Source organism: Mustela erminea, chromosome 1 (assembly GCF_009829155.1).
Source record: "Mustela erminea isolate mMusErm1 chromosome 1, mMusErm1.Pri, whole genome shotgun sequence".
Classification (NCBI taxonomy): Eukaryota; Metazoa; Chordata; class Mammalia; order Carnivora; family Mustelidae; genus Mustela; species Mustela erminea.
The window spans coordinates 181,222,826-181,294,914 of record NC_045614.1 but is presented as its reverse complement, the minus strand read 5'-3'; positions in this window follow the sequence as shown (position 1 = coordinate 181,294,914).

Sequence of the window (72,089 nt, the reverse complement as noted above, 5' to 3'; positions counted from 1 at the left end):
CCAGATGCCCATCAACTGATGAATGGATAAAGAAGAGCTCTTCTTTACATACACACACACACACACACACTGAAGTATTACTCAGCCATCAAAAAGAATGAACTCTTGCCATTTGCAATGATATGGATAGAACTAGAATATATTATGCTAAGCAAAATAAGTCAGAAAAAGACAAATACAATATGACTTGACTCATATATGGAATTTAAGAAAACTGATGAATGTAGGGAAAGGAAAAGAAAAATAAGATAAAAACAGAGAAGGAGGTAAACCATAAGAGACTCTTAAGTATAGAGAACAAACTAAGGGTTGCTGGAGGGGTAGTGGGTGGGGTGATGGTTTAATTTGGTGATGGGCTTTAAAAAGGGCATTTGATGTGAGGAGCAGTGGGTATTATATGCAACTGATGAATCTCTAAATTCCACTCCTGTAACTAATAATACACTATGTGTTAACTAACTTGAATTTAAATTTAAAAAAATAAATAAATAAAAACACGTTATTTGTGCATAAAAAAAAAAAAAAAAGATGAGCAAGGTTTGGAGATCTAATGTACGGTATGGTGACTCCAGTAAAGAATAATGTATCACAAACTATATAGTTATCATGAGAGTAGAGCTTACCCCAACAGTAGCGAAACAGTAACTATGTGAGATAAAGGATATATTAACAAACCTTATTATGGTAAACATTTTCCAACATATATGTTTATCAAATTATACATTGTATGCTTTTAACTTATGCAATAATCCAATTTTATAGGTCATTTTTATATCAACAAAGCTGAAAAAAAATTACCATTCCAGATATCCTGTAAGACTAACTCCAAAGGGGGAAAAAAAAGAAAAGTATATACCTCAATAGTATTAGCACCACCACATTTAAATGACTGCTTTGTATAGAATTCTCCCAGCTTGTTTCTCTGAGTTGATTTTCATCTGCCTAATTATACAAGTATAGGAGCCACTAAAATCATACAAATCAATATAATAACTAAACAGATGAAAAACAATAAAGCAGAAACATATGTGCACATATTATTACAACTAGCCAACTAAAATAAAATCTGCTAAAATTATCCCACTTGGGAAAGCTCATTTTAGTGGTTTTTCTGTCATAAGAAATAGTGTTTCAAAAACACTTTTTACACACACACACACAAAATGCAATTAATGAAGACACACACAGCCTGCTTTCTAAAGCACCTTAATGAATAGATATTGCAGCAGCAAATCAAGAACAAGAACAACACCACTTCTGCTTACAGAGTTATCACTCAGCTTCAAGGCCACTGCAGTACTTCAGAGGAGAAAGAATTTGGCAAATAGACTACTCAGGAAGCAACAGATCTATTTTGTGAAGTAATGGAAAAAATTCTATGATTTAGTTATATATTGAAATATTTCTACACTTTTTCATTTGTTGATCCTTGAAGCAGCAAAGAAAGAAAAAAAAAAGTCAGTTGATGGGAAGCCTAAGTAAAATGTTTTCTTCATGTTTTTTGTTCTTCCCTTTTCATTAAAGAAAAAAATATAGAATGTGTTTTTATGAGACCATTGAATCAAAGATTTTAATGCAAATTATTTTTAATCCTTTTTATGCAAAGATAATTTTAAAAGGAATGGAATGGTATCTTCCTAAATGTGCCATTCTATATTCAGAAATTAATGATTTCTGGGCTCTTAATGTGAAGGTTAAGAAGATATAAAGTATAAGAGTGTGTGTGTGTGCATGTGTGTGTGTGTGTATGTGTGTGCAGTGTGTCCATATGTATATGTAGAGTAGGGTAAAAATAATAGACAACTATTTCTTCTAGGTATGATTCTATTTTCCCCAGCAAGTTCTGAATTACTAATCAAACCTCATAGCTCTTAAAGTTGAAGTAACTTCCTTCCTATCTTTTGTGAGGCTGATTAAATTTAGCACTCATGATATATAAGCTTTTAAAACAGAAGAGCATATTTGACATTAAGCAATTAGACTAGGAAACACTGTATAGATTTCTTTCCTCACATTTTTTCCCACACACACCTGTGTTCTAATTTCTAGAGATAGGTATCTTTTACTGAAAGGGCTCCATGGGCCGTGCTCCTTTATTGAAGAAACAGTGAAAGCGATGGTATTGACCCCTCCTGAAACTGACCAGGGATGACTGGCTTTCTGGTTTTTCCTCTTGGGAAAAGGTCCAGATCAGGACCAAGAGTCCTGAGACAATTTAAACTTCCACTTAAATGACAATAGAAAGAAGTTTAGGCCATATTAGTGGATACTTATAAAATACTATATATCCGAACATCAAGAAATGGATTCTTTGCAATTGTACATGAAACATACACCAAGCACAGACAATAAATCAACTCTTATAAGTTTAAAGAATCAAAATTTCATGGAATATGTTCTCTGACCATTACGCTATTAATTTAGAAATCAGTAACAGAGAGATATCTGGAAAATCTTCACATATCAGAAATTAAATAATCTATTCCTAAACAAATCATAGATTTGTAGAATAAAACTCAATGAATATTTAAATGGTGTTTCTTTTTTTTTCCTTTTTTAAAATTATTATTGTGTGTGTTCCCTTATACCTTTTTAAAAAATTCAATTTTTTAAATTGAATTTAAATTTATATCATTAGTTTTAGTTGTATTATTCAAAAATTCATCAGTTGCATATAACACCCAGTGCTCCTCAGATCACATGCCCTCCTTAACGCCCATCACCCAGTTACACCATCCCCCTACCCACCTCCCTTTCTGCAACTCTCAGTTTGTTTCCTAGAGTCAAGAGTCTTTCATGGTTTATCTTCCTCTCTGATTTCTTTCTATTCAGTTTTCCCTCCCTTCCCCTGTGATCCTCCACACTGTATCTTATATTCCACATATGAGTGAAACCATATGATAATTGTCTTTTTCTGATTGACTTATTTTGATATATCTAAATAAATAATAATGAAAACTCAATATTTCAAAACTCAGGATTCCCAATTAGTCAATGTTTTGAGGGAAATAGATATATATACATATATATATATTTTTTTTTCTTCTTAAAGATTCCATCCATTTATCTGACAGACAGAGACCACAGGTAGGCAGAGAGGCAGACAGAGAGAGAGGAAAGGAAGCAGGCTCCCCACCGAGCAGAGAGCCCGATGCAGGGCTCAATCCCAGGACCCCCGGAATATGACCCAAGCCGAAGGCAGAAGCTCTAACCCACTGAGCCACCCAGGCACCCCAGAAATATATATATTTTAAATGCTTCTATTAGAAAAAAGGAAAGATGCAAAATCATGCTACTACTTTACAAAGATATTTTATAAAAAGCAAAATTAAACAAAATTAAAAGAAATAAAATAAGGCACCTGGGTGGCTCAGTGGGTTAAAGCCTCTGCCTTTGGCTCAGGTCATGATCCCAGGGTCCTGGGATGGAGCCCCACATTGGGCTCTCTGCTGGGCAGGGAGCCTGCTTCCCTTCCAATCTCTCTGCCTGCCTCTGCCTCTCTGCCTACTTGTGATCTCTGTTTGTCAAATAAATAAATAAATAAATCTTTAAAAAAAAAAAAAAAAAGAGGAAAAGAAATAAAATAATAATACCAGAAAAAAATAAAAAAATAATAATAATACCAAGAATCAATGAAATACAAAATAGATAAATAGTAAAATCAATAGCCAAAGTTAGTTCTTTGATGCAGTTAAAAAAAATTATTGGGGCGCCTGGGTGGCTCAGTGGGTTAAAGCCTCTGCCTTCGGCTCAGGTCATGGTCTCAGGGTCCTGGGATCGAGCCCCACATCTGGCTCTCTGCTCAGCGGGGAGCCTGCTTCCTCCTCTCTCCCTGCCTGCCTCTCTGCCTACTTGTGATCTCTGTCTATCAAATAAATAAAATCTTAAAAAAATATATATTATTAAATTTCTTGGAAGACTGATCATGAAAATAAAAATGAGAGAGAGAGAAATATACACAGTACCAATATCATAATAAGAAGGAATTTTATTAAATAATATTAATATTTAAAATATAACAATATTGTACCAATAAAATTGATAGGTAAAATGTATATATTCCTTAAAAATCACAAATTACCAAATCTGAATCAAAAAAGCAAGAGAATTCTAAGTAACCCTATATCTGCTGTTGAATTTTTTAGTTGAAAAAAAAAAAAATACAGGGGTGCCTGGGTGGCTCAGTTGTTAAGCGTCTGCCTTCAGCTCAGGTCATGATCCCAGGGTCCTAGGATCAAGCCCCACATCAGGCTCTCTGCTCAGCGGGAAGCCTGCTTCTCCCTCTCCCACTCCACCTGTTTGTGTTCCCTCTTACTGTGTTTCTCACTGTCAAATAAATAAATAAATAAATAATCTCAAAAAAAAGATTTTTAAATGCCAAAAATTTTAAAAAAAATCCAGACACAGATAGCTCTGCTGATGAATCATGCAAGGCATTTAAGGAAGATACAATATGATATCATGCAAAGTTTTGGGAAAACCATAAGAGGAAAGAACATTTCCCAGCTTGCTCTTTAGAAGCCCACTTAACCTTGAAACAAAAGTCAAGCCTTTTACAAGCAAAGACAAATGTAGACTGATATTCTTCATGAACATTAAGAAAATTACTAAATTCCACCCAACAATACATAAAAAGGATAATATATCATGACCAGATAGGTCTTATTCCAGGATTGTAAAATGGTTTAGCACAAAAATCAATGAATATTATCTGCTACCTATATTTAAAAATCATATAATGACATCAATAGATACAGGAAGCATCATTTAACAAAATTCAACTATCCGAAAACTAAGAAGAGAATTTCCAGATCAAAAAGTAGACAACCATAAAACAACCTGTAGCTCATATCTTATTTAATGGGAAAATATTGAATACTCCTACATCTCAATATTGAGAACAAGAAAAGATGGTCTCCTTTTAACATTTCCTCTCCACTACTCAACAGTGAGATCACATCTATCCAAACTCTTCTGAAGGGTGTGGTGTTCAGACACACACTAGAGTGATTACTTGTATCCATAATTTTCTCTCTAGTTACGGTAATTTTGTTCAAAGAGCTTCTAAGAAAATTTAACCAGGATTTATGTCACATAGGTGAATTATGGATGTCTGGTGATGAAAAAGTGCAGCTTCTCTGGTTTTCTAAAATCCATGTTAATGGTAAACAATCTCTAAGTTTAATATTTCCCATTATCACATGACTAGATCAATAAGCCTTTGCAAAGCACATCAAGCTTTATATAATTATATAATTACAACAGCATTCAAAGGAAACAGGTTAAAACTTTATAATCTCAGTGAATTGGATTTGAAATCTCAATGTGATACAAGATGGTAATTCAAAACATGTGCTTAGAGTATAACCATTTGAGGAGATATAACAGGATATTTTATGGCATCTGTGGAGTTTTATAATTGCAATTTTACAAAATATTATAGGGAGGCATATAGAAATCTGAGAACCGATGTGGCAACTATTTATTTTATAATAGCAGGAAAAGTTCCCACTGACAGTCTAGTAGGAATCTAAAAGGAAAGAAGGCATTTGGGGGCACCTGGCTCAGCCAGTTAAGTGTCTGCCTTAGGCTCATGTCATGATCTCAGGGATCCTGGGATTAAACCCCACATGAGACTCTCTGCTCAACTGGGAGCCTGCTTCTCCTTCTCCCTCTGCTGCTCTCCCTGCTTGTGCTTCTCTCTCTCTCTCTCTCTCTCTCTCTCTATTTCTCAAATGAACAAACAAATAAAATCTTTACAGAAAAATAAAAGGAAAGAAGGCATTTGAATAGCACTCTTCCTCTCAGATGAAAGAAGAAATAAATACCATACATGAGAAACAGCCAATAAACATTAATTGTAGTGCCTTTAAATAAAATTTGAAGAATAATTTGAGTTACAAAATATTGTGCTAATGAATTGGAAAGAGTGAGCAGTTTAATTTTCTGAGTGTGCTTTCCCAGTCTGATTAGGGTCATTCATTCATTTTCCCCTGAGCAATTAGTTATGAAGAAACAACCATATGCCTGGTACTGTGTTTGGTAATGGAAACTGGAAATAGAAAAATAGAGAAGACATGGAATTCCTGATCCAGTATAAGAAATAGAAGAGACAATTGGTAAATTATTATACCAACACCATGTAGTAACTGATGCAATTATATAAACAGATGTGGAGTATACAATATCTAGTTAACTCATGACTTGAAGAGGAAGGAGCAGTGTTACCACAGATGCTTTCTTACAAGCTTGTTTTCAAGTCAGGGTTTGCATAGAAAACTGGAAGTTTGCTATATGAGAAGGGGAAGAAAGTTCACTTCAGGCAGAGAAAAAAAAAGAAAAAACAAAACAAAACATTGCATTATTAAATGTTACCTTGCTTGTTTGAAATGTTGAAAAACTCAGAGAGATGGGGTCCATTATCAAAGGAATGAGACTGAGACAAAGTGAAAGTTATGCAAAGCTTTATTCTATGCCTAGCATTAGAAATCAGACTGACCCTCCAAAGAGAGCAACCCCATCCTGATCTCACAGGCTGGTTTTATAGGGCATAACCACAGACCTCAAGGTATATGGTTTTGGCTAATTAGATGTCTCTTACCTGTCTGGCCTTATTTAGGCGTGTGTTTTAGCAAAACGGTTACCCAGAACAGATACCAGTAACTGCTGAGGTGTTTATTAAACAACAAAATGGCTATCTAGGCAACATGGAGTCACTCTGGCTAAGCAGGCCCAGGCAGGCCCTAGGGGTTTAACAGGGTTTAACAGGTTTTAACGTGGAATCGGCCCCAACAAGAGTAGTGGGATCCCAGGTTGTACCTTGTAGTAGACAGGTGGGGAGGCTTGGGGAAATAGAAAGGAACAGGAAGCTTTAAAGAGAAGCTTAAGCAAGGTGGTGGATCACGTTATAGCCTAAGGCAAGGTGGAATTTTTTTCCCATAGACAGCAACAAGGAAGAGTTGCTTTAAAACAGGAAGTTACATAACAAATTGTGTTTTTAGAAAGACCTTAAATGTGGCAATTTCTCAAATGGATCTGACTAGTGAGAAACTTACAGGATGGTAACCAGTTGGGAAGCTAAAGCAGTATTTCAGGAGAAAAAGGAGAAGCTGAACTTGTAGAGAGGTAATAATGGCATCTAAAATAGAATTCTGTCCTATTGCTATGTAGATGAGAGCTGCTGGTTTTTGTAATTAGGTACATTGCATAAAAACGTCTATGACATCTGTAATCCTTTTAGACGGTTTCTGTCTTTGTTTCTTTAATAATTCCTCTCTTTCCTTTCCCTGTAAGGCTAACCACGCATCCTTCACGCTAAAAGAGCATAAAAGTGATCTGTGCTTGATTCCTCATTGGTGCATCTGAATGATTTAAAAAAACAAAATTCTAGATGGAGATCCTGAAATTTCTTTAGCATGTGCAGAAGCACTTTTTAGAGATAAAAATCCCTAATAATGCCAATTTTCCTCTCGTTCTCTATTTGATTTTGGTGAAGGAAGAAAATAAGAGGTTTATGATTTTCTCTGTAAGAATGATCATTTTATGCTCTTGCAAAAACAGTGGGATATATGTGTGTATTTGCGGAGCGGGGGCTTGCTACTGTTCATCTTACCAACATAGAGAAGAGATGAGATCAAAGATCCCAGCATTGAGGTGTGGTTTTTTTTTTTTAATTTGCGTTTTTAAACCAAATTTTATCAGAAAAAAATAATACACCTTAAACTGCTGAAGTCGGTTTTTAAAAACTTTGCAAAGCACAATGCTTGGCAAAATGAATTGTATATAGTGATGGTCGTGTTTGATGAAATAGTCTGTTTTATGATGGAATTTCAGCAACACCGTACTTTGCTCAGAATTTCAATAGTTTGGTGGTCTGTTCCTCTCAAATTCCAGCAGATTCTCAAGTTGACAAGGGACCTTTAGGTCTGCTATTTTGCAGGGAACCACATTTAAGTCAGGTAGACCTGTTTATGTGCTCAGAGAATGTGCTATTCCTAGGGGTGTGTACAGCCCTCTAGGTAGAGGTGTGAAGGATAAGGGAGAGAGGTGCATTGTCCCACTGAGGCTTATGACAGGCTGCGGTAACCTCCTGCTAGAGAGAATTGGCCGGTTCCTGCAGCCTGGTGACAACCCTTAGCCTTCGCATATATAACAGCTCAGTGAGAGTAGGGGAGACATCTTTCCCTTCTATGTATCTTACCACTTAAAATAGCTTTGAATATGGTAGACACTTAAAAACTTTATTCAATCAAATGAGTCTAAATGCCCAACATGCTTAACGGATGGTACATTTTCCCGATCTTCCCAATTGCAAAGTTATGTGAAAAGGGTGCCTCAAAGGCAAAACAAAATCCGTATTTTTTTTCTGTATTTTTTTTCAATGTATTTTTTTAATGCAGCCTTTGAGGAAAGTGTGGGGGCAAGCTGGGCCATGATAAACCTTTGATTTAACTATGAGTCCTGCTGCAAACTAACTAAAAGCAAGTTTCCTAGCCTCGCTCAACCTCACTTTCTTCACATTAAAAGCGAATGGGGGTACTTGCCTGGTTCAGTTGGCTTGATATCTGCCTTTGGGCTCAGGTCATAATCCTGGAGTCCTGGCATCAAGCCCCAGTCGGCTCCCTGCTTAGTGGGCAGTCTGCTTCTCTTTCTGCCCCTCGCGTGACTCGGACTCCATCTTTCAAATAAATAAATAAATAAATAAATAGATAGATAGATGTGATTCTTCCATCTCTTCAATGACACAGTTTCCCTGGAGATTATGAATTGTGATCACAGACAAGGAAAGAGGGAATGTTAGTTTTGGGTACACACACATACACACACGACACAGAGGGGTATTTAACCATGGGATGCTTTGGACAATGGAACTTCTACCTTCCTCCTACATCTCACCACCCACTCGCCTACTTCTTTGCCCAAATGAAACATGATTCCATTAAGGACAAAAGTGCACTGGTTAAGATGATCACTCACCTTGCAAGGGACACAAAGTCAGCTCTATCCAGAGGCATAAGCTTCCATTCTCTTTGCTATTTCTGCATCGTGATTTTACTCTTCCGTCTATTCATTTTATATCATAATAAAGGTGAGATGGCTTGCGACATTGAAGATATAATTTGGCCAAGTATAAACAGAGCACCAGAAATTGCTGAACACGAGGATGATTACCCTGTCAGCTGAGATACGCGGGCAGGTTTGGGGATAACAAGTACTCACAGCATTCACAAGCTGAACCTCCTCCACCCTTCATAAGGAGCAGCTAGTGACATTTAACTTGTCACTTTGTTATGTCAACACTTATGTATTGGGTTTTTTTCAACGGTGACATGAAGTCTCTTCACCTTACCAGTATATTTTCACTTTATATTATATCAAACTTATAAAAACTGCTTATGTTACAGTTATCCTTTAAATTGGAATGCTTTACGGGTATACAGAAAAAAAGCACAAAACCAATGTAGATGGTACTTGCGAATGTATTTTTAATAAACGGTTTTTCTGCCAAAAAAGATAACTAGCAAATAACTATTCAGTGATTTTAGAATCAAACTCATCCTGGAAGCCTCCACAAACCCTTTGTCACACCCTCAAGTCATGATTGACAGTAAAGTTTCTAGGCGCTAATAGGACGTCTAAGAACTAGAAAAGTTTCTTGCAGCTTTTCAAACTATCCAGTTTCAAATCACAAATATTTATTAACACTAGAGACACTAGAAGTCTAGGGGTCTCCTGTGTCCTGGAGAAATCTCTGCAAAGAAATGGTCTGCACCTGTGTTTCTCAAAATTTAACCTGTGGATCCTATTAAAATGCAGATTCTGGCTTCCTAGCTCAGGGATAGGGCTTGAGAGTCGGGAGCTCTAACAAGCTCCCAAGGGAAGCTAGTGCGAGTGGATGGTGGAACACACTTTAAGTGGCAACCGTATAGACTCTTCCCTCCCCAGGAAACACTAACTGCTGGTGTCTTGCTGCATAAACCACATTAAAGGTGAAGTCGTGGAGGCCTCTTTTGGCAGGTGCTATATTAAGTGATTATCTCTACTAGCATAGTGCCTGACATAAGTAGGAATTATTGCTTATTTGCTGAACGATTAATCTAGACTGTGAAGTTTGATCCAAACAAGGGCCCTGTTCATGTAGCTATCGCAACTACAGGAATGTCTGAACCGTGTTAAATAGTAAGGATAATAGTAAGGATGTGAAGAAGTGAGGAATCCTTTCTAATCTCTAACAAAATATCTTTTAAATGGAAAGAGTCACAAGATATTGTTCTCTGATGAATTCAGGCATTAATTCATACAGCATTAGGAGAAGTAAACTGAACTTTTGGAGTATGAGTGTGGAGTCTTTCAGTTATGAACTTATTTTAAATTTCTGTCATTTTGCTATGCAAAATGATGTGGCTCATGTTCGGTGTCTCCATGTGATTATTTTTGAATATCATTTAAATAAATATATGAACTTTTTTTTTAAGATTTGCTTTACTTATTTGTGTGTGTGTGTGTGAGAGAGAGAGAGAGAAGGTGCTTGAGTGCAGGAGCAGAGGGAGGGACAGAGGGAGAGGAAAGAGCAGACCCCCCCATTGAGCAGGGAGCTTGTGGGGGGGCGCTGGATCCCATGATCCCAAGATCATGCTCTGAGCCAAAGACAGACACTTAACCAAGTGAGCCACCCAAGTGCTGCTATATGTGAATGTTACATACCACATTAATGTTATTAGTGGGTCAACATCTAGGCAAACAAGTACTTTCTAGTTTTATTTCCATTTTTTAAAGAAACAATTTATTAAACACATTACACTCTATCAAAAGAGAATTTCCAATATACTCTCAGAGTCACCAATAAGACAAGCCATAGATCTTTGGGAGGTAGCTAGAACATAGCTTTTCATTTGACCACATAATGTGTATGGGGGCTATGAAAAGAAATCTGCCCCTTAATGTTAGTATAGTCTGAACTTCTTTTTCTTCTAAACAACAAGGTAAAGGAGATTAAAAATAAAAACAATACTATGAAAAGGAGCAAATACTGGTATGATAGCTGTGTTCACATATTTTTTAGTATCAGTGGCATTTCATAAATTTGAGGCAAGATTAAAAATAGGATGCATTTTGTGCTCGCTTCGGCAGCACATATACTAAAAAAATAGGATGCATTTCTTAGTGAAGAACAACAGCAAAAGGAATTACAAAAAACCTGATTTTTAATTTGTTTTAAAACATAAAAAGAAGTCAAACTGATTTAGGCAGTTCTTAATTAATTAATTAATTAATTATATTAATTTAAAAAGGGACTGTATTTGACTTTAGGATTCTGCAGCAATACTTTCATGAGCATCCACTACTGGTTCGACTTTAGACTGTAGAGAATGGCTCCCTCTACTGGTCAAACAGTTGGTGATGTATATGTGAAATAAATTGAATGACCCAAATTCCAAAACACTGAGTATGAAAAACATTTGGCACTTTAAGAATAGCTGTTGACTAAGTTAGTGTTATTTTAATGCTCTGAAAACAAAAAGAATTGGGTGTGCAGTAATACCATAAGTTCTTAACTTATTAAAAAAAAAAATGTGTTCTGTTCCCTATTACAAATTAACCAGAAGAGTGAAGATAGTTCTGAAAATAGTAAAGATAGATGGATAGCCAAAAACATTTATTTGAATATAAAACACTATATTTTGCAGCAATTATACCTCTTTCTAAACTAAATGATACCACAGAATACCTACTTTTTTCTGAATTCAAATGTCTAGATTGCCTCTAACTGAATAATATTTAACTTAGACCCATACAGTTTGTCTTTCCAGCTAAATTATGCATTTCCTGAAAGGAAGAACTATTTTCCATATTCCTAACTTAGTAGTCAAACTTTTAATACATTTAAAAGCCTTTTGTGACTTTTGAAAAATTTAATCTGGCTGGTTGCAGTTTTTCTTCTTTCATTTCCAAATTCTTTACAAATCAATTTCAAACCTGATGAAAAAAGAGACTTCCTTACTTCAGTGCTAACATATAACTACATTTTAGATCATATATAGAGCATACTAAAGGAATTATTTTAAATTACTCTTATAGTGTATCATTTTTTCTTATAGTTTTCTCTTTTTAAATCTGGTTTTCCATAAACATCAAGATTTTTTAAAATTATACTAAAAAGTTAACAACTTAGTTATACTAAAAACTTAATAACTTGGAAGATCTCAAGCTTTTGTTCTACTTGCCAGTAACAGTGATCAAATTTTTTTATGTTGAAGAGGAAAAAAAAAAAAAGCACAAGCATGTGAAGTTATTGTCCCAGCAAAATTCACATAGTCATTACTTGGTAGATTGCCTCTTGAATGTCAAATCAGAGCTCATTCAACTAGAACCATCTCAGTGATGCCTTTTAAGGTTTATAGGACCAAAGTTTTGCTACACCTGGCATCTTTCAACATTACCTCCACAAAAGGTATTTCTGTACTCAAATCCAGATTTTGAATTCTGCCTATCTTTGTGGAACTAATAATTTTCTTTTTGAATTATATTATTTTTTATTCTTTTTATTCTAGTTATTTTGCAATCCACCAACAGCTAAACTGCCAGAAAATTAATACATGTATTTTAAATTGAATAACATTTTCAATACAATCTTCTTGAAACCTTATAGATTCAGAGTTCGTGTCTTTCTCTAATCTCTTAAAAATATTATTACAGAGATTTTCACACTCTTCTCTTGCATATAAAACATTGACAACTATTCAAGTGAACATATCACATTAGGCACAACGTAAACTCATTGGTGTGAATACAAGTCAAAGTTGTAAAAAAATAACAAAAATTGCAAATTCCTCCATTCACAATAAAGAATTGGGTTTTTTTTTAACATCACCCTAATAAAAGGATGTGAAAAAAACTGTGTTTCTATGTATAGATTATAAATCTATTTTAAATTGGAATGATCTTTGAGCTTATCTAAATGTAAAAGTATTACTATAAACTGTTCTCAAAGTGAAAAAGTATGCAAATGAAATATGTCTCTAGAATTAGAACTTTGGGAGCAGGTGGCTAGTGGTATGACAAGTTTAACTGATGCTGAACATTTAACAAGAGAAGTGAATAATCTTACTTTTTTCTAAGCGTTTTCTGATGGAAGAGCAGGTTTAAAAGCCAAAAATGGCCTTTAATTTTTAATTAAATATAAACCTAAAAAACATGTGACTTAAAGACACTATGGAAATGACTTAATACCCTATTAATACTTGTCTGAATTTTGTGTTTCAGTTTTAGATACATTAATGGAACTCCAAAAATTATCTTTAAAATATATGTAAACAAATTGATCTAATCTTAGCATTTTGAAGAATCTCAGAGGTCACCTAATGCAACCTTTAGTTAGTACATCAATCTTACACCATTTCTAACAAATTGTTATCTATCTCATGCACAAACACTTTTATCAGTGGGTTGTGTAAAAGTTTTTGATGACATTAGTAGGATGATACAACTTTTTAAAAGTTTATCTATTGAATGGGTAAAAATGTGGTGTGTGTGTGTGTGTGTGTGTATACATATATATATATATATATATATATATAGAGAGAGAGAGAGAGAGAGAATGGAATATTACTCAGCTGTCAAAAAAAAAACAACAAACAAACACGAAATCTTGCCAATTGCAACAACATGGATTGAACTAAAGGGTATTATGTTAAGTGAAATAAGTCAACCAGAGAGACAATTAACATATGATTACACTCATGTGGAACCCAAGAAACAAAATAGAGGAGCATGGAAAAAAGGAGGGAAAAATAAAACAGGATATGATCAGAGAGGAAGACAAACCATAAGGGACTCAACCATAAGAAACAAACTGAGCATTGCTGAAGGGGGCGGGGAGAAGGGTAACTGGGTGATGGGCATTAAGGAAGCTATGTGAAGTAATGGGCACTAGGTGCTATATACATCTAACAAATCACTGAACTTTACCTCTAAAACTAATACACTCTATCTTAATCAATTGAATTTAAATTTCCTAAAAAAAAAAAAAAAAAAAAAAAAAGTTTGTCTATATATTATCTGAAAAAAAAAAAGTCTCCTTTTAATTTCTACCTATTATTTCTTTTTCTGTATCTTGGAAAGTGTTGGTGGTTTTTACTCCATAATTTCTCATATGACATAATCACAAAGTATTTTATTCTGAATACCTTTTTCTGAATGTTTCTTAGTTTGCTATTATTTTCCTAAAAGTCTACAGTCAAGAATTGATCAATTTTGGGGGGGGTGCCTGGGTAGCTCAGTATGTTAAGTGCTTGCCTTTGGCTCAGGTCATTATCTCAGGGTCCTGGAACAGAGCCCCATGTCAGGCTCCTTGCACAATGGGGAGTCTGCTTGAGATTCTCTTTCTGTCTCTCTCTTTCTTCCGCTGCCCCTCTGCACCCATTCATGCTAGCTCAAATAGATAAATAAAATCCTTTTTTAAAAAATGAGCAATTTTTCACATAAAGTTAATAAAAAATAGAACATATTAGAAAAATGGATTCTTCATCATCACAAAATATTTAATGTACATACATTATATATATTTAAATACTAAAATATATTTATAGCATTTTCTTATAAATTAAAAAATAAATAATGTCAAAACTTAGAACAGCTTATTGGTTATGTTTATAACATTCCACAAAAATTATGTGAAATGCGGGCTGTTGGGACAAAGCTGCAGAAATTGATAATTAATTATAAAAGGTGTTGTGGGATTATTAAAGAGCTTCATCATTTCTTTTAATTAAATATGAGGCTCCAGACACACCATCTCCTTCCCAAAGTTCACTTTGACCAGTCCTTGTGCCTCCTTCCTGAAATATTGTAGCTACTGTTGCTTTATAAAAATGTTTTCTCTCATAAGAATAAGTGTTATATAATTGTGCATGTAAATATAGTATATGACGATGGAAAAAGAGGAAGTGGAATTATTTTTGCTATTTGAATTGCTTTCACTTTGACATTTAATAACTTCATGTACATAAGAAATAGTACGTTTACCTTTTAGCCTTTTCATTTTTCAAAGATGGTAAAGATAAATCTGTTTCCTGCTGGGAAAATTTTCAAAGAAGTTATAGAGTTTTCAAAATAGCTATAGCCAACAATTCTGAAGATTTCCTTCTCAAATAGTATGAGGTAGCTTGCAAACTAATCATTTGATAGAGATTATAGTTCTTTTCTATAGGAAATGGGTTTTTAGATTTAAATTGTCAGGGTTACACTGTCTTTATTTATTACTCTGATCGTTTATAGATATTACGAATGCTCTCAGATGAAGAATTTCAAGAAGAGAGGTAATAGTTTCACAATGAGTGGATGGACTTACAACTAGAGCCTCTAGAAGATTATATATATACTAAGAAATGTACTTTGCTGAATTGATTTTATCCTTAAATAATTGTTGTTGAACACAACCTTTTGAGTAAACAAGTGCCAAAAGTTACTCCTAATTTTTTGTTCAGTATTTACTCAATTTTATATCTAAAAGGAAGCTAAAGTTAATTGCTACAGCACGAAATGTCAAATTACCACTTTACATGTGCCATTGAACGTGTAAGATCGAAAAGATTTTCCTGATTTTTTAGATATTAGTATTGAAGACTTACTTTTTTGTTAAGCTACACTATTTTACCAGGATTTCTGTCTCTGTAATATAGGTAAATCTTGCTAGAATCCTCTTTTTGGAAATGGATACTATACATATTTATACAAAATTCGTCATTATATCATTGTTTTTTAAAGTAAACATTCATAATTTTTTAGTTTCTTGTAATTACTTCAAGGTGTTGTCACTATGTGAAGCTTGATTTTCATATGTATGAAAAATAAATGTTGCTCAAAATGGATTATATACCTCAATGTAAAATGTAAAGCTAGGAAACTCCTAGAAGACAGCACAGGAGAAAACTTAGATGATTTTGGGTATGATGATGACTTTTTAGATACAATACCAAAAGCAATGTTCATGAAAGAAATCATTAACAAGCTAGACCTCACTAAAATTAAAAATGTCTGCTCTGTGAAAGACAAGAGAATGGGAAGACAAAGTCATAGACTGAAAGAAAACCCTTGTTGAAGATGCAGCTGATAAAGGATTCTTTTCTAATAGATACTAAAAACTCTTAAGACTCAACTATAAGAAAACAACCCAAATAAAAAATGGGCAAAGGACCTTAAGAGACACTTCAACAAAGATTTACAGATGGCAAATAAGCTAATGAAAAGAGATCCCACACCATACAGCATCAGGGAAACGCATATTAAAACAACAAGAAAATACTAATACACACTTGTTAAGATGGCGCAAATCCAGAACACTGACAACACCAAATGCTGGTGAGGATGTGGAAAGACAGGAACTCTTGTCCATTGCTTGTGGGAACGCAAAGTGGTAAGGCACTTTGGAAAACAGTTTGGCAGTTTCCTCCAGAGTGAAGCATACTCTTACTGTGTGATTCAGCAATTGTGGTCTTTGGTATTTACCCTGAGGAGCTGAAAATTTATGTCCACACAAGAACCTGCACATGAATGTCTATAGATGCTTTATTCATAATTGTTAAATCATGACAGCAACCAAGATTTCCCTTAGTAAGTGAATGGATAAATACACTCTCTGTACATACAATGGAATATTATTCAGCATTAAAAAGAAATGAGTTATCAAGCCAGAACGTTTTGTGGAAACTTAAATGCATATCACTAAGTGAAAGAAGCCAATCTGAAAAGGTTATATAACTATATGATACCAACTAAAATCCTATTGTTACTTAGTTATAAAGTTTTAACATATTTAAAGTTCAACACAGGAAAATTATTTGAGAGGGGTTCTATCTAAAACTCAAATTAAATATAAGTATCTATTTTCAAAATTGATTTTTTTTATTAAAAAATTTCCCCAAGACTAAAAATCCCTTTCATTTATAAAATCCCTTTTATTTATGAGGGAATTAATTTTCTTTTCCTTTACATATAATAGCAAAAATTAAATACTGACAAGTTGAAACATCACAAGAAAACCAATATTCTTTTGAGTAATGTCTTCCAACAACAAATAGTTATGTATAAAATCCAGAAACTATATCATGTTAAATTTCTGAAATGATAAAACATTATAACTCTAATTCCTAAAGTTTACACTTCTATATTCCTTTGAGGATATGTATGAACATTATTATCCCTTACCTAAGAAGAATGGTCATTTTGAGGAAGATAAAGAATATCCATATAATAGGAAAAATCCTTCTTTAGTGGGATTTTTCCATATCTGATAATTATCAATAAACTAATAATTAAATTACCATCATTATTACCCATGATGAAAACCCAAGCTTAGAACAGGAAGGTGCAATAACCTCATACACTGCTTATCTTTGAGTGATTCATCTCACTCACTGTATTAATAACTTCATTTCTGGATGTATTACTTTCCGTGCATGAGCAGAGCTGTAAGTGATGATCAAAGGCCATTGCAGTGCTAAATTGAGGAAAAGTTTTCTTGTATGGTCTTTCATTTTTTAGCTGATTTTCTCATGAAACCTGATGTCACTCCCTAGCCTCTCTCCAGAAATTAATTCCACATGATTGGAAACTCATCAGCATTTTGCATTAGCTGGGGCATGCCTGAGAATATTAACTATGGAAATACATATTACCTTTTTATATCACTACCTTTTCTGTCATTGCAGTGAACACTGACTTAGTAGAATTCTCTCCTTGGGACTCTTAAAAGGCACTGTAGATACATAGGGAACCAAGAAAATTGTAAACTGAAAAGCTTCATACCTCTAACACTGCATATGAGGTGGCAGCTAGATGAAGGCATTTCTGTTCACAGGAGTAAGTGATGTTACATGAATTATAGCTACATGGATGATGAGACTTCCATTTCAAAAACAGGTGTTTAAGTGTCTGCTGTGCTTGTTTTTGTTTTTGTTTTTAAATCCCTTCTTTTGGCAAGATTAAAAACATGGCTTCAGAAAATCATTTGTGTGGAATTTTTCAAAAGTTTACATCATATTTATTGACTCGCATTTAGAATTTTCTAAATATTTGAAGATAAAGGGGGACTATCATTTGCATTATTCATGGGTACAGAAAAGAAACAAATTAAGATGCATGAATTCTGAGAAACAGGGAAGGAAACATTCAAAAGATTATAACATAGCAGTGCTAAATTTAGAAAAATTGATAGTATATAAATTAACTTTGCTTTTAAAATAAGAAGGAAACATCTTTTTCTCAGACTTCCCTTTAAAATGAGAAAGCATCAAACATTTATAAGAAATAATTTATGAAGATGATACTTCTTTAATAATGATGAACAACACTAATATTTGCCTTAAGATGCTATTTTAGCTCATCATGCCATAACCAATTTTTTTTATTAATCTATTTCGTTCTGGCATACATGATTTGCTTTTCATGATATATGATTATATAAAGGAATAAGGCATATTTTAAGAGACATTTATTATATTTCTAAAGTGAACTTTGAATACCATCTCAAGATAGAAACTGATGTAGTGCTGGCTGAATAACAGTGTAGCACAAACAAAATAACTATTTTGGCTCCAAGACTTTAAAAGTCTATGGGCGCCTAGGTGGCTCAGTGGGTTAAGCCGCTGCCTTCGGCTCAGGTCATGATCTCAGTGTCCTGGGATCGAGTCCCGCGTCGGGCTCTCTGCTCAGCAGGGAGCCTGCTTCCTTCTCTCTCTCTCTCTGCCTGCCTCTCAGTGTACTGGTAATTTCTCTCTGTCAAATAAATAAATAAAATCTTAAAAAAAATAAAAAAATTAAAAAAAAATAAAAGTCTTTGAAATAAAATTTGAAGTTAGTTAAATCATAGGCTTATAAGATTTCAAGTATGTTTTACAGACAAGGCAAGTGTTTTTACATTTTTTTTCTTGCAAATGTAATTTAGATATTCAATAGGGTGTAAGAATATTAAGTACTTATTTACATGGAAGAATTCACTAATAGTTTTTTAAAACAATTTAATAGGCTTAAATTATTTTGGCTAATTTTAGCAATATATAAGAACTGATGGTATGAGACAAATCAGAATATTTTAATTTATAGAGAGCTGAGCTAATCACAGAGCATTGTAAGGATTTTTTATTTGTACAAAAAAGAATATTTCCTATTATTAAAGCATATTTTTTGTCTTTAATGGACTATATGACACAACAAATTATACATACTACACTGATAGGAAAAACTGAAACAGGGCAAAGAACCTCCATTAAATCCCATTTTGATAAACTTTTACCAAAAAAAAAAGAAAGGCACACATTCCTTTTTCTCTATCTCTATTTCTATCTCTCTATTAGAAGAGCTGAAGAGATTGATTTCCATCAGTAACGTCCATACATATCAAGATAATCTTTGTTATATATTTGGATTTTGGTGATGAATTGGGCTGTTCTAAAAATTATGTATTTGCGAGATTTTTCTCTCATTCAAAGATCAACTATCTTATTCAAAATAGAAACACTAATTTGAAAAGTTATATGCTCCCCCGTTGTTATTGTGGCATCATTTACAATAGTTAATATACTGAAGCAACCTAAAAGTTCATCAACAGATGAAAAAAATAGATATGGTATTTATATATGTGTGTGTGTATACATAAATACCATGGAATATTACTCGGCCATAAAAAATAAGATCTTGCCATTTGCAAGAACATAGATGGATCTAGATGTTATTAAGCTAAGTGAAATAAGTCAAGCAGAGAAAGACAGGTGTCATATGGTTTTACTTATATGTGGAATCTAAAAAACAAAACAACAACAACAACAAAAGCAGAAACAAACCTGCCACTACAGAGAACAAACTAATGGTTGCCAGAGAGGAAGGGTATGGGAAGATAGGAAAAATGGACTAAGGAGAGAGGAAGGTACAGGCTTCCAGTTATGAAACGAATAAATCATGAAGAGAAAACTACACCATAGGGAATATAGTCAATGGTACTTTGATAGTGTTGTATGGTCATGAATGGCAGCTATACCTGTGAGCATAGCATAAATTATTTGTTGACTCACATGTTGTATACCTGATACTACTATAACAGTGTATAACTATACTTCAATTAAAAAAAATAAACAAAGAAGCCAGCTATCAGTTTACTTCAAAATGGTTCTAAGTGATTAAAGTCTATTAAATATCAGGATGAAATATTTTTACACTTACTTGTTTGAATTCAATTTATCTCATTATCAAGAAAGGGATGTAGGGTACTTAGGCTAATAGACTCCCTTCATCTACTTTAAAAATGTTTTAAAATAAATATTTAAATATTAATATTAATTGAATATAAACATCAAACAATTTTAAAAATCTTTTAAGTAGTTCAGCTTTATAGCACATTTTTTAAACAGTATGAGGGAATCTCATTTAACTCAAATTATTGACTGAGTGCACAATGTCAATGGTATTTTTTACTTCAGAGAGCCTTGCACACACGTCAAGGTTTTATACTTATACTTTCTTCAATTATGATTATACTTTCCTCAAGAAATTCCATAACTTTCAAAGATTTCAGTTTTAAAGACAGTTACCTATGGAGAGCTTGACTTAGGTCTATTCATATATGCACAGTAGAAAAGGAGTCCTCTTATGACAGTTTCCATTTGAACAAAAAATGGATGCTGAAGAATGGTACTGACAGAAGGATAGTACAAATAATTATAAGATACTCTGGTTACAATCAAAATAGCAGTATGGTTAAAAAACAGACTCTGGAACCAGAGTCAGAATTATATTTTTAGAGTTCTCTGTCAACTTTGACCATCCACACTTCTAATCTCAATCACTTCTTCACTCTGTGACTTTGGGCAATCATTTAACTATCTGGAGTTGGTTTTCTCATTGATAAATGAGAAAAATAATAATAGTATCTATATTATAGACTATTTACAAGGACCAAAGGAAAGAACTTATATCGGTACCTGAAATATATTGTGTACTAAATGGTTTTAGGATTATTTTCTCCAATTCTGTTCTGTTTTTCATTCCACCACCCTGAAAAATTTACCCAGGGAAAATGCCAATAAACTGCAACCAAAATAACAGATATCTTAAGTGATTTTATTTTACAATGTACTTTAGAAGAGATTGCTTTATTGCCCTTTACTTGAAAAAAGACATCCTTAATATTAATTAAAAGTTATCATATATATACATAACATATATATAATTTATATTTGGTACTATCCACAATTTCAAGCATCCACTGGGGGTCTTGGAACATATCCTCCATGGATAAGGGGAAAACTACTATATAAATTTAATTTATTAAATTAAATTTATATAGTAGTTAATTAAATTAAATTTAATAAATTAAATTTAATAAATTAAATTTATTATTTATAAATGACAGGAAAACAATAAAGCTTCAGGATCATTAAGAATTCAAATAATAAATTATATTTGCCTTGTTCATTGTTATTCATATCATTAATGTGATATTTCCCGAAGTTATTTAGTTTCATTACTTTTACTGCTATTCATATAATGTCATCCTTTACTTAGTGTTATTCTGTCACAAGTGATTTTAACAATATGGTATCAATTACAAGCTATTGAGATTTTACTACATGTAGAAACTAAGCTTTTCCTTCATAAGAGGTTTATAAAACTAAAATTATAACATATTTTGGAGTTTGATCTACCTTCGATTCAAATAATAGAATATATGTTAATTTTAGTTATGGTATCCAAGAGATTTAGTTATTCATTCATTCCAGCCAATCTACCTGGTAGTTTCACTTGTGGTGAATAAAAGAGATTTGGGATGTGTGATCTAAAGTTAGAATCCAGATGTGGGATCTGGATTGGGTTGCAGCATTACAGACTCACAGTGAAACTGAAATAGCAGTTGCCTTTTAGCTCAAAAAATTAAATTGTCAAATATTTAGCTTAGTATGGATTAACTATTTCCAGACTATATGTAGTTTTTTTTTTTTTTTTTTATTCCTCTTTCTCCCTTCTTCAACTCATCCTTTTAGAGGAAAACATCCATATCTGGAACACTTCTTAAACCTTGTCTGCCACATTGTACAGAGGGAGAGACAAGTCCCACCTTCTTTTCATACCTTGGCCAGGCTAATAAATGGAAATTTTGATGGTCAGTACCCATGTGAACAGGACATTTCCTGAGCTATGATTATGAATGATGTCATCACCCTTAAAAGCACAGGATCAGAGCACACCTACAATGGTACCATCTAATACCTTTAAACATTCTTAAATATCAATGATCTATCCCCAGACATTATCCATTGTCTTTAGATAATAGAGTTGTGAAGGCAGTCTTACATTTTTAATGAGAACCAATCAAGAGCTGTTTGATATAGTTTAGGAGAGTTTCTTTCTTTAAATGTGCTTAGAGCCATTTGTAATTTTCTTTGAAAATCTAAGTCACTAAAATAATTTAGCATAAGATAATAATATATACATATATTTACTTATAACAAATATATTTATATACACACATATATGAATTACATATAATATATGCTTATAATGCATATATAATATATAATGTATAATACATAATATATACATTTATGTGTTATATATTATATTCACTATACATTTATATATGAATATATTCATTATATATGTATATGTATATATATATATATGAACTGAGATTTAAAAAAAACATTTTAAATATAAATTCCATGATTGTGCATCATATCCACTTATTCTATGTCTATAGTCTTGGTTTGTGAAGGTGAATATACATAAAATGCAGATAATAAAGTTTATTATCCACCCTGAGTCCATGGGAGTCAGAGCCTAGCTCACTCAGTCAGTACTGCCTAAACACATACACAGGTGGATCCATAGACACATGTCTTGCACATAGATAAAAGTGTGTTGTGATAGTTACAGAACATTAAAAGAAGAAGAATAGCATACTTTTGAAGAATAATTAAATTTGGTCACATTCTCCTCCTATGGAAAAGTTATTTCTATTTTAAATATAAGGTTGTGGGGCACCTGGGAGGCTCAGTGGATTAAAGCCTCTGCCTTCAGCTCGGGTCATGATCCCAGGGTCCTAAGATCAAGCCCCGTATTGGGCTCCCTGCTCAGCGGGGAGCCTGCTTCTCCCTCTCTCTCTCTGCCTGCCTCTCTGCCTACTTGTGATCTCTGCCTGTCAAATAAATAAATAAAATCTTTAAATAAATAAATAAATAAATAAGTATAAGGTTGTGATAATCCAGGCTGATCTCTCGGCTTCTGGTTGATGTCATTTTTAAAGATAGGTATAAATTCTCTGAAGAGTAGTTAGTGCTTAAATAGTAGAGTGTAAGCTAAGATGTCACTTAATGCAAGATATAACCAAGTAACTATCTTCATTTTTAATATATATCATGTTTCAATCACCATCTGCCTATGAAAATCAGAGCTTCTGTAAGCATGTCACATGGCATCCTTCTCAATGTAACACATACTTAAACAGACGTGAAATGGAAGCTGTTTTTCTTAGTGGAATCTCCAGGGATATATTGTGTCCTACATACCTGTGGAGCCAACCTACATATTTGTTTAAATGTTCAAGAAGGCCAGATTTATCAGCAAATATAACAATCTTCAAAATGATAGAAAGTCTAGCTGAGAATTCATTTTTATTTCATGTATATATAATGCTATAAAATTTAAAAATTATGACATGGGCAGGGTATGGGATAAGGAGCCATAAAATATGCTTGTTTTTAATGGTATTGTTACATACTGGAACCACATCGTACTTCTCTAGGAATAGGCCACAAAGAATCTTGTCTAACTTTTATTGGTATCCTGTGCGTTGGGCCAGTGCTAAACAGTGAATGATTCTTTTTGTCCCAGTCTCTTTGACTTTCAAATAGATCTTGATTTGTACAAGAAATAATGGCATCTTTCTGCCCATAGACTACGAACTGCATTAGCTACTTGTACACATTATCTCACATAATTGTTAATACAATCCTATAGGTGTTGTTATAAGAAGAAAATAATATTCCAAGATTTTAGAGGACACAGATCAAGGTAACACAGCAGTTACAAGTGCTAAATTTGGGATTTGACACTCAAAGCTTCTCTTGTGCTAGATAGTATTTCTTTTTTTTTTTTTTTTAAGATTTTATTTGTTGATTTGACAGAGATCACAAGCAGACAGAGAGGCAGGCAGAGAGAGAGAGAGGGAAGCAGGCTCCCTGCCGAGCAGAGCGCCTGATGCGGGACTCGATCCCAGGACCCTGAGATCATGACCTGAGCTGAAGGCAGCAGCTTAACCCACTGAGCCACCCAGGCGCCCTGTGCTAGATAGTATTTCTAAGCGTTAATTTCTTTTTTCAGAGTTCTTGGTTGTCATATAGTCATCTAGTAATGCAACAAAAAGTCATGGGATAGAGACGAACCTAAACTTATATTTTAAAACTTTTAAAAAATTTCCTTAAGGGAATAAATCTTTCAATAATTGGCCTTCATTGATTGTCAATTATTTTATTTTAACCTTTATCCATTCAACAAGTAGAGATCTACTATATTCTGGGCAGTGCAGTATACACAATGATATATTTTTCTCTTAATAAACTTTATACTTTAACAGGAAATTTTAAAAAAATGACACAATGGCATTTTGTGATAAATGCCATGCTAGAGGTGTAGGTAAGATATTTAAGAGCATATGAGAAACTGTGGAGAATCTTTGAATCATTAGGATGTCAGTTCTGAGAGAAGAGTCCTTAAGGAGCAATAGGAGATAGCTAGATAAAGGTGGGAAGCAGAACCTTCCTGACAAAAGAGTAACATATAACAAGGACTCGCATTCAGAGAACAAGTATCATGGGTTATCTGGAACCCAGAATTTGAGTGGGTATGATGAGATACAAGAATGCCACAGTGCTGTGGGGGGCGGGGGTGGAGAAAGAAAGAGAATAAAGCCAGAGAGAGATAGCAGTTCCATATTTCTCATCTTGATCCTTCGCTCTTGCTAGAGAAACAAAATAATTGGTCTAATACAAGTTTTAAATTTTCAAATCAATGAAAATATATGTATTAGCAAGTGAGAGGCACTGTTTAGTTCAATGGATCTCAGCCTAGACAACTTTTTCCCCTAAAGTGATTTTGACAATGGAATATTATAGAATAGAATGACAGAATTATAGAATGATTGTTAGGAAGAATGAAAAGAGCACTAAAGAATTCTCTTCCACAATGGATGATGATGATTTATATATTCATTCAATAATAACATATTAAGAACATAGTATATTCCCAGTACTAGGAATAAGAAAAGCAGGAAGGAAAACAATAACTCAAAAAAATGTTCATTTTAGAAGACAAAAGCCAAAAAGTAATTACTATATGGCTAGTGGATACTTTAACTTACCCAATATTTGTATCTTCTTCCTCCATTCTAAATAGAACCCTGATTTTCATTTTTTCCTCATCCATTAAGTAATGACACCTGATGTTCTGATTAGAGTAACCCAGTGCTTCTCGGTTGGGGGAGATTTGTCCCCATGGGACATTTGACAATATTTAGAGACATTGTTGATTGTAATGATTTTTATGGGATGGCATCTAATGACTATAGGACAAGAATGCTACTGAACATCCTACAATACATAGCACCCCCCACACAACAACAACAAATTATTTGAATCAAAATGTCAATAGTACTGAAGGTGAGAAACCCTGATGTAATAGTTAAGAGCATAATCTGTCTGGTTTTGAATTCAGCTCTACATATGCTGGCTAAGTGACCTAAACCCTGAACAAGTTTCTCTTTTTTAACAACTTTAGTAAAGTGTAATTAATATACGAAGAACTTCACATACTTACTGTGTACAATTTGATGAGTTTGAACACTCTCAAACACCCATAATACCAATACTCTAATTAAGGTTACAGATGTAACCAACACCTCCTGGAGTCTCCTTATGTCCCTTTGTGTTTGTTCGATTTCGCTTTTGTGGCAGAAACACAATATGAAATCTACCCTCTGAACAAATTTTGAGGTGCATAATATTGTACTGTTAATTATAGCCTCTACATTGTACAACAGATCTCTAGAACTTCTTCATCTAGTATTACTGAAACTTTATACCCATTGAATTTCTTAATGATATACTTAATATTTTATTGCTTTATTTTCCTCATCCCCAAAATTATAGTAATAGTTCCTATTTCACACAATAATTTTAAGTGACTGGCATACAAAGCACTCAATAAATATTAGCTAGTATTAAGTTCTTCAAGAATCAGGGAATGGGTCTATTTACAAAATGGTTCAAGGTTGTTTGAAGCATAATGTGCCCTTGACAAGTCAGGGTTTGTTTGTTTGTTTGTTTGTTTGCTTGTTTTTGGTTTGCTTGTTTGTTTTAATATTTTATTTAGTTACTTAGTTGACAGAGAGAGAGCACAAGCATGGGGAGTGGCAGGCAGAGGGTGAGGGAGAAGCAGGATCCTGAGGAGCAAGGGAGCCCAATGCAGGACTCGATCTCAGGACTCTGGGATCATGACCAGAGCTGAAGGCAGAGGATTAACTGACTGAGCTACCTAGGCACCCGACACTTAGTTTTCTTATTTGCTTCTCAAGGTCCTGGCCAGTATACTTGCTTATATTTGAAGTTTACATTTTGTTGTTTGTCCAATTTTTTTTTCACTAGAATATACTGAGTATAGAAAAATCTATAATTTTTACTCATACACTAACTAAAGTTTGCAAGTACACTTGAACTAATTATTTTGGACATTTAAAATTGTGACTCTCTAGGGCTTGGCCAAACTATATCTTTCACATAGTAAGAAAAAAAAAGTTTGCTGATCATCCAAGATATCACTGGAGATATTCATATTTTTCAGGAGTTAAATTTTTCAACTTTTCAAAAAAACCTTGATTATTAATGTGCCAATTACAAATACTTCATCTATTGATCTATTAAAACAAAATATCAAAGGACTTCTAGAATAAAAGCATAACTTCCTTCCTAATCTTTAATAATTCAACATTAAAAAGACATTTCCCTATATTATACATGAAATAGTAAATAGGAAATAGTAAATCTCTGCTTTACCTAACCAAGACTTTAACCAGAAAACAAACAGCTACATATGTGTGTGTGTGTGTGTGTGTGTGTGTGTGATTCTTTATTACCAATTTTGCAAAACAAATTTTAAAAGTTATCAAATGCAGACAGATGCTAAATAGTAACACTCATAATATCCTTACATGTATTCTGTATCTGGACATTAAAACTGTTATATTTTAAGTCATCCTTCAGAAACCATCAAAATTAGATTTAGAAAATATTAAGAGAGTTTACATATAAACATTTGTCTGAATATACTATTGTTTTCTGTGAGTATCATAATATTATCCAGAGAATTTAGTTTTAGAAATGATCTCAAATTACATTTAAAAATTTGGATTCAACTGTCAACACTGTCAGTAAATAAAAGTAATTGCATAAATATTCTTTTTGAAACAAGTTTCAAACTTCAAGAACCAAAAATTACAAAACAAAACTGTGTGCCACTTAATATTTTTAACACTCTGAAATAGAATAATCATTTTTTGAATTTTGAAATTATAATTAAAGATCTTCGTACACACAGACACATATAATGATGCATAACTATATAAACAATGCTGTAATAGCCATGCATTTTTTAAAGAATGGTTTTTTTCCTTCTTTCTTCTCTTTTTTGGCTTTGCTTTTTTGTTCTTTTTTGTTATCTTCAAAACAGCACCATTCTGCACACTGCCTCTCTCAAGAACTTGTTAATCAGGTAGTATGGACCCTTCTCTATTCTCTTCATGCTTAATCTTACAATAATAGGGATATGCTGTAAGTTTGGGCATGCATACACATACACATACAAAGGGTTTGGGGTCCACTGGGCGCTTTAACACAAACTTGTATACTTCACTCTCCTGCATGTTGCTTTCTTCACCTGTGACTCCTTTCTAGTTAACTCTTTCAGACTACTGTTACTACATTTGTCTTGTTTAACGGGCCCATAATATAGTTGCACCATGAATATTCCCTAATTTACTTCACCTTTTCTTACAGATGGTCATTCAATCTGTTTCCAGGTTTATTACTACCTACATACACAAATGCATATACTTGTATTTACCCGATACTGTTTTGTTTTCTACAACATAAAATCTCAGAAGGACAGTGAAAACTAATCCAGAATTATTTAAGAGAGGTGTCTGTGAATATAATGAAAGTATTTACGAGAATTATTGAGCTGTCCTATGGAGTAAGAATGCTACACAGCTTCAAATAGATCTTAAGTAACACACACCTCACTGTATTCACAAAACAAATAACAAATGTGAGAACAGTGAAGTTAATCTTAAGTCTCTCCTTTAAGAAACTAGAGAAAACTTTCATTTGTCTTGTCTGTCTGGGAACAGTTTTTCTGAGTCTTATGTTATCCACATCCTGCTGCTCCACTGTTCTGCTATTGGGGCATCCCTTTGGCTGTACCTCCACCCCCAGGATCATCTATACCAGTGCATTCTTTTTTTTTTTTTTAAAGGGAAGAAATTCTAGATAACTTTTTTTTTTGAGATTTTATTTATTTATTTGACAGAGAGGAGATCACAAGTAGGCAGAGAGGCAGGCAGAGAGAGAGGAGGAAGCAGGCTCCCTGCCGAGCAGAGAGCCCGACGTGGGGTTCGATTCCAGGACCCTGGGATCATGACCTGAGCCGAAGGCAGAGGCTTTAACCCACTGAGCCACCCAGGTGCCCCTGCACCAGTGCATTCTTACATTATTTACAGAAAATCTATGGCCTGTGTTTATATAACTGCCCAATGGTCCTGCTAGGCACCTTACCTCTAGGCTGACATTTTGCCTCCCTTTAATACGCTCAGCCAAGCATGGAGCGCCAGTTACTTCAGCTGAAGAACTTCCATTGCCCCTTTCGCCTCCCTTCTGCTCCCCTTTCTGTGCCTCTCTTACTCATTGCCTCTATAGTCTGCTTTTGCTACTGTAAAGGGAGGTATTCTCTCCTGCCAGCTTTTTACACAAAGAGTACTTTTTTCCAGGCAGAGTCTGGACTGAATGATTTCTTGGTCAGACACAAACATGGGCTCATGCTTCCTGTGTACCCCCCATTACACAGGCCCCATAGCTGTTGAATGAATTTATGCTTACAAACTACATCAGCTTCACTTTCACACAATTTTTTAAGCTTTCTACCTCCTCCTGAAAAAAAAAATAATAATAATTTTGCCTTTTTTTGAGTCGATTGGATAAGAGCAAATAATTATTTCCTGAATGAGTAAATGTTAAACAATTGTTTATTTACCTTTTCACATAACCTCTACCTGGGTTCTGTACTTAATAGAATAAACCTGTAATCTAGTAAATTAAGTGCCAAATCTGAACGTAGAATTCTTTGCTTTTATCAAACAATGTCACAATTGGACATAGGATTACATTTTCTTACATTGTGTGGACACTCAAAAAATGCATTTTAAAGTTCCATTAAATGCTGGGATTTCTTCCCAGCACTGTTTTAAAAAGACTGCAAGTGTGAGTGTGTGCGTGTGTGTAATTGTATTGAAAGATACAGAAGACTTAATATTTATTTTTATTCATAGATTTCAACCTGTACAATTCCAGAACCAGGGCCTTTGTAAACTTTGAAATTAGACTAGTATTTAAGTAATTTCCTAAAAATACTAAAATTGATTCATAGGTGTGATGTCTTTGAGAATCTCAGATTATTTTTTAAGGATGGCAGTTTTACTCATTATTTTATCCTTGTGCATAGGCCGATATTGAGCACATAATAAACATCCCTTGAATGTTGAGAGGAAATTAATGAATACCATGATTTTGAAGGCTTGGATTAGCCTCTGAAACCAATTAGAAGGAAATTTTAAAGACCAAGAAACAGAACTTGGCATCTTCTCTCTTACCCATCTGAAGGCAATACTAAAGAAAATAAGATATACTCTCTGAATTTGTCTTTCTTAGTGCTGAGATCAATTTCTTTCTTTAAATATCCAAGAGTCTGTCATTATTTGTTCTGTGGGCACACACAAAGGGGTGTTATGGCATCTACTGCTAACGCAAGTTAGAGATTGTTTAAAAGAGGCAATGTCCTCATGTTTTTTTTAATGCTTTTAGGGCATACGTGCCAGGCACAAATGAAATTCAATCATAGTCCTGTTACCTTTGCAGAGGCGGGTTCAGTTGGCAGTTTTCTCTACCAGACCCATGAACTTTCAGATTAGTAGCAACTGGGGCAAAAATATTTCATGAGAATTTTACAAGGCTACATGATTATTTCTTTTTGTAGTATTTATAATTTTTAAACTTTTTGATACTTTTATTTATAAATACCACTGTTTTCCCCCAAAAAGACATAAACAGAAACAAATTATTAGCTGTTCTGTAAGAACCAGAGGTTTGTATGATTACAAAGGAGAAATAGACCAGGAATGTCACAAACAAGTTTTGTATTCATTTATAAATTACATTTATAAAATAGATGTATTTCTAAAAAATAAATATATGAATAAAATTTTCTAAATCGAATCATATTTTAATGCTCTTAAGGTTCTTGTTATTAGAGGTTAGTCAGGAATGTTTTTGTAGTGCTGATTATTACTTCACTTATCTCCATTTATAGGTGGATGTATTTGTATACTAGATTTCATTAAAAAAGAAACATGCTTATACATTAAGTCTTGCACCCCACAAGTAATATGATTGTTTTATGTATTATTTTTAGAAAATATAATCTCAGTATAATCAGATTAATTTTATGTTGTTATGGCCTCATGATTTGATTATATTAACTTCCTTACAAATCCATAGTTTGAAGCCAACTACATTGTAAGATTTGAAAGTTGATGGACTATCATAATTCTAGATCTCATGTTGCATAGAATGATAAACTATACTTCATAGGTGTTTATTTCATATTTGAGCTAAACTTTATTTTTCCTTCAGCAGCATGTCTGGTTCTTTCCCATGGCTTGGAAAAATAGTGACTCAACTCTCAGACTGAGGAGAGTAAGCTATCATACTCTAACAGTTCAGAAAAGAGGGAAGATCTGCTTGTAACCCTATCAAGGTCAAGAAAAACAATTCCTGCTTTTCTTTTAAAAATCTTGTTTGCTTTTGATGAAGTCCCAAAAGTTCTTCTTCGCTTCTGCACAGCAAAGGAAACAGTCAAGAAAACAAAGAGGCAACCCATGGAATGGGAGAAGATATTTGCGAATGACAGTACAGACAAAAGGTTGATATCCAAGATCTATAATGAACTTCTCAAACTCAACACACACAAAACGGACAATCATATCAAAAAATGGGCAGAAGATATGGACAGACACTTCTCCAATAAAGACATACAAATGGCTATCAGACACATGAAAAAATGTTCATCATCACTAGCCATCAGGGAGATTCAAATTAAAACTACATTGAGATATCACCTTACACCAGTTAGAATGGCCAAAATTAGCATGACAGGAAACAACATGTGTTGGAGAGGATGTGGAGAAAGGGGAACCCTCTTACACTGTTGGTGGGAATGCAAGTTGGTGCAGCCTCTTTGGAGAACAGTGTGGAGATTCCTCAAGAAATTAAAAATAGAACTTCCCTATCACCCTGCCATTGCACTCCTGGGTATTTACCCCAAAGATACAGATGTCGTGAAAAGAAGGGCCATCTGTACCCCAATGTTTATAGTAGCAATGGCCACGGTCGCCAAACTCTGGAAAGAACCAAGATGCCCTTCAACGGATGAATGAATAAGGAAGAGGTTGTCCGTATACACTATGGAGTATTATGCCTCCATCAGAAAGGATGAATACCCAACTTTTGTAGCAACATGGACGGGACTGGAAGAGATTATGCTGAGTGAAATAAGTCAAGCAGAGAGAGTCAATTATCATATGGTTTCACTTATTTGTGGAGCATACAAAAAGCATGGAGGACATGGGGAGTTAGAGAGAAAGGGGTTGGGGTAAATTGGAAGGGGAGGTAAATCATGAGAGACTATGGACTCTGAAAAACAATCTGAGGGGTTTGAAGTGGCGGGGGGGGTGGTGGGAGGTCGGGGTACCAGGTGGTGGGTATTATAGAGGGCACGGATTGGATGGAGCACTGGGTGTGGTGAAAAAATAATGATACTGTTATGCTGAAAATAAATAAATGAAAAAAAAATTTTTAAAAAGATACAGAAATGGTCAATAAATACATGAAAAAAAAATCTTGTTTGCAACAGTGAGGACAACAAGTTGAATATGTCCATTTTGGGGGATCTATTTATATTTGTGGAGAACCAGTATGACTTTGAGAGGTAAAATTTGATATATTCCATCTTCCTTAAAAATATATTATATTAAAAAACAAATAAAATACTGAAAACTAATCACAATTATGAGAACTAAAAGGGTAAGAAGATTAGGAGAATAACCAGAGTCTGTATCCTTGAGAAAATTTACATTCTCTGTGATTTTTATGGTGATGTATGCTGTCATGTTTTGGAATGCTTTAAACCTGATTAACCCCATAATATTATTGACCCCTTTGGCTTAACTCTAGGAATAGAGCTAACAGATAAATCCATATTTCATATTAGAATGATCTCTGAGGGTTCATTGAAGCATTCATTTTTTTTTTCCTGCTGTTAATGACAGGCAACTAAGAGCACAGATTTCTAGAAACATCTGCCATGAGGCAAAACTTTAGAGCAGGGACCTAGAATCAACTTAGCAATTCTTTAGAATATTGGAATTGACCAGAATAGACTTTAAAATTGTGTCCAAACTTGAATTAAAAAAGTAGTTCTAAGAAATCATTCAAGGAAATTATTGAAGGAAGTAATTGAATGAAAGTTCAGAGAGGAGAAAGATATATTCTCTTTGATTGAAACAAGCAAGACTCTTTGTGCTATTTTTGAATAAATGAATGAAAAAAGGTGAATAAGCAAATGAAACAATATTTAGAATCAGATGTTTGAGAAACTAAAGAAATAACTCATGCTGTGATTTTCTTAATAAAATTAATGAGTTTTCTTATCATAACTTTAAAAATCTAAGATGACAAAAATAAATGTTCAATGTGTCTTTAAAGAAAATGGAAGTATGTAAGGTTAAACGCAACAAGAGTATGAGATATTGAAATGTAATGAGTTAGAGCTTTGTTAGATTTCTTGGTATCCTCAAAAGACAGTGCTATTCCTAATGATGATCCCCTTCCTTTAAACTAAAACTCCTCTGCAATGGAGGCAAATTGTTTTCAGTGAAGATAAAGAAATCCTTTTAAAGTAGTAAATTTTGGGGAACCAGAGTGGCTCAGTGGGTTAAAACCTCTGCCTTCGGTTCAGGTCATGATCCCAGGGTCCTGGGATCGAGCTCCGCATCGGACTCTCTGTTCAACAGGGAGCCTGCTTCCCCGTCTCTCTGCCTGCCTCTCTGCCTACTTGTGATCTCTGTCTGTCAAATAAATAAATAAAATGTTTCTAAAAATAAATAAATAAATAATAAAGTAGTAAATCTCTTTTCTATAATACAGTATTCAATAGGCAACCTCTTGATCTTCACTTATCTGAATAAATCTTTCACTTGGAAGGAACAATGGTGAGCAGATGCCAAGTTCTCCTACCCAGCTGTAAATTATTAGCATTCTGGCGTATAAGTCAATCTCTTTTAAGTATGATCACCAAGAATGAGAGACTGATCACACTTGGATGTACCAACAAAGTGAGCAGCTGAATCAGGAACCCGGGTCATGGTGAATCTGTGATGGTGTTAACTCCCCAGCAAGTCCTGGCCTGAAAAATCAGCTGATTTGAGACATCACATTATTATCTGGAGGTCCAGAGAGCCTGAAAATTTCAAAGCCATAGCCTGGATTATAGAATGGTATCGAAAGCTGTCCCACACTGTGGATGTATGGAGCTAGTAGACTACAAAATTTTAAAGCCCACAGCTTAATGAGCAAAGTAGAGGTTGGAGGGAATGCATAAATGAGCACAGATAAATATCCATGGATTGCTTCAAATGACAGATTATTAAAAGCTTTTAGAGAGATTTAGTGAAGATGATGGCATAGAAAGACCCTGCGCTTACTTCATTCCACGGACACAAATCTACAGTGACATGTCAAACAATCCCCTCTCAAAAGAATCTGAAAGCTAGCTGAAGAGCTCCTCTGCAACAAAAGGGAAATGGGCCACATTGAGACAGGTAGAAACGGCAGAGACATGCTCTTGCAAAAATCTCACTCCCCACAGTGGGGAAGGATTTCATATTGTGGCGCTTGTCCCTGAGAAGCAAAGCATTTGTGTCCCACATCAGGCATCCCAATCCTTGGAACTGCACCAGAGAGATGAACCTCCAAAGTATCTGGAATTAAAAAGCTATGAGGCTTACTTCCAGGAGAACCACAGGGCACAGGGAATCAAAAATTTGTTCTTAATGGGCTTACACAAAGACCTACTCACCCTGGGATTCAGTACAAAAGCAACAGTTTGAAAAATGCCTAAAACATAGGCTAAGGCACTTGTTTTCTTAATGTGTCTGCTAAAGAGGTAGGAATCTCTTGGGACTGTCTCTGGGGCTGGAGGCAATAGTGGGCACCATTTTTTGCATTCTCACCAGCTTTCTTGGTGCCAGTGCTGGAGGATGCCATTTTTTGCACCACCCCTGACAACTAGCCTTAGTGGAAGTCTACCCTCACGCACCACAGCTGCAGCCTACCCCCTCACCCCAGCCAGCAAGCACCTGCAACCCACACAGGGCATGATCTATTAGCACCTGGCTATTGTGGCCAGAGAGGATTGTGTTTCTAGAGTTCAAGGGTCTAAAAATAAACACGGAGACAGTCATTGGCAGGTTACTGTCAGGGCACTACACAAACATTAGACTGAAACATACCCCCAATCTTCATGTGAAAAAGGCCTATTTTCCTGTCCTGGAGTTTCAGACTGAGGGACAGCCCTAAAGTCAGCCACACATCCAGACACTAGCGAGGCACCTCTGGCCCAGAGAATGTGGGCAGGGAGGCACCATTTTAGTGCCTTCCCTCAGTCTCTCTGCAGTTTGCTGATACTTTCCAGAAAGGGGCTAATACACCCAACAAAAGTCACAATTTTTGCAAGTGTCACCCAAGGGACATTTCCAGATCTCTTGGTCTGGAAGTTAGAAGAGCTTACAGTTGCAGACTTCTACTTTAAAACTACTGCCTGAGGGTCCTGCTTACAATTAACCTGAAGCTAGACACTGTCTGAGATTCTTTCCTTCAGAACAATGATAGCACTTGGCATACTCTCAACAACTGAGACCTAACAAGAATAGATCAGGCTACTTTGAAAATCACAAAGGGCCAAGAAACAGCAAAAGCCAGGGAAAGGTTGAACAATAAGTTTGGAAGATAAGGAAGGTATTATATAATAATATATACACACACAATGAACTACTACTCAGCCATAAAAAAGAATGAGACCTTGTCATTTGCAACAACATGGATATTAAGGGTATTACGCTAAGTGAAATAAGTCAGGCAGAAAAAGATAAATCATGTATGATTTCACTCATATGTACAAACAAAACAAATAAACAAAACAAAAACTCAAAGATACAAAGACGGGTCCAGAGGGGAATAGAGTTAGGGGGACAGGCAAAATAGGTGAAGGAATTCAATTTCAAGGTGATGGGAGGTAACTAGACTTATGGCAGTGATCTCTTTGTAGTGTATACAAATATCAAATTATAATGCTGTATACCTAAAACTTATTTCGTATTATATGCCAATTTACCTCAATTAAAAAGGAAAAAGGCTATGAATGCCTGTAGGATGGATAACTTGTGTAAAGAAAGAAAAGCAGGACATTGAGCACTGAGTAATAAAGAAAGCTGGTTTGATTTTAACATAATTCTAAATATCTGAAGTTGATACTTTTTTTTTCTTCTCAATTCCCTGATTAAGGCAATTTACAAAGTCATTTTGAATGCCCCAGTACATTCAGTTAGATTTTTAAGTGCAACATTTTCTATTTTAAAAGATTCTGAGGGCACCTGGATGGCTTAGTTGGTTAAGTGTCTGCACTCAGCTCTGATCATGATCCCAGTCGAATCAAACCCCACATGGGGTTTTCTATTTAACTGGGAGACTGCTTCTTCCTCTCCCTCCCCGCCCTTCCACTGCTTGTGCTCTCGCTCTCTCTCAAACAAATAAATAAAATATTTAAAATAAGTAAATAATAAAAGAATTCTGTACCTAGGCTTTCCATTCTGATCATAGAAAACAAGCAAGCAGGGGCGTCTGGGTGGCTCAGTGCGTTAAAGCCTCTGCCTTCAACTCAGGTCATGATCCCAGGGTTGTGGGATCGAGTCCCACATTGTGCTCTCTGCTCTGCAGGGAGCTTGCTTCCTTCTCTCTTTTTGTCTGCCTCTCTGCCTACTTGTGATCTCTCTCTCTCTGTCAAATAGATAAATAAAATCTTAAAAAAAAACAAGCAAGTTATTCTTTTTAACAAAGATGATGAGAAAGTTATTGATATGATATCTCTCCTGTCAGTTCTTAACAGTGTTTACATAAAACAAAACAGAATGCTTTATTTTGGGTTGCAAAATCTAATTATGAGTGTGACTCCATAGTTCTATTAGAAAAGTATAGATTTGGTTTCCAAGTTAAAGTCACGTTAAGAGTGACATCGTTCATGTTTACTGATACTTAGACACAAAGTTAATCTAGAGAAGACACTATAAATTTCACACCTCATGTAAATAATATGTTAACAGTTCAGAAGTGTTCAGAAATGATCATTTAATGCTATTGGACTGTATATTTTGAACTTCAAACAGGCTACTGCTTTAACCAAAAAATATGACACTGTTTTGAAACAATTCAACAATGACTTTTAAGAATGATTATCTTTCTATTTTAACTATTTAGAGCATATGGTTCAAAGCCATAGTGATATAACAAGAAAGTTCGTGGTCTTCTCCAAGCATAGGTCTAGCATAAAGTAGGTACTAAATTAGTGTTTGTTGAGTCAATAGATATGCCGTATTTGAATTTGATTTGACCAGTTTGTGGCTCTATGTGACTTTGGGAATCATGATACTCTATAGGAGCCACCATTTTTCCATCTGACAGTTTTCACACTACATGGAAAGAATAAATAAACTTACTACATTAAACTACTTTGAAAACTATGAAATTATGTATCTATATATTTGAATATTTTCAAAATGCTATCTTTAAATATTTGCATACATTTTAGAATATACCTAAAAATAACTACCTATTTTGAAAAAAAATAGAACCACAGAGGTTCTATGATTTTTATTTGTCATCCTGTTGACATCACAGGAGATTGGTAGGATTCAAACACTTAGGGTCTCCCTACTTCATGTACTTCTCTTCAAAGCTTCTTCCTTACCTGAAGTGAGCAATGAATTTTTTTTTTTTTTTAGAAAATTTGTACAGTGTCTTTTATACTAAATATAGCAGACATCTAGCTGCATTCTATGTACAAAAGCAGTGACAAGTATGTTGTATAGAGCTAAAAGTTCACCCCCTGGGTTGAAATCTGTGCTCTTTGTCTTATCATAATAGTCTAAATTGTCCTGCAAGTAGTTGGTATGTGGACCTAAGGAGGGAAGATTTTCAGAAATAGGACACCTCTTGAGGATACAAAAATCTCTTTTTCATTCTTTGGTAGTGGGGTTAAATGGAAGCTGGTATATGCTCGGAATTATCACAATGTGAGAAGATGACACAGCCGCTACAGGAAAAAGCTTTGGTTGTGATTTATTATTTAACACATTTGATATGGTTGAAGAGTCAGACACAGTTACATGAGTAGAAAATAAAATAAACCTATGGAGCCAAGAATGTGAAATCTAAACTAGGTCAGAGCATGGAGCCTGGCCCGGATGTGTGAGAGGGTAAGACCCAGGAGATCAGCCCACCTCAGAGGCTGGGCTGAAGTTGTGTCTACAGGTGCAGTCCAATGGTCCCAGAGGTACTAAAAGGGGAAGTTCCAGAACACTGGTTACCAACGGAAGTGACATTTTCATTACATAGAAAGCCCTGTGGTGTTCAGTAAAGGTTTGGACAGGGTAAGTTTAAAGGTCCTTTCACATCTATAAAGTCCATATTAACAATAAATAATCTCTCCTAATATTGTTTCTCCAAGACACAGCTTGTATCTGGAAGGTCTTTCAAGTAGAGCTTCTATGACCAGATTCGTACACTACGTCTGCATACGTATCAATCCTGTCAGTCTCTAGCATTGAACCAGGGGGAAAGCACAGCCTCCTATCTGAGCTTTCATGTATCCCATCTACTCATAAGAGATGCACGTCTCCATGGCAGAAATGCCACCCCAAGCGTCAGGTCTCATCAAGACTGATCCAATAGAAGGACATGCACAAAGTGGATGGTCTCACATCTCTGAAGTGGTGCTGCTGCTCTAGCCACAGAAGACTGATTTTTAAATTTCAAAATGTGGGTATCTCACACAATAGGACATTGTTTATTTCTATCTGTCTTTCTCACTCTTTTCCTGAAGTTTTTCACTAGGCCATGAAATAAAAGGATTGTGCCTAATGTCCTATATTAGTTTCCTGGGGCTGTTGTACCAAGACATCAAAAACCAAGTGACCTTAAATTTATTGCTTTACAGTCCTAGAGGCAAGAGGTCTGAAATCAAGGTATCAGCGGAGCCTTGCTTCCTCTAACAGCCTAGGGGAACATCCTTCCTTGTCTCTTCTGGCTTCTGATGTTTGGAGTAATCCTTGGCATTCGTTGGCTTATAAATGCATCACTCCAGTCACAGGGCTGTCTGCTCCCTGTGTGTCTCCCTATCATCTCTCCTGTGTGGATGTTTGTCTGTGACCAAATTTCTCCTTTCTATGAGGACTCCAACAATACTGGATTGGAACTTATCCTATTGACGAATTTAACTTGAGCTTTACCTCTCTAAAGATCCTATTTCCGAGTAAGGTCACATTCTGAGGCACTGGGGCTTAGGACTCTAATATATCCTTTTGGGGGGGACACTAATCAACCTAAAAGAGCCCTCCATGCAATTTGTGTACTTCTATGGTCATATGCTATTTTTGCACAACTGGTATCTCACTTTGTGGGTGCTTTTCACAAGATTCCAATGTGGTAAAGTAACTGTGATTGAGTTTAGGAAACTTCTGCCTGAGGATTTACAATTCCATGGGTAAAGACTGACTTACAGGACAGAAACACATTTTTTTCCCCCCTCTCATTTGGCTTGTGAAGGTCCAGAACACAGTTTGTATTTTTTCAGGGTGCTATACTACCAACATACAAGTTGGTAAAAATAATGTTTAAGTCACAAGATATAGCAAAATGAAGGAGGAGACAGACTATGAATAAGGTTTGTTCAAGGAGTACTTCTGTCATTCTGTTCTTACTGTGTTGCTACTCAGACAAAATTTCTCTTTTTGCATCAATTTGGCACCTTTGCTCAAAAAGGAAGTCTGACCTGACTTTTAAAGTTACTATGAAGAGAACTTTGTTTTATGTTATACAAAAATGGCTCTAATATTAAAAGATTAATCCCTTTTGCCTCTAAACATATGATTAACCATAAATTATCACACTAGACCTGATCACATCTTTCAAAAGCCTATTAAAAAACAAATTAACCTTTTCTCTCTAGTCTGAACTCCCTTGTTAATATGAAAATCAGGAGCAATTCAGGACTCTCAGCTTTTGTTATCCCAACCATGTTCCTTTGTGTTTTTCAAGTTGAGTTGTGACTGGAGAGTGAGTCATACCAGCTTAATTAATTTAGTTAAGAACCAATTAAAAGCAGTATTTTGTGCATGAGAAACCTTGTCTGAAGTGTTTTGAATTTCATCAGGAGTTTGCTCATTACCCAGGCTTCCATATAGATAGCTGTGCCATGGGGTTGTGGGGGAAGGCGGTGGACACACTTCCATACTGTGTTAGACCTCCTTTAATTCATACTCATAAGTGAGTTTTCAATTCTAAAGCAGGTACAATTTATATTTACACTCATAAACAAATTGCACACATCAAAAATTATTACCAAATTTCTTATTGTGATAATAATGTAGCAAGGTTTATGAGAAACTAACTCATATATTTTCTTCCTCCAGTAGACTAAATGATCTAAACATGCCCTGTAAGAAGATTAAAGGGAGATGTATTCTTTCTGTATCCTTCCCACCTCATTAATTTGCAGAGGAACAATGTGACATAGTATATTTTTAAAGTAATGTGGTTTAAGAGTAGTGAAGTTTAAAGCAGTCTGATCTTCAGATTTTTGCCCTATGGAAGCAGATGTGTAGACAAAGCACTAACACATGAATCTTTTTAGAAGTTCTGTAGGTCTCTGTGTATTATTTGTACCTATTTTTGAGGCAAATCCAGCAAACAAAAGCTGTGTATTTGGAAAGAGTGGGAAAAGTTTTGGACAGTGAACTGGCTGATTTAATGCAGGAGTCAGAAAATGTTTTCCAAAAGGGACTGACAGTAAAAGTATTTTAGGCTTGGTGGACCAGATGTCTCTGTATTTGTTCTCTGTTATAACTAATCAACTCTACACTTGTAGCATGAAAACAGCCTTTGGTAATATGTAAACTAATGGACATGGCAATGTTCCAATAAAACTTCATTTACAAAAACAGAAGAAAGACTGAATTGGACCTGTGGGCCATGGTTTTCCAACCCTTAATGAAGGATATAGTAATGGCACTGACCCTTAATGGGTGGATAAGAGTCTCCTCTTGCTAGTGTTCAGTTTCCTCATCCTAAAATGAGGTTAGACTAAGGAAGTCAGAAGGACTCTCCAGCTTTACATTTCTAGGCTCACATAGAGAAATGGTCTCTAGAGATACTTCCAAGCATAGCTCTAGGGTTAGGAAGCTGATTCTCCAGTGTCCTCTTTGCCAGGATGGAGGGGTGGGAGGGGGTATGGGGAGGGGAAATTCTCAATAAGAGAAAATATAAAGAAACTTCTTTTCTTTGTGTTCTTTGTGTATGGGTGTTATCGAGATTAAACATGAGAAGTGAAAATGGTTATGCCTTTAATACTTTTGAGTTCTTTATTCTCTAGAGGCCATAGCTCTGCTTAGGATAAAAGGTAGATATAACTATTTAGAAAGATTTCAAAAACACTTGCTTTGGAGTTAGTTAGCTGTGGACCTTTCAAACTTGAAGATGATAATCTCAGTATTAGAGGTTTCAGGGCTGGTAGACCACAGGCTAAAAAGTGGCTTTCGGAAAATTTTTTTTTTTTTTTTTTTTTTTTTTTGAGAGGGTAAACGTCACTGGGAAAATTCTCTTTGTTCGAACACCTCATTACCCAGCAATGCAGAATAAATGGGGCATTGCTCTCTATTGATTTGCCACCACAGCCTCTGTAACTAAACATGACCTGAGGCAGTTCTCCAAACAAGAGGTTCTCTGTTTAATTGTTGCTTGAATAATTTTTCATTATCATTACTTGGGGATTAGAATTTCTATTTTTACTTGGTGTTACTTTAAGTGTACAATTTGTATAGTGTATTTTCCAGCATATTAGAATCAGTCACCTATTACAAGAATATCATCAAATGTACACACTGAGAGTAATTCCACCGCAGAGTTCTCAGAACTATAAATACACAAATAATCAGCCCTCATTACTGATTTCCACTGGGTTAAGGTAAGTGCATGTATAAATTTCACATGTTTAGACTGTATTCACCTTTATTTTGAACCCCATTCTTAATGAAGCCCCTGTCATAGCTCAGAGGAACCAGAATTCTATATATTTTATCTGCAGGTCTCCACATGAGCTGGAACTGTTCTCAATGAAATTATTCAAATAATGGCTCAAGTGGAGTCCATTTGCAGAACTTTTCCTACCTTAGGATTTCCTTTTTCTTTTTCTTTTTTTTCCCTTAAATCATTTCGAGGGATACAGCAGAGTTAGTTATGTAATTTGATCTATCTCTTTATATTTGTCAAAAGCAGCATATGTAAAAACAAATTAAAATGTAGTTACTAGATACTTAACCAGACCAGTAAATACTGAGTATTCACGGTATCTTGAGTTTTCACAATAAGGAAGAGATACAGAGAATAACTGAATTACATGACTACTCTATGGTTTGTTTTTTGGATTAGGTTAATGTGACTCAATTATATAAGTCACAAGGTTTGGTTCACCTCCCAAGCCCTCAAATATTATAAAATTTGATAGCATTGCCACTTTATCAGATAAATGTCTCTGGCCAAATCTAGATCCTTGTTCTAGCAGAAATTTTTCTTTAATTTTTTCTTTAATTGATTTATTTAATTTATCTTGCTAATACCTTCGGCTTATGACTGCTATCTCTGGTAATACTTGAAAAAGTGAGATGGTTTATAGGTATCTACTCAGCTACTTGTTTCATTTACACAGCTGTTCAAAGGCTTGACTCCCATAACCTTAAAATCCTGGTTTTTTGGGGTACCTAGGTAGCTGAGTGGTTAAGTGTCTGGCTTCAGCCCAGGTCATGATCTCAAGGTCCTGGGATCAAGCCCCGCATTGGGCTCTCTGCTGGGCGGGGAGCCTGCTTCTCCCTCTCCCACTCTCCCTGCATTTATTCCCTCTCTCACTGTGTCTCTCTCTGTCAAATAAACAAAATCTAAAAAACAAAAACAAAAACAAAAAAAACTTCTGGTTTTTACTAAAGTCTCAGATGTAGGACAAATATAGGCAAATTTATAAATTTTGATATCATGGTAAAATATTGTATCTCTGTAAAGAATGTCAAGTTATTTGAAAGTTATTTAGGTCTTTTAAGAGAGCCTAAAATTCTTCAAATTGTTCAGTCCATTTTAATTTTATAAGAATTCTTTAAAGATTGTAAATTTCTCTTGAATATCCTATTAGATGGAGAGGGTACTGTTAAAGTAAAAATAGATGAGAGATAGATAAGAATTACAGTAAAAATTGAATCAAGCTAGCAAGGGGAAAATAAAACAGTAAAAGTAGAGTGAGGAAAGCCTCACCAATTTTTTGTTAAGGAATGTCCTTAATATTGTCCATGAAAGCAAATTTACTTCAATTCACAAGTCTATTCATTCTTCCTCAGCTTCATAAAAAGTAGTGACTTTGGCCTGATTATATAATTACATCACATAATAATTGTTTTGTATTTTGATATACCTGTAAATAAACCACCTTCACACCCCCAGAGATTTTAATAATCCAATATTTGAAAGAAGGAGAGAGAATAAAACAAGGGGAACAAGTGATTCAAAATTCTTATCTTCTAGACATCTCTAATTTTATACTGTTTTAGTGTGTGTATGTGCTTGTGTGTGTGTGTTAATCTTTCACAGCTTTTAGCTGGTAATCTATCTGGCACTCTGACTGAATTGACCAAAAACTGTACACAACCATAAATGGAGAGGATGAAAGGCAAAGTGAGATTTACAGCCTTGATCTTGAAGATAAAACCAAGGAGGCTGAGAAAAAATATTGTCTGTGAGAAAAGGAATTATTTCTTTTGGAGTATATCCTTTATAAGAGGTATTTTTATTCTCTCTATTAAAATTGTTCATCACCAATGCTCTTTGGGATTATATCACCCAGAAAAAACAATGCTCGCGGCAAAAGGTTGAAGATTTTCTTAACAAGAAAAAAGCACTATGAGATTTTCAAAGGAAATACAGAATGTTTCTCTAATAAACACATTAATAACTTGCAAATGTGTTGTCACATTTAGGGCAATAATTTATAGTACATTTCTCCCTAAGTATAAGATTTTCTGCATTAATTTAAGGAAAATGTAAAGAAGAAATAAAGCAAAATTACTTGAAAACAGTTTTAAACTTAAAACTTAGTTGATTCAGTTCTTATACTGACTACATGTTGACAGTTTTTCATAAACTATTCAGTTACTTTGCACATATGCATATATCTTAATTCAGCTTTTTGAGTTATTTTATGTCCCTTTTTTAACCTTTTCATTGTTATACAGCAGTTGGTTTATCACCCAATTCCATTGTAAATTTGCATAATAAAAGCTTGCTTATAAGCAATTCAGAGTATCTTACATGTTGACACATATCACCATACTATAGAGTAAATAACTCAATTTTAATACTAAAACGTAAAAATAAATTAAAATTAATAATAATCATCAGTGCTAGAAGGATTGCTCCTGCTATGACTACTTCATTATTTTCGAAAACATTTAAAATACTGTGTGTGAAGTACACATTAGGAGAATTTTGGTTGCAAGAGCCAAAAACCAAAGACAAGCAGGATCAAGAGCAAGTGATATATACTGAAAGGATAACTAATGGTTGTTTTAGAGTTTCAACTCTGCCATTTACCTTCTGTATGACTTCAGACAAGTTAACAAACACTCTATGTGCCAATTTCTTCATGTGTAAAATGGAAATAATAGTATCACCTATCTCATAAAGTTTTTGTGACCATTAAATGACCTTGTTTTTCAAAAGATACAGAACAGAGCTTAGATGTTTAGTGCTATATGACTGTTTATAATAAGTTCTTGAGCTGTTCTTGCTCTTGTTAGGGCATTTCTAAAAATCAAGAGGGGAAGTATGCAGCTGGTCTTCTAGAAAGAAAGCAGGGTCAGGAGTGATACAGGAGGATCAGGAGTAAACAGAGCACTGTCTCCTACTTTCTGTCTCTCAGCACATCTATTTTAATCTAGCAGATGTTATTATTCCCATTTTACCACTGGGAAACTTGAAACTTAAGAGAAGCTTAATACCTTTCCAAAGTCACCCACTAAGTGCTACAGATGGGATTTGAAGTCCTGGTTGTGTAACTCCAAATCCTTGTTACTAAAAACTACACTAGACACATCAATCAAGATTTCTTAAAGTTTCAAGTAATATCAAATGAGGATTTGTGTACTTTTTCCATTAGTTAATCTTTAATAAATTGTTAAGTACTTACATAGGATATGATCAGATCTTCATTAGTAGGACGTTCAATTTAGTTAGGTTTGCAGGAAGGAGATGGATTTTCATCACTGCATGAATTCATATTCTATCTCTTGGTGTCTTTGATGCCAGTGGTCTTTGCTGTAACAACATAGTCATCCCATTATCTAAAATAATGAAGGAAATGTGGCTTTTAAGGACAAAACACACATTGTACACCATATTAAAACCATGTTATCTACCCTTAATCTAAGGAAGTTAGGATATAGGAAGATGACAAATTGGCTAAGAAGATGAGAGAAATACCTAACTTTATGACCAAAGGATCCTTGGCACTTTCGACAAAGGACAAAGAAGAATTAAAACATTATGAAGAAAAAAATTAAGTGATCTGTCAGAGTTATAGAGAAAAACAAATAACAAAACCCATCATTTTAGAAGGTCTTTGGAGTGGATCTGGGTCCAAAAATTTTTAATTTTAGTCTTAGAGAAATATTAGAAGATTAAGTAAAGTAGAACCTTATAGAGAAAGATATATGGATTTCTCAATACTCAATACTAAACCATTAAAGAACTTGGAATCAACTCACTAATTAGAAAGTGACTTTGGAAACCCACAAAGGGGAAGGAAAAAGGGAGCAAAAAAATAATTCTTTTTAACATGGGCTAGGTAAAGAGGTGTAAAGATCTCTTCATGTTCAGTTTTCCCTCCAAGACCTCCTACAGCAGTCATGATTGTAATCAATATTATTCAACTGTTGGTTAGTTGCAAATCAGTTGCTGTAGTGATTATATACCAGGATCCTGTTCTAATTCAAATTTTGTTAAACTGGTTGAGTCAACTGAAGTTGATAGACTTACTTTTTTGGTCAAAAGAATTTGAAGAAAGTACAACTAAATGAAAAGGAAAGCTAAAAGTGCATCACAAAAGAGGATGGCAGAAAATAAAAAATTTAGCAGTTGGAAAATGGACATCACTTGCTCATTTTATTTAATAAAACATTATAATTCAAAAGTCCAACTATAAAATTTGTTATAGTTGGCCTATGTTATTACTGTAATATTTTGTTGTTACAGCTGTAGACAATATTTGAAAATATTAATTGATTTGTTGGAAATAGTTACCAAATATAGAGTGATAAAATCTATCCTTTTAAAATAATATTTATTAGATTTTTATTAAAAGAATAAATATATTTTCTGGATATTTGGAAAATATAGACATGTAATGCTTTAACATTAATTTAAACACCAAACAAGGGAAGCAAAGAGAAAAAGCCATTAACATCTTAAAGACTATCAATAAAATATATATCAGTAATTTATGACACAAATTTGCTGTCTTATCATCAGGTAAGAAGCCTTAGGCAATTTATTATATTAAAGTTAAAAGTTGCTTATTACATATTAAAATGCCAATTTGGGAGATACTTACCTGTTATTTAAAGTGCAAATAGCATATCTTCTTGGGGCGCCTGGGTGGCTCAGTGGGTTAAGCCGCTGCCTTCGGCTCAGGTCATGATCTCAGGGTCCTGGGATCGAGTCCCGCATCGGGCTCTCTGCTCGGCGGGGAGCCTGCTTCCTCCTCTCTCTCTCTGCCTGCCTCTCTGCCTACTTGTGATCTCTGTCTGTCAAATAAATAAATAAAATCTTTAAAAAAAAAAAAATAAATAAAGTGCAAATAGCATATCTTCTGATCGTTTTAAGATTTTTAGCTTTGTGTTATAATATTTAATATTTTAAAATATTAAATTTAATATTTTCAAATAGTCAACACATTTGACATTATGGTTATTTTAAATGTTTCTCTAAAATGTAAATCAATTTAGACTTTGTAATCCAAAGAGACAATGAGACTTTAAAATTTTATCAGTAATCTTAACATAGTTTTTTATTGCTAATTTGGTTCTGATCTATTAAACTACATAATATTTCTATATTTTCTTAAGATGCATTTCCAATGTGTTTTTTAAAATATTTTAAAGTAAGCCCTAGTGGAATATAACAAATGAAAAATATTTATTTAAGAAAATCTTCTAAGTCTTTATGAGAACTACAAGTCTGCATTGTTTCGAACAAATCCTACACTCTCCAGCCTCCCAGCTCAACAAAACAGAAACTCCAGTTGGTATAGCCAAGAACACAGGGCTCTCTCTCCTCCCTGCTCCCAGTCAGAGGACAAACCTCCTAAGATAGGCGGGGCATCAGCAATTCTCACCTTCCCCCAGCTACCTGTTAATGAAGCTAAGTTATGTGCCACTATAGCTGAGGGTTAGGGCTCCCTTCATCCACACAGCCCTTACTTGTAGTTAAGCACTACTTTGACAACAGCACTGCCAAGAACAGTGGAGTCCTAAAAGCCCTTGCCCTGACTAGTGGGATAAGGGTGACACACTGGGAGAGGCAAACAGAGAGCGGGCGCTGCTGCCCCACCCATCTACCAAGTGCTCCTGAAGTGGGATGTCACTCAGAGAAAAGTATACCATGGTTCTCATTACCAGCATCAGGGCAATGGGTCAGAAATTTTGCTCCGGGAGGAAAAGCAAACTGTAGAAGAGAACCCCAATCCTTCCCCAAAGAAAATGGACTTAATTTACAATAGTACATGGAAAAGATCAACCCTAAGGACACTCTCAAAAACAGTGAAAGTTGTAGTGAAAAGCAACCAAAGGAGATTGATCAGTTGTAGGCCTGTGAGTCTGTGGAAAGAAAGAATAAAAGAGATGGATGAGAAGAGCCTTCTTGGGGTCAGATAAATCGGAACCACTGACCTCAGAAACTATCCCTTCAAAACCTGGATCAGTCTCTGAATCAATTTGTGCCTAAAGGCATTGTTGAAAATAATAGAACAATCAACCAGCAAATCTTGGGTTTAACTGTTGGGTATGGTCAGGCGGAGGGAGCTCTGAGACAAAACCAGCCCAGTGAGGTAGGGTAGAGTGGAGGTCAGAACACAAGGTTGCTGCAGTATCCGTTGATTCTCATCATTCATGGTAGTTATATTTCACAAAGTCACTGCAAACACTGTACTGGTGAATATGGAACCTTTTGCTCATAGGGGAAATACAGGGCTAAATTCCTGCACTTTCAGGCTCTTGTCACAACATTTTTGTCAATGCATCAATTCACAAACTTATCATACATGTGTTTCTGTTTAAAGACCCTTTATTATATATATATATGTGTGTGTGTGTGTGTGTGTATGTATATTTAATATCTATTTTTGATTCATAAACATTGAACTCACAACCAACATGCCTGACCAGAGCTTATCTAACACATGTATTTTCTCCGTAAGATGCATCACAGCCTCCTTCAGCACTATGCTTGCAGCCATTTTAAGAGCAAAAATCACCAGCACAAAGCACAATAACAGCTCTAAATAGATTCTGAGAAGGACACTTGTTTATAATATGAGAGTGGAAACAGTGAAGGAAGAGCATCAATCACCTTGCTCAACCTCAATTGGGAACACGCACATTGGGTGACTCAAATTTTTCACTGTCCTGTGTATATCCATGAGTGATCACAAAAGCACAGTGAATATTGATTTTAGGTTACAATAAATTTTAGTGAAAAGATAAATTCACAAATACTGAATCTGTGAATAATGAGGATCGACCATATCATCTAAAATGCCCATTTTCCAACAACAAAACAATTGTAAGACATACAAAGAAACAAGAAAGTATGTCCCATACACCAGAAAAAAAGCAGGCACTAGAAACTGCCTGTGGAAGCAAACAGATGCCACATTTAAAATACAAAGCCCTGTAAGCCACTAAAAGTATGTTCAAAGAGCTAAAAGAAACCATGACTGAACAAGCAAAGGAAGTTGTGACAGCAGTGTCCATTAGTACTGGGTTGTAACTGAGCTGAAGATAAATACATGTCTGCATAGTTTCATTTTGTTTGCTAAGAATAAGTTATGTTTTAATTTGTAGAGCAGATCACTGAAAAACCATTCATTGACATGAATTTATTCCAAACAATATATGATCTAATTATATAACATATGTGAATGATGATTTTTTTCATTAAGCCTAATGAAAGGAAGTGAAATAATTCACAATGTTGTAAGAATGCATCACTATGCACATTAATATAGCATGAATAAAATGTTGAAATGGAGCCTGTTTTCGTCTGTTCAGGCTGTCCTAACAAAAATACCCTAGACAGGGGTGGCTTACACAACAGACATTTATTTCTGACTATTCTGGAGGCTGAGAATTCTAAGATAGAGGTACCAGCAGCTTAGCTTCTTAGTAAAAACATCCTTCCTGGTTTGCAGAGGGACACCTTGCTGTATCCTCACATATTGGAGAGAAAGAAATCATCTTTCCAGTTAGTAACTCTGCCAATAAGGGCACTAATCCTATTCAGAAAGGTCCACCCTCATGACCTAATTATGTCCTAAAGTTCCCACTCACTAACACCATTAGGACTTCAAAATATAAATCCAGTTGGAGGAGAGACACAAATGTTCAGTCCTTAGCAGAGACTATCAAACATCCTGTAGAACCAAGGAAAAGAATTATGATGACAACTTAGATGACAACCCTTCTAGTCTAGAAACAGCACACATGTACATACACAGACTGAGAGGGTCTTAGTTCCTACTTCATTCCAAAAATATTGCTTAGCTTTAAAGTTGCTAATAAGAAAGAGGCTATCTGTTTTCATGGAGCTTTTAGTTGCCAGGAAGATAACCATGAAGGAAGTAATGAGTGTTATACATGTTAGGAATCCTGCAGGGGAAAAAAAAAAAAAAATCCATTAAAAAAAAAAGAACAAAAATAATTGAATTAAAATTTTAAAAAGTTAAAAGAAAGAAAGAGAAAGGAAAAGACTGGTATAAAGACTTCATCATGTCCCACTAAATAACAATTTATCACACTCAGATACAAAATATGCATCTTTTTTTTTTTAAAGATTTTATTTATTTATTTGACAGAGATCACAAGTAGGCAGAGATGCAGGCAGAGAGAGAGAGAGGAGGAAGCAGGCCCCCTGCTGAGCAGAGAGCCCAATGCGGGACTCGATCCCAGGACCCTGAGATCATGACCTGAGCCGATGGCAGCGGCTTAACCCACAGAGCCACCCAGGCGCCCCAAAATATGCATCTCTTATATACCATATGCAGATCTTATATTTAACACCAAAAATTAGTGTAATAGAACAAAATTAGACTTGTCTAAGTTTTCATTGAATTTCTCATAAATACTAAAAGAAAATGACCACATATTTTCAGGGATTTAAAGAAAAAAGTTTTGATCCAATAACTTACTCTCTTTGTGCATAATAGAAAAAGATCCTTAAATATATAAAGGTTCAATAATTACTACCACTTATAACCCCGATTTTAAAAGGAACATGATATGGGGCGCCTGGGTGGCTCAGTGGGTTAAAGTCTCTGCCTTCAGCTCAGGTCATGATCCCAGGGTCCTGGGATGGAGCCCCACATCGGGACTTCTTGCTAAGCTGGGAGCCTGCTTCCTCCTCTCTCTCTGCCTGCTTCTCTGCCTACTTGTAATCTCTGTCAAATAAATAAATAAAATCTTTAAAATAAAATAAAAATAAATAAATAAAAGGAATATGATATAAACATAGCTAATTGAAATATATATTGAATCTATTAATTAAGAATTGGAAAGTTCGTGGTATAAGATAAAGTCTTGTAAAACAGTATGAAATTAAAATATTATATACCTGTTCATCTTATATATTCAAAAAGTTTTAAATTACCTGAGGAACAATAACAGGTATCATAACTTCCTATGTGCCAGCTATTGTGCCAAATATTTTACATGTATTATTACTTTATTTAATCTTTATACAACCTCATTTTGGGGTTTCTTCATTTTACTTTTTTTTTTTTAAGATTTTATTTATTTATATGACAGACAGAGATCATAAGTAGGCAGAGAGGCAGGCAGAGGGGGAGGGGGGAAGCAGGCTCCCTGCTGAGCAGAGAGCTCAATGCGGGGCTTGTCCCAGGACCCTGAGGTCATGACCTGAGCCAAAGTCAGAGGCTTAACCCACTGAGCCACCCAGGTGCCCCGCTTCATTTTACTTTTGAGGAAACCAAGGCAAAAAGAAGTTAAATAAATTGTTCACCCATGAATATGGTGTTTGAACAAAAGTAATCTAACTCCAGATATCTACTCTTCACTATTTCTCATAACAGGCTAGTATGTGAGAAAAAAAATGCAGAACACATTACTGTACATATCATATAATTTCCATATCATTTATTTCAACCAAACTTGATGTAGACCTGCAAAGAGTCAAGTACAGTGGCTATCACATTTTAAATTTTGTACAATTAGAATATGTTAACTGAGAAAATGTTTTTAAATAAATGTATTTATAAATACATTTATATTTATAAATGTATATAAATATAAATAAATAAATATAAATGTATATAAATATAAAAAATAAATAAATAAAAATGAATAAATGTATATAAATAAATATAAATTTATTAATTTATAAATAAATGTATTTATATTAAACAGAAAGGTATGGTACAAAACACTTTGAAAGCTTGTGTATCTGTCGTAATTAAAAGTGATTATCTCAATTCTAACTTTATATAATTTTTCTTTAAAATATTACAAGGATGAATACCTACCATCTGTATCAACATGGATGGAACTGGAGAGTATTATGCTAAGTGAAATAAGTCAAGCAGAGAAAGACAATTATTATATAGTTTCACTCGAAGTGGAACATAAGGAGTAGTGCAGAGGATCACAGGGGAAGGGAAGGAAACTGAACGGGAAGAAATCAGGGAGAGAGACAAACCAGGAGAGATTCTGGACTCTGGAAAACAAACTGAAGGTCACAGAAGGGAGGTGGGTGGAAGGATGGGCTAACCAGGTAAGGGGTAGTAAGGAGGGCATGTGATGTGATGAGCACTGCGTCTTATAAGCAACTAATGAATCGTTGAACAGTACATCAAAAACTAATGATGTACTATATGTTGACTGACTGAACATTAGTCAACATATTTTTTCTTTCTTAAAAAAGAAAAAATAGGGGCGCCTGGTGGCTCAGTGGGTTAAGCCTCTGCCTTCGGCTCAAGTCATGATCTTAGGGTCGCGGGATCGAGCCCCTCATCGGGGGGCTCTCTGCTCAGCGGGGAGCCTGCTTCCCCCCTCTCTCTCTGCTTTGCCTCTCTGACTACTTGTGATCTCAATCTCTCTCTGTCAAATAAATAAATAATAAATAAATAAATCTTTAAAAAAATAAGTAAATAAATAAAATTTTTAAAAAATAAAATAGAATATTACAAATAATCTTTAACTCCATTCTTCCCAGTAAAATTTTAATTCTACCTCTCCATAAGGATGAGGAGAGAGGATAGTTGGGCAGTCATACTTTAATGTAATACTTTGTAATCCTTGTATTCATATTTTGTCTATATGTAAATATTTCTATAAATACAGAGGGATTGTTTACATATTATAAAACTGCATGAAATCCTTCTGTAGCTTGATCTATGCACTTACTTCATTTTCTTGAGATATAGCCAAGTTGATGCATGTGAAACTACTTTATTTTTTAATTTCTTTGTACAAAATATTAAAAATATGCACTAATTATATTCTATCCATTCTCTTACTGATGGGCATTTTTAAAGTCATTTCTAGGTTTTTTGAACTTTAAAAAATGCTACAATGAACATCTTTGTACATATATTCTTGGACACATCAGGAAAAATTTCTCTAGAATATAAATCTAAAAATTGGATTTCAGGATCATCAGAGACATGCAGTGTTTTTCAGTTTATTACCTATTGCTCATATCTGGTTTCCAACTCCATATATAAGGATCCTGGAAATCACCACTCCATCCTAACAGCAGGTTTAAAAAAAAAAAAAAAAAAGGTTGGTGTACTGAAATATCTACAATCCTTAGATTCATAAAAGAACAGAGGACATAGGGCAAGCAATGCCGCTGAGACTGGAGTGACGTATACACAAATACAGGGAGGCATAGCTTACCTGGAACAGAGACTCATGACAAAAAGCTACCTTGGGAACGACCCCACTGCAGCAGGAAAACCTGAACTCCTTTGACAAATAGATGGAGGCTCAGTGTGGACAGATTTGAGAATTAAAAATTCCAGGGAGACCAGGTAATTTAGAGACCCCCTACTATTCTGTAACATTTATCTCCAGAATCTGGATCAGGTTCCTACAGTAAATACCTGAAAAAATTCACCATGGGCTTCTCACAGGGGGGCAGGGACGAGGAACCATTTTGAAATATGCCTGAGCCCTCTGCTTTTCTTTACAAGGTCTACCTCCAGGGGAAACTAGTTAACCAAACCCTAATGCGCATTATCAGAGCCCAAGCAACCTGAGGAAAGAAAATCATCAACTCCAGCTGGCTCTAGTCTTCCAGGTGGAAGGAGGGAAAACCTACCTCCAACTCACTCTAGCCGCTTGTCTCTCACCTAAGTGAGGTGAAAAATGAGAAATGCTTGTGAGACTTGCAGTCCAGAGACAAAGGAGACAAATGCCTAACAAAGGATTACAGAATACCTTCCTCCTCCACCACCTCACCACATTGTTAAAAGGCCTATTTATGGCAGTTTCTTTGCCTGATAGCTCATGTCTGGTTATAAATACATAAATAAATGCAGGGTTTACCAAAGACAAAAAACATACTTTGAGGAAAAAGAACAAGTATCGGAACCATACATAACAAGGATGTTGGAATTATCAGACCTGGAATTTGAAACAACTATAATTAATATGCTAAGGGCTTTAATAGATAAAGTAGACAGCAGGCAAGACAGATGGGCAATGAAGCAGAGAGATGGAAATCCTAATAAAGAACCAAAAATAAATGCTAGAGATCAAAAATGCTTTACCAGAAATGAAGAATGTCTTTTTTATGGGTTTATTAATAAATAATACTGGATACTGCTAAGGAAAGAATCCCTGATCTAAAGGAGTATATATGGATAGAATTCCCAAAAATTAAAAAAAAAAAAAAGATAGAGAAGGAGAGAGAGAGTGAGAGAACAAAGACTAAAACAAACAGAAAACAAAAAACAAGCAAAAAAAGAGAGTATCCAAAGACTATGGGATAACTACAAGACATATAAAATACACACAATGGGAATACCAGAGGGAGAAGAAAAAAAGGAACAGAAAAAAAATTTGAAACAATAATGATTGAGAATTTCCTCCAAATTAATGAAAGACCCTAAAACACAGACTCAGGAGGATAAACGCCAGTACATACACATATACATATACGTATACGTATACATACATACATACATACATACATACATACCTAAAATTACACCCAGGCATATCATTTTCAAACTGCAGAAAATCAAAAATAAAGAAAAACTCCTGAAGAAAGCCAGAGGAATAAATACCTTACCTAGAGAAGAAAAAAGATAAGAATTGCATCTAACTTCCCCGAAACCATGCAAACAAGAATGAAGTATTTAAAGTGTTGAGGAAACAAACAAGCAAACAAAAAACTCTGATGTAGAATTCTGTACTCTGCAAAATTATATCTCAGCAAAGAAGAAATAATGATTTTGTCAAACAAACAGAAATTGAGGAAATTTGTTACCAGTTGACCTGCTTTGCAAGAAATATGTAAAATTCTTTAGAAAGAAGGACCTCTATTATAGGTCAGAAACCCAGATCTATGTAAAATAATGAATAGCATCAAGAAGAAATAAGTGAAGGTAAAATAAGAACTTTTCATTTTATTAATCTAGCATAACAGTTTATTCAAATTAATAACAGCAATGATGTATTTGACTATGCATGCTTATGTATATAACTTATGCATATATATTATGTGCATACATACATATATATGCTTACTTGTGCTTTTATATATAAATGTAATGAATGATAGCAATGTTTCAAGGGACGGGAAGGAGGGATAAGAATATTTTGTTATTTTAAGATATTTGTGCTAACCGTGAAGTGGTATAGTTTTATTTAATATAATACCTTAAATGTATTTTGTAAATTCTAGGACAACCACTAAAATAATGCAAAGAGTATAAATGATACCCTAAGACAGGAGAGAAAATAGAGTCATAAAATGCTTACTAAAAAAAAAACACAAAAAGCAGAGGAAGTGTAAAAAACAAAAATAGAAACTAAGACCAAGAGCAAAAATAAAACAGAAACAAGCATGGTAGATATTAATCCAACTATATCAATGATCACTTTGGATATCAATGATCTAAATGCACCAATTAAAAGACAGAGACCATTAGAGTAGATCAAAAAACAAGACCTAACTATATGTTGTCTATAAGAAACCCACTTTAAATATAAAGACACATCTAGATTAAATGAACAGTGATTTCAGACAGAGCAGACTTCAAAGCAAGGAAGTTGAGATGGAAAAAGAAGCAATATCACTAATGAGTTTAAAAGTTTGTGCCAGTGTAGATACCCACCAAGCACTAAGTTCCAATTTCTCTGGGTTGTCAACTCTGGGTAAGTCGTACTTCTAGATGTTAAAATTTAATCTTTTAAATTTTCTGTCTTTTTAAATATGCATGAGGTTGAACCTCATTCTATGTACCTACTAGCAGTTCCAATTTCTTCTTTGAATAACCTTTTTAGTCTGTTAGTCCACTTGTACAGAATCATTTCATCTTAATTCTTTATTTTTGGAATTCTTTAGACATTGTGTACACCAATTTTGGGTCAAAATATCACAACTGTCGGGGCGCCTGGGTGGCTCAGTGGGTTAAAGCCTCTGCCTTCAGCACAGGTCATGATCCCAGGGTCCTGGGATCGGGCTCCACACCGGGCTCTCTGCTCAGCAGGGAGCCTGCTTCCCCCTCTCTCTCTCTGCCTGCCTCTCTGCCTACAAATGATCTCTGTCTGTCAAGTAAATAAATAAAAATCTTCAAAAAATAAAAAAGTGGGTTAAAATATCACAACTATCTTTTCTCAGTCTAATTGTTTTAATTTTTTTAACAATACTGCCATACAGAAAACTGTAATTTTGTTGTTATGCATGTTTTATATTATTATAAAATTATTCATGTTTTTCTATATGTGTTATCTTTTGAATGGGAGGGTGTCTTATTTCAGGTTTTGTGTGTGTGTGTGTTTTTTTTTCCTAACCTGAAATCTTTCTGCTACATTTTCTCCTACGTTAGCTGTAAGTTTGACATTCCTTTGAAAGTAGTGTATTTCTTTGTGTATGGCTCTGACTTTATTTTTTCATGGAAAGCCAATGGACCCCAAATTATTGATTTAAAATTCCTTTTATTGGGGCACCTGGGTGTTTCGGTCATTAAGCATCTGCCTTCAGCTCTTGTCATGATCTCAGGGTCCTGGGACGCAGCCCCACATGGGGCCCCTTGCTCAGCGGGGAGCCTGCTTCTCCCTCTGCCTGCCCCTCTTCCTTCTTGTGCTACTTCTCTCTCTCTGAGACAAATAAATAAATGAAAATCTTTAAAAAAATAATAAAATAAAATTGTCTTTGTTGTTGTTCTTGCAATTCCTATACATTTGGACATTATCCATGTAATTACAGATTTGTTCCTAAGATACATTTTTCATTTGCTCCTTGAGACAACAGTACCCTGTTTTATACTATAAGTCTCCATATCTGATATCGCAAGGTTTTCTTTTAAAAATTTGTGAATATTTATATTCCTTCACTATTGTACCAGTGAATTACCTTAGTCACAGACAACGGAAAACTGAAAACAGGAATTATCAGAGATATTAGATTGTGTATGAGATATCCAGAATGAGCAGGCAACTTCACTTGGATATGCACAACCAGAAGTAAAACAGTCAGGGAAAATGTCTCATACTTCACATGTTGTTAACTTAGATATTTTGTGCAGGTTTGGCTGCTTGTGGGTCTTACGCTTCTAATAATTTTGAGCTAAATAGTTCTGAGGTAAATAATACTGAGGTAGGGGCACCTGGGTGGCTTGGTGGGTTAAGCCTCTGCCTTCGGCTCAGGTCATGCGATCGAGCCTCCTCTGCTTAGCAGGGAGCCTGTTTCCCCCTCTTTCTCTGCCTACTTGTGATCTCTTTCGCTATTGCAAATAAATTAATTAATTAAAATCTTAAAAAAATAGTACTGAGGTAAATAGTTCTTAGCTTTCTAGTCTTCATAATAATGTATGACTATTTAGAAAGAGGTTAATATTCATGCTGGCCAAGTCTCCTTTATGAGAACATAGAATGCATTCATAACATTTTCTCTCCTTTTTGAGGTATAATATAGTAAGATACATGGATCTTCAGTGTATAGTTTGAGGAATGTTGACAAAATATATTCAAGGGTGCCTGGATGTCTCAGTCCTTAAGTGTCTGCCTTCGGCTCAGGTCATGATCCCAGGGTCCTGGGATCCAGCCCTGCATCAGGCTCCCTGCTCAGCAGAAGCCTGCTTCTCCCTCTCCTACTCTCCCTGCTTGTGTTCCCTCTCTTGATCTCTTTCTCTCTGTCAAATAGATAAATAAAATAAAATATTTTTTAAAAAATATATTCTAAGTAGAACATTCTCATATCTTAGAAATTTTCTCAAGGAAATTTCCACTTAATGCCCCTACCCCCAGGGCAGAAGCATTCACTATTCTGATGCCAATCACCATAAATTAACATTGGTTAATTCTGAAATTCACATGATCCATGTATACTTTGTGTCTGGCTCCTTTCTGAGATCACTTTTGCTTTTTAGGATTTATCAATGTTGATGTTTATATGTTATTATTTTACTGCTGAATAGTATAAATTAATGTGCCCAAAATTTTAGCATTATGAATAAAGCAACAATAGGCATGCTTGCACAAGTTTCTCTCTTTTTTTTGTAAATACATGCTTTTATTTCCTAAGTGTTTTGATGTGAAATTGCTGAATCATGAACAAGTCTAATTTTATTAGGAACTAACATTTTCCAAAAGATTTGTATACATTTTTACTTTAAATACTGATAAGTGAAAATTTTAAATTGTGATTGATCCTTTCTAATATTTCACATTTAGCCCTTCATAATTTGATCTACTTCATGTGTGTGTAGTTATATCTTATTGTAATATTAATTTTCTTGATGATTAATGATGTTTAGCAATTTCTCATACACATTTTAACCAGTTGTACATGCTCTTTTGGGTGTAAGTCTTTGGCCTGTTTTTAGTTGCATTGTTTGTCTTTATAATTGTGATAATTATCTATATATTCTGAATGTGAGTTCTTTGTCAGATATATGTATTTTGAATATTTCTCTGTTTTGATTTTATTTTTATAAGAAGCTTCAAATAAGTAGACTTTTATGTAGTACAATTTATTTTTTTATTTTTGAGATTAGTAATTTTTGACTTCTGAATAAGACATTTTTTTTGATGAGACGAAGTTCCCAAAGATATTCTGAAAAATTCCAAAGACTTTAAGTCTACAATTTATCTCCAATAATTTTGTGTATGTTTACGGGGGTATTATCAAGTCTCAATTTTTTTCCATTTAGATTTTTTTGTCTGTGTTTATGGAGTATTATTGTCATTTTTTTGGCCCATTTGAATATTGTTCCAGTGTATTTGTTGGAATGACTTTTTGTTTGCTTATTGCATTGTCTTGGTGATTTTGTGCTTCTGGTCTTTTGAATTATTTGTTAAATTTATTCCTAGGTATATGTTTTTCTGATATGTTCAATGGTCTTTTTTTTTTTTAATTTAAAGATTTTATTTATTTATTTGACAGACAGAAATCACAAGTAGGCAGAGAGGCAGGCAGAGAGAGAGAGGAGGAAGCAGGCTCCCCGCTGAGCAGAGAGCCTGATGCGGGGCTCGATGCGGGGCTCGATCCCAGAATCCTGTGATCATGACCCGAGCAGAAGGTAGAGGCTTTAACCACTGAGCCACCTAGGCGCCCCTGTTCAATGGTCTTGATAGAATTCACTATCTGGACTGACAGTTTTGGCCAATTACCTTTCAATGTACTGCTTCTCATCTTCTCAGGAACTATTCCTGGCCCTGCTTTGTGATGTGGAGCTGGACCTGGAAGCCATTTCTTCTTAATGGAAGAAGTCCAAAGTCTGGACCAATGTCAGACTTTGCCAACAGAGTATGCTCAAGGACATTATAAGGCACAGTAGTGGAAGGGGATTTTTACCCTGGTTTCGGGGTGGTTTTCCTCCTTTAGTGCCAGAGCTGCCTGCCCCATGCAGGAAACCTGGTGATACTCACGTTCCACTGAGTTTTTACTGCACTGCAAAGAAGTAGCTTCTTGTGGATCAACTCCGAACTTCTGGCACCCCAGTGGGTGAATTCCTGTGCACCCCAGGAAGTGGCTAATAGCAGAGGAGCTCTTGTTTGTAGTGCCTTAGCGCACTTCATCATCCTGTGAGCTACAGTCATACTTTCTCCAAAGACGTGAATTTCAACCTTGTGGGAGCCCTACTTCCACGTATGTTCTTCCCTTGATGTTCTTCCTCTGTCCTTGAAGTAGTAGCTGCTCCCTACATTCATTATGCCTTATAATTTAGATCCTCTTTTATCCCTTCTTAATAGCATTATCTCCTTTTTCCAGTTAATACTGCTTTATATTTAATTTTCTATGTTCAAATTGCTAGTAGGATTTCTGTCTCCTGATTGGACCCTGATGTCCAGTATACTTCATTTGGAAACTTTAGTTATGAATTTAATGTCTTTATAGATATAGGGTTATTTGGATTTTATATTTTTTTCATGTGTCAGTTTTTTAGATTTATTTTTTGATAAGTTTTCATATTTCACCTAGATTTGCATTTTTATTGTAAAATGACTTAAAATATTCTTTTGTTATCATTTAAATGCCCTTGAATAAGTGGCAAAAGTATTGCTTTTATTTCTTAAGTTGAATAAAATGACCAATTTTTTCCTGTTATTTCTATGTTTTTATACATTTTTGATGGTATTGTTGGCTGTATACAATTTTATAATTCTCACCTTAAATTCAATTTTGATTGATTTTAATATTACCATGAGAGCTTTATATTGGTTAGCATTTGTCTGGTGAATGTATTTGTAACTTTTATATTTTCATATTTTCTGTGTTAATTACATATTTGTTTAGGGTATATCTTTAGTAATCATTATGTTGTTAAGATATAAAAAATAAGTTCTGATAATTTGTTTATTTTAATTAATAACTTAAAATCTGTTTTACCTTGTGATTACTTGTATGTTTAGACTCATTTCTTTTATCTCCTGATATGTTTTATCTTTATTATCATTTTTTCCTTAGATGTTTTTATAGACTACTCTTGGATTTTTTTTTTTCTTAACTGATTTGGATATTATATATTTTATCTACTATATTTAGCATTTTATCAAACATATTTACCTTCATAATTTGTTGGATTTAAGGATATTCAGTACATCAATCCCCCTCTTAAAAGATGTGAATCTTATCTGTCTTTAACTCATTATCTACTAAGTATATTTATTATTATTATTATTATTAAATTCCTATTTTCCAGCTTCTTTTGACAAATTTTTAGCTTGCATTGCCTCTGAGTTAAATTTTTAGATTCAGGGTACCTCAGTAGTTCTTTTTCTGGAATCTGTAAATGGTAAATTATACCTGAAAATGTTGCCATTTTTTTAAATGGGTGATAGTTTAGCTAGGATTTAGAATATTAAATTGACTGTTATTTTCCTTCATCAATTTGGAACTATTAATCCATTATTTTTCTGTAATAAATTTTTTTTTAAAGATTTTATTTATTTATTTGACAGAGAGAAATCACAAGTAGATGGAGAGGCAGGCAGAGAGAGAGAGAGGGAAGCAAGCTCCCTGCTGAGCAGAGAGCCCGATGCGGGACTTGATCCCAGGACCCTGAGATCATGACCTGAGCCGAAGGCAGCGGCTTAAACCACTGAGCCACCCAGGCGCCCCTGTAATAAATTTTTACTAAGAAAAAATCTATTGCATAAATGACTTATTTAGATTATCTTTTTTACCTCCTGAATAACTTTTTTTTGTAATCAATTATTTTCAATGCAAAATTTCTGAGTTTAGATGTATTTTTACTTTTTTTCCTTAATACTGGATGTGTATTTTCTCTTTCAGGATTTAAATTTTCTTCCAATTCTTGAAAACTCTCAGGCATTATCTTCTTGAGTAGCACCTCTGTGTTCTGTGTTCTCTTTTCTACTTCTGAAACTTTTATGAGACATCTGTTGGGGCACTTCAATCTCCTCTTCATTTCTCAAATTTGTTTTCATATTTTAATTTTCTCATCACTCTTTATAATTAATTCTGTTTGCAGCTGTGACCAATCCAACCTGTGTCTCTTCTATCATATTAATGATGAATTTATATCTATTGACATATAGATAAGATAGACATAAATAGATATGTCTGTATGTATATCATGTCCTATTTGCTTCTTTTCATTTTTCTCTGGTCTTGATTTATGTCTACTTTTAATTGCTTTATAAACTGTGATTCTCTTTTTTTTTTTTTTTGGCTATTATTTCTACTTTTATATCTTTGGGTTCATTATCATACTTATTTTATGTCCTTTTCAGATGGTTCATTGGAATTAATGCATTGGAGTTAATTTGTTGGACTGAATCAACTCCCCTATTGAATTAGTTGGCTTTTGTTCTTTTAGTTTTCTTAGTATATTATGAAATTTAGATTGCAAGCTCATCTTGAGAGTTTCTTCTCATTCTTCTTTCCTTCCTCTTTTTTATAACTATTTCCCTCCAACCTCACAATATTATGACATCCCCTTCGTATCTAAAAGAATGTTTCCCTCCACCATATAAGTGTGGTTTTCCATTTCAAAATCTGACTTTATATTGTTAATACAGGGCTCTCATTCTATGAAGATATTATTGATCTAGTTTTTTCGACTATACTTGGCATGATGATGAATGGTCCTCATTGTGTGGCTTTCCCCACTCTTCCTGTTACTGGAGCAGTGGCTTAAAGCTACATAGAGACCTAAGCAATAATTGTAAGTAGTTCATGTCCTTCCATAGACAGAAAGAACATACACCAGCTCCAGCTCTTCCCAGTGAGCCTGGTTCTCCTCCTCACTATTTGTGAGATGTTTCTGCATTCTTTTTTCTAATCTGAAGTGTAGCAGATCTGTGGCTTCTGCTGTTTCTCACTGTTCTGTGTCTTATGTAAACAAATGTATCTTATTTTATTTTTGACCATGGTAATGTATTTTTTTAAAAATTCTTTGGCATATGTTTTAGCTACCACTGTTACAATTTTTCAGTATGGGTTTCGGGTATTTCTCTGTGAATTCATAATCTTGACAGGAAGTGTGCATGTTTTTATAATAGAGGTGCAGTGGCAATGGCTAGAAAGAAAACTAAAAAAGATATACGATCAGAAGGCACAAGGGTTCATAATATTTACATCTCTACATATGTTTTCTCTTTTAAATTGTACACTCCTCTGTAAATTATCCACCAAGGAAACTATTGATTTCAGATTTCATTTTCTAAATTATCATCACTTCCTGGTATAATACACGATCTTTTACACAGCAAATCATTTTAAATGATAGAGATTAAGGAATAGAATTTCAGAATATGTCACTGTACTATATTCTATATTTATTGTCTTTGGGTTTTTATTTCTTAACTGTCTGTTCTTTTCAATGACACAAGCATCAGTTTTAGAAACTTGAAACACATTTTCAGTTTATCAAGTAAGAGTAGATTCTGATGAATAGTTTCATGCAAATAAAATGTTAAAATAAATGATTGGTTAATTATCCAGAAGAATTATGCATTAATTCATTTTGAAAACTATAATTGCAAAGTAGACCAGAAATTTGTATCAACTCATTAGCTAGCACACTTCTTTCTGATTGGGAATCCAAATTAAGATGACAAAACTGTTAAGCCAGTAAATATTTATCAAATAAAATTGAGGTTTTTACTTCTTTTGTTTTACTTGTATGATTAACTGCCAAGCATATAACAGTTGGTTAACAAATATTTTTCATTGTCCTTATTTCTCACCACAATCATTTAGTTTTTGGAGTTTACATTGAAGTTCAATAATGATTATCTAAAAAGTCAGATGACACAGCACGAATAAAAGAAAACACCAGGGTCAAAAGAGTTTTGAAAGTTTGTCTATCTCAAGTTACAACCTGCCATCTTGAAACAAAATGGCAGCCCAATTTTTTTGACAGTTTCTAGTAAATTTTAACTTTTTAATAAACTTTTGTGCTATATAGATTGCAGAGATAATATGATTTCTCCTTATGGAGTCTCTAGTGAATAAGTCTGATAGTTAAAAATAGGAAACCAGAAAGTTTTAAGAGACATATGGTGGCATAGTTATCCTTCCTTATCCTATCTAGTAGTTATACTTTTAAAATTACATATGGGTTCTACCATTTTTTTTGAGTAGTGTTAAAGTAAAAACATAACAATACAGAATAAAAAACAAATTCTTTGTATAAGATTTGCATAAGCTTACAGATGGCATTCAAAAATGTTAGATAAGATGGGACGCCTGGGTGGCTCAGTTGGTTGGACGACTGCCTTCGGCTCAGGTCATGATCCCGGAGTCCTGGGATCGAGTCCCGCATCAGGCTCCCAGCTCCACGGGGAGTCTGCTTCTCCCTCTGACCTTCTCCTCGCTCATGCTCTCTCTCACTGTCTCTCTCTCAAATAAATAAATAAATAAAATCTTTAAAAAAAAAATGTTAGATAAGCTATTTATCATCATCATTTGGGTTAGAAGTCTGCCTGTGATGTGTTAATTTATACAGATAGAAGACTTCTCTCCTCTAATATTTTCTTCATTTCTTTTTTCTTTTTTCTTTTTTTTTTTTTTAAACTTTTTTTTTTTTTAAGATTTTATTTATTTATTTGACAGAGAGAGAGATCACAAATAGGCAGAGAGACAGACAGAGAGAGAGATGAGGAGAAGCAGGCTCCCTGCTGAGCAGAGAGCCCAATGCGGGACTCGATCCCAGGCCCCTGGGATCATGACCTGAGCCGAAGGCAGCGGCTTAACCCACTGAGCCACCCAGGCGCCCCTCATTTCTTTTTTCTATTACCCTTAGAATTGATTCACATGAAGTAATTTTGTTACCTTAGTTTGTCAACACCAATTCTTTGGAAGAATTTGCAGTAGAATCTCACAGTTACACATACAGATTATTATAAACTATGGACCAAACCATGCTTCCCACCAAAATACGATATTTGCATGGATCGAGAGCAGATATGTAAAATATATTTGCAAATAGTGTGATACCAGTCATATTTCACTGATCTCCACTATAAAAAATGTACTTGTTTTATATTTTTATTGCATGTTGAAAATTCAAACAGGAAAAAAACCTAATATATTGCAGAAAAAAATTTTGAATACAACGTATTTTGTTAATTGACACTAGTAAAAAAAAATTACTTTAACATTTGGGTGGGTTTTATTTCTTTGATTTTTTTAATCTCTTATTTTAGACTCAGCAACCTCCAGATTTCATAGAGTTGATTGCTTGTAATTTCCTAGAGTTAAGGTCCTTGGAGAAAGATACCATCTAAAGATCAGTTTCTAACTATATGTTTCCCATAGCCATCAGTTGGAGGGGTATTATAATGATTACTACTACAAATACAAAAGACAAAATATTGTAATTTACCACTGTATCAAAAGATAAGATTTTCTGACTTAAATGTATGTTGTGTTGACAAGTTCATAAATTTTTAAGACATAGAAGTACTGCCATCTTTAATATGTTAATTATTAGATGAAAAATAAATTCCTGCTTTTCTATGTCAACCGACCATATTATCTGAAGAAAAGGAAATGTCCCTTTCATAAAGGAATGTTAAACTATTTAAATAGACACAGAAATAATCTCTTTGTCTTTTGTGTCCAGTTTAAGAATTTCTTCTTCAAATTCTAATAAATGATCATTTAATGTGTACTGGAGCACTTCCAGAGATGTGAACTTACTAGTCTCTCTCAGATAGTAATTTGAACCTCTCTCTTTATTTTATAATTTTATTCCCTGTGAAATATATTAATTTACTCAACAGATATTTATAGAACACTGTTCTAGCAATAAATAACTACAGAGTTTGTTTGTAAGCATCTGTAGTCAAGTGGCAAAATTCACTCATTGCTATTAATTTTGATCACTCTACAGATGTAGTCTTATGGCATTTAAAGGGATGTGTGCACCTAAGTTCCTCTGTTCTAAGCTAGAAATCTATGGGTCAATAAATTGTTGCTCGAGTGGCTATTTCTAGATATCATTATCTTTTGTAGTGTTACTTTAATGTTTCTGGTTTGGCCACCCTTTTTATTAGACGTGGAGCCAATACTTAGTCTCGGAACTTGAGTTGTGTACGCTCATGTTGTAAATAAGTGGAAATAGTTATTGCTTTGATTAGTTTAACTGGGATATAGACCTTATATTTTCTCCTTTAATATATTCAATATTATTATTTTGAGTCTATTGTTTTATATGACCAAAGATATTTTACTTTATCTCCTCTGTCCAGAATAGGTCATTTATAGTTTTGTTAAATTGTTTTTTATTTATAATTTGATATATTTATACAAACAAGGGAGGGTCAATGATAAAACCTAAGCTACTTAATTATAGATCTCTCTTGATCAGGATGTGGAGCCTATCGGGGAGCAAAAATGGTGCATACATTTTTTTAAAGAAGGTTATTTGGAACTTTAATATGATATTTAAATGGACCTTGAGACTCCACCTATCCCCAATATATTTAAGAACCTACTATTTAAAAAATAAATCAATAATCAAATACATTGGATCTGAACTTAAACTAGTATCAATCCATCTATTGTATTATATGGCTTTCTTTGAGGCATGATTTTAGTATTATATTTACTACCCACAGAAAACAAATGCCTTACTTAAAAGTAAAAAGTTTCACAGAAAAGAAACACAATGTAGAATGATTTGTTTAAAAACAAAGAAAAACAAAATAAGAATACTTACTCCTATAAGGTATGAAAGTACTTTAATTAACCTAAGAAAACCTGTTTGAACTAATGGATTCATTTATACATTTTTAATGAATCCATGCCCCCTTAATCACAAGATCTGAAGTTGGAAAATATTTTTGTTTAAGTTTTATAATATTCTTTCAAGAAGATATGTAACATCTCAGTAATCAAAATCCTCAGCGTATCCTCATAAATTTTACAAGTAGTTCTGTATTTTAATTTTAAAATATACTGTTTTGGTAATAAAAGCCTAACTTTGATGCTAATCTAGGTTATTTACTCTTTCTTATTTGATTTTTTGTTTGTTTGTTTCCATAGAAACTTTCTTGTTTATTGTAGTTCTTAAATCTTGTTTGTCTTCTACTTTTAGCCTATATGAGCTATGAAGTCACAGACTATTTCTACCTCATTCTCTATTATATCCCCAAATAGGAGCAGAGAGTGTATCATATAATGCAAGAACAATCAGCATTTTTTATTGGATTTCAGGACAATATGAATATGAAAGATTTGGGAAACAGAAAACAGAGAACTTCAGGTCACTAAGTCTTGATTTTGGCTACATTTCCTTACTGAGAAAATGACAAAGGTAGATGAAATCATTTCTAAGGTGCAACTCAGGCCTAGGGTTTTTATTACTTCACTTGTGAACTAAGAATTGGTGTACTAAAAATATGTAGAATGTCCTCTCCCCAAAGACTTCATTAAATTTTAAGCCAGGCTTGACAGACATGGGTGTTAGGAGAGCCCAGGTGCTGGCTTCAACCCTATATCCTTTTCAACAATATATGAGCTGCTTTCCACTGCAAGGAAACATACTACAGCCCTTCACAGTCATCTTCCCACAGCGGAGGGGCGGCCGGGCACTTCCTGGAGAATGAGCCCAAACTCTGCATTGGGCACAAGGAGCTGGCTCAATTCTATGGGAATTAGGAGTAGCTACAGTCTCGCTGTGTTTAAGGCATAATGGATTCCTTTAATTACACATCTCCAGGGCTTCCTTAGCTGCTAGGAGACCCCACTCAAGTGTTCAATGAAGGAAACCCTCTTGATTCAAAGATTCAGGATATGCGGATTTGAATACCCACTGCATCCTGCCCCCCTGGTGCCACTCTAGCCCTCTGTTGCCTGCAGATGCCCGGCCTGGCAAACACTCTCCTTGTTCAAAAGGAGATTAGCAGGTGTTAAAGACCACTGGCTCCTAATCAAGGATTTCCCCTAATGTAATCAGAAAATGAAAGAACATGGGAAAGGAAGGTTACACATAAAGAGTAAGCAGCTGCTTAAAGCATTTTATGTAGGAAATAGATACTCATGGATTTTTGATGCACAGAATCCCTTAGAAGCCTTTCTGTAAAGACAGGACACTTCCTGTCATCTGAGTATGAGACTTCACTTGCCAGGTCTTTTGTCCCCCTGAATTAAACTATTGTACAATTATATAGGCTAGCATTCATGTAAATATAAATTGGCAATAGGATAATCAGCAAAATTATTATCCATTTTGGGTATCAGAATTGAATGTCTAAGTGTGTATAACCAAGCAAGAAGAAATGCAGAGTTATTCAAAGTAGACACCTTATCTAAATGTAATTTATTTGAGACTGAATTCTCTGAGGGTGTTAGGATTGTTTGCAATGATAATTTGCAGCCATACCCAAGTAAAATACAAGTAATTTATACCTGGCATTACCTTTCTGTTTACTCTTTAAAATATTAAGACTCTCCCCCCAAATATGCTTTTTACATACACCAATGCACCTTAGAAGTGTTTTTCAGGTCAAGAGGAAATTTTGCTTTGGCTTAAGAGAATGCAAGTGTATTTTCAGAAAGGAGCACTTATTTTTAAGACTCTTATAATTAAATAATAGAATGAATGAGGGAAGACAGTTGTTCAGAATCCATACTGCTCCCCACCGGCAGATCAATATTCTTCAAGTATTCTTTTCACAGTGATGTTCTCTGAATATGGTTTATCAGTATTTCTCTTTGACAACCTTATTAAATTAAGCTCATCTTCTTAGCCCACAAAGCTCTCCATAATATGACCTGTTTCCAGCTTTTTAACCTTAGTCCTAATACATTTTCAATATTATTCTTTTGCTCTAGTGAAATTTGCTCCTTTCCATTCCACACATTATGGTCATATCCACCAAGATAATTTAAGAATGCCTGTGGCATAGCTTAGAGGAAAATGTGACAATTTTTTATTCATAAACGAAGGATTTAAAATCATACCAAATATATTTTCTTTCTGCCTCGCTTATGATGTTTGATTCTAAGATCATATATAAAGAAGATTAAGATAATCAGGAGAGAATCAACCTGGTTCTGATATGCTTCTGGTAGAATTCATGACAGAATGTCTTCAAAAAGGTGACTGACTCTCATATACATTGTGCCTCATGGAGAACTGCAAAGTAACATTTCAACTGTCACTTGTCCACTTAGGGAGGCTTATGACACAGTTGAATAAATTGTGTGCATTCTACTTTTTAAGTAGACAAAGAACCACAAATCACATTTTTTAATAATTTAAAAAAACTTTTCAATGTCTAACACATAACAAAATTTCCTGTGGGAAAAAAGTATTTTATATTTACTTGTTGCCACTCATTTTGTGATTATGTGCATTTCTTTAAGAATATATTATACAGCATTTCTTTATTGTGAATAGGTCATTTTTTCAGTGCATATTAGATCCCAGACATTTCTTTGAGGACACTTATTTTAATAGTCATATTTTCTGATGTTGTAGATATTACTATACTCATTTTATAGACAGAAATCATGTTCTAGGAGTTGATGTAGATTGTACATGTTTGCCTATTCGTTAAATGTCAATGCCATGATTAATGTGAGTTAACTCCAAAGTTTGTATTCTTTTCAATATGTTAACTATTAACATTAAAAACCCTGGTTTTATAAAATAGAGTCGATTTAATGTTATCAATAGAAAGAGTTGATCTCAACCCTGCTGAGTAGAAATGTTTTGTACTTTATGGCTTAACTTCTATTTCTTGATCTTATTCCTTAAAGGAATAAAATATCATAGCTCCATAAAATGCAGTGCCATCCTATGGCGATTAAGAAAAAGACTTCAGCAATCCAAGAATCCCATAAACCAAATGAACATCTCCATGCATACTGTTTCTTCTGTTATCTAAAGACATTATATGTTACTTGTTTTTTTTAACTGTGTGATTAACCATTTCACATGACAAAGAATAGCACATTTCATGGTTACCAAAGTGCACATATCAAAATTCTCTTTCCATGGAAATAGCTCTACAAATTTTCTATCAGTCAGTATTAATATTGCATCAAAAGTAAATCCTACTTTTCTAGACAGTGGTATTTAGGAACATAAGTCAATACGATGACTGTCATCTTTAAAATTTGTGTGTGTGTGTGTGTGTGTGTGTGTGTGTGTACACGCACCCATGCACAGGTGCACCCACAGACATGCGCACATATCTATTGTTATTCTTAGTGATTCTCTAGATAACTGTTTGATGACTATACATATATAAAATACATTGGAAATACGTTTTACCCTATATATGATTAAACTATGAAACCTACTGAGAGTCTGCTCAATCTGAATTTTAAATGCTTCTTTTTTGAAATTAGTAGATAACTGTGAATAATGGAATATTTAGAAAATCAAGAACACAAATGCGTCATTAATGAATAAATCTAATTGTTAACAATATCTGTAGTCATAATTGTGTTGGTGTTTATTAACAGAAAAAAAGAAAGTGATATTTTTAAAATGTTCTTTGTAAAAAATAATAATAAAATAAATTAAAAAAATAAAAAATAAAAATATTCTATGTAGTTAGTGAAAATGTTAGAAGGTATCAGTCAATGGTGATATCTCCTGGATTCCTGATTTTTGTTGTTGTTGTTGTTTTTAGTTCATCTGTACCATTAAATCTTTTTAGTAGCTACTAGGCTTACATTTTGACAATATTTCAATAAACCTAATAAAATGCCAAGACCCCACTACATCAGATAGTTTTTCAGTATACTTTTTTCAGTACACTGTTTTTCAGTAAACAGTGTACTGTTTTTCAGTATACTTAATTATTTTCTTTTTTTTCTTCTTTGTAATATCAACTTATTCATTATAGTTTGTTGTTCTTTAACTCTGTAATATAGAGCCTCTGTATTTCTCTTGAAATAAATAAAAACTAGATCAGATGCTTCCTTTTAAAAGCATGAAAATAAAAATCATATACCTCAATAAATAGCAATCACTTTCAAGTCCTGTGTCTTAGTCAGTATAAGCTGTCATAATAATTTGCCATAGACTCTGTGGCTTAAATAATAAACTACTTTTTTCATAGTTCCAGGCACTTGGAAGTCCAGGATCAAGGTGTTAGTAGACCCCATCTCTGGTGAGGGCCCATTTCCTAGTTTGCAGATAACGATCTTCTTTCTCATTGTATCCTCACATGGCAGAAAGCAGACAGAGAAGCCAATTGTCTCATGTCTCTTTTGACAAGGTCCCTGATGCCATTCATGAGTGTTTTACCTTTATGACCTAATTACCTCCCAAATCTCCTAATATTATCACACAGGAGGTTAGTATTACAACACATAAATTTTGCTGTGTACTAAATCTTTAAGTCCATAATGACTGTAATAATAATAAATATTATTTTGAGGTTATTATAATTATGTAACATTTAAAAGTTCAAGCTCTGAGGAACATCTGGCTGGCTCAGTAAGTGAAGCCTGTGACTCTTGATCTTGGGTTGTGGGTTAGAGTTCCAATTTGGGTATAAAGATCATATAAAAATAAAATTTTAGAAAAAGAAATAAAAGCCCAAGCTCTGAAATTTATGCCAGGGTTCCTTTCTGGATTTGTAATTTACTATCTTGGCCTTGGACAGGGCACTTAACTTTTCTGTGATTTAGTTTTGCCTTCTCAAATGAGGAGTATTAAATGAGTTAATATGAATTAAACTCTTAGAACAGTAATTTTGAAAAATATAAGCACTCAATAAATACTTCTTATTATTACTTATCAATTCTAATTTTTTTTTTTAAGGAGAATGAGGGAGAAAAAAGGGGAAGTGACTGGCCTTAGTTCCCATACTGGATACTCTATTAAATAGTTTGTCAAAAATTTTATCAAGTGTTGTCTAAAACTTGGGTCTACAGTGGCAAAATGAACAAGTAATAAACTGAAACTAGGTATTTTGGAAGCAAAATATCCTGATTCCTCTTAATGTCCATCATATATACATTTTTGAATTGTGTATCATTCTGTAATATTCTGTGTACATAAGTTTATACTATCAACCTCAAAAGTAAAGGAGCCAGTTATTTTGCCAGTAAAATGCTTTTGTCAGGAGTAGCAATTTAAGACATGCAAGTTATGACAAACCAAAAGTCAGTCTAGAGATAAAAGGAGGAGAACAATTTTTTTACAGAAAAAAAAAAAAAAAGGAATTTAGGAAGGGCTCTTCTGAGGGAAAGTCCATTGAAAGAAAGTGAAAGTTCAGGGTGGTGATGGTTTCTCATCAAGTCATGACTGAGGTCTGATATTTTCTTATTGGCTAAGCTTGTTGCTGGACAAAAAGAAACTCTTCCTTTCTCCTACTGGAGCAGTAAAGTAAGCTTCCTCCTGTTGAGAATGCAAGGTACATCCACAAGTGGTAGGGCATGAGAGCACCTCTTCTGGCCTCCTGTCTCCATTTTAAATGAGGTTTCCTTCATTCAGTTTTATAAACTATACTGATGAGATCAATTTCAGTGCTCTGATCTTTAACATCAGAAGTGTCAGTGTGGGGGCGCCTGGGTGGCTCAGTCATTAAGCATCTGCCTTCGGCTCGGGTCATGATCCCAGGATCCTGGGATCGAGCCCCATATCAGGATCCCTGCTCAGCAGGAAGCCTGCCTCTCTCTCTCCCCACTCTCCCTGCTTGTGATCCCTCTCTTGCTGTCTCTATCAAATAAATAAATAAAATCTTTAAAAAAAAAAAAAAGAAGTGTCAGTGTGTCAGATGGAGGCTTCCTTTGACTGCTGAATGGAGCCAACTGAGATATGTTTATATTAGAGTAAAACCATGAAAGTATGGCCTATATATGGAAGTCAGTATGGAAAAAAAGAATGAAGGTGAA